We start from the raw sequence: 72,089 nt of genomic DNA, 5'->3' as shown, positions 1-72,089 counted from the left end.
CATTCCTTCACACTCCAGCTGTGACATCATGCACTCTAGCTCACGCAATACACACTAATGGAAAAGTTTAATCACTGAGAACTGCATGATATTTAAACTGCTATAAATCACAAACTATTAAATATATTTAAAAATTCATCGAAGATTAATAGTTCAAACGGTGCCTGTAGCTTAAAGTATGCTGACGTAGTTAAAGCTGAAAGAAAACAAACCTGGTTTTCCATTCATTTCAGTGGGAAGAAATTGTTAAATAAATCTTAATAACTTGAAAAATATGAAAGATATTAAAAGGTTAAATGGAAGCACCCCTCTCCTTAAAAAGCTGAATATTTTAATATTTGAATGGTTTCAGTAGCTGAAAGTATGCTGAAGTAGTTAAGTGCTGTGTTACCTGTGCAGCATGGACAGGTGCTTGAATGTCTTCATCCTGTCTAACATATTCTCCATGTAGTATTTTGTTTGTTGGGTTTTCAGCCATTTCAAAAGAGTTTGGGCACAACCTATGGTCTCTGCCTCTGAATTAGAGCTAGAGAAGCCTAGTATTGTCCATTTTGGACAGTAAAATACAGATTTTGCACTTTCCCCAAGTGAATTATTCTGTTGCTGGTAACTGCAAGTCTGTGTGAATGTTTTGTTTTCTGGATGTTGATGATTAGGATTCATAAAATGAAAATATTTTTGTAATAACTATTATGGTTTTGTTGGAATAAGCCTACAGTATTTATCAAGGGTGAAAGTCTGCTTTTACAGAGCAGAGTGAGCCTGATTTTCCCGCCTTTCGTGTCCATGGCGACTGTGCAGCTGCAGATTTGACTGACAGGTCAAACTGCTGATGCTCAGTGCACAAAGCAGCCTATTACTGATTATTCAACTACTTTATTGGATTGTGTAGTAATTAAGCACACGCTTCCTTTAAATCCTTTCAAAATAAAAGCACCAAGCCAAATAATTTGCTTTAATAGCAATATTTCTGCTTTTGGCTGGGTAATTATGACTATTTAAAGATAGATTAACAGTTTAGTAATTACCCACACACGCTTCCCCTACGTCCTTTCAAAATAAAAGCACCAATGCAATTTATTAGCTTTAACTGCACCTTTTTTGCCTTTTGATTGATGGGTATTTAGAGTATTAATTGACAGTTATGTTATTACCCCCACACGTTTCCTTTAAATCCTTTCAAAATAAAAGCACCAATACAATTTATTACATTTAATAGCAAGATTTTCAGACATTTTTTGAATAATTACCAATTGATAATGAGACTATTTTACAGTAAATAATCACTCACACTCATGGTGCTTTTATTCTAAAAGGGCTTAATCTAAATCTTAAACTTTAAAAGGGCGATTTTTGCTTTCGACAGATAAATTAGGACTATTTAATGACTATTTTACAGTTTAGTAATCACTCAAACACAACCTCTAAATTCTTTCAAAATAAAAGCACCAATGTAATGTATTATCTTACATGGCAAGATTTTTGTTTCTGACTGGTAAATTTTGACTAGTTAATAAATTATTACACTGTTAAGGAATTAATTACAAATACTTTTTTTCAAATCAAAAAGCTAGTCAGCTTATTTGTTATTGTCAACAATGCAGCTTGGTCAACTTTTTAATCTTTGACATTGGTCACTTTTGGAATTTATTTAATCGCCATCTTTTGTCATCATTTTAATCTTAGTCTTTTCGTTTTCTCGTTTTCATCGTTTTGACGTCAGCAGATCAGCTCTCCCACGTAGTTTCTTGAGAAATTACTTTTCCTAGTTATTATTATTATTATTATTATTATATTTATTCTAAAATTTCTGGATTGTTCCAAAGACCTGAGGGTTCTATACAGGCACAGGTAGGCTCCTGTCTCATGAACTAAGACCATTGAATGATTTGTAAACCAAGAATCTCAGCTCTGAAACAGACAAGCGGAATCAGTGGGATGTGTGGTCTCGTCTGCTCCTTAATCAACATACGTGCAGCCGCATTTTGCTGTAGCTACATTTAGACAATATTTTCCTAGGGAGATCAGGCTTTATTCTGCCAGTAATAAAGAATGCTTTACTTTACCAGTTCTGTTCATTATTTTTATGGACAGAATTTCTAGGCGTAGCCAGGGACCGGAGGGGTCTGGTTTGGGGACCACAGGATAGCATCTCTGCCTTTTGCAGATGATGTTGTCCTGTTGCCTTCATCGGGCCAGGACCTCCAGCGTGCGCTGGGGCAGTTTGCAGCTGAGTGTGAAGCGGCTGGGATGAAAATCAGTTCCTCCAAATCTGAGGCCATGGTTCTCAATCGGAAAAAGGAGGTTTGCTCTCTCCATGTTGGAGGAGAGTTCCGGCCCAAAGTGGAGGAGTTCAAGTATCTTGGGGTCTTGTTCAAGAGTGAGGGAAGGAAGGAGCGTGAGTTTGACAGACGGATCGGTGCGGCGGCTGCAGTAATGCGGTCGGTGTATCGGTCCGTCGTGGTGAAGAGGGAGCTGAGCCAAAAGGCAAAGCTCTCAATTTACCGGTCAATCTACGTTCCTACCCTCACGTATGGTCATGAGCTTTGGGTCATGATCGAAAGGGTGAGGTCACGGATACAAGCGGCTGAAATGAGCTTCCTCTGCAGGGTGGCTGGGCGCTCCCTTAGAGATAAGGTGAGGAGCTCTGTCACCCGAGAGGAGCTCGGAGTAGAGTCACTGCTCCTCCACAATGCAATGTTTACCTGTGAGTCATATCCTGGGGATTTTATGATTCAGTAGTTTAGAGTAACAAAGTAATACAGCCCACATATAATATTTGCAGTTAGCTGTGTATCACTGTCCTGAAGAACATTGTGCAAACTGGTAATATCGTTTAGCTTCTCTCGCTTTTGCTTTTGAACAGCACTGGTCTGTAATTACTTGGAGGTGCAGGCTCAATGTCACTTCTCTTCAGAAGGGGCTCAGCTACTGAAACAGAAAACACCCATCTAAAGCAGTGATGTGCAGTAAGCAATGATAACATAAAATAGAAATCCATATCTAATGATATATATAATATATATATAAATCATATAATAATTTTCTGAATAATTTGCTGAATTTACACATTTCTTGATCTAATACTGTATGTGGAGAAACTTGAGGTGAGCAGTTCGTATACCTTTCATTCAACTTATTTTCCGTTTGGTAAAAATGAAAAAATGGCTAGTTTTTTTGAGCCATTTTGGATTTCACTTGGATTTCATTCCCCTTTAGCAGCGCAATAAACTGACCCTTTGTTGACTGTGGGTCATCGTTTGTCCCTGCCTGTGTTACGATCCACTATCCAAGATGGCGGATCGAGGCTGTAGGAGTTTATTTGGACGGAGTCAGGGCCAGGGAAACCAAAGTACGGAAAGATAGTCTCCTAAACTTAAACTTGAACACAAAACACTCCAGATCAACCAGGAGGACGAAACACTGATAAACAGAATACTGAATAATAAACCTAGATTACCTATTAAGGCCCAATGTAAGCTAAGGCAAGGCTAACACATTGTGCTAGAACATGCCATGAACAACGCGGCTAGAGCATGGCATGCCAATGCACGTCTTACATGCAACGCAACGCTAACATGGCGTTGCATGTAACATGGCTAACATAAGCAACCTGACTCAACAAGAGACAATGGCTATGGCATATGAGGAGGCAAAACATGAACTAAAGACGGGTGCCTTTGCACGTCTTACAGGCAGAGCAACTCGTGGCTGACAGGAGGCAGTGTCTCTTAAAAGTCCATGTCCAGGGTGGGTATCTTGGCTTGAGCGCTGAGGTGACAATGACCCAGCACAGAGTGATGGGCTGGGGAGGTACAGTATATGAAGGGAGCAGAGGGCAGGCACAGGTGTGAGAAATTGAACTGATTGAAGTTCACTGAGGGAGGGAGAGGCACTGGGCATGGTCCAAAGCAGAGGCGTGGCAAGAATTTCCTCTTTGGGGAGAATAAAGTATAATGTAAAATATAAGTATATACTTACATTTACTATATATATATTTACTATATTTATACTAATACTTATATAAATATAAATAGTAGTATAAAGAAAAGAAATTGCTAATGTCAGTGAGCTCGAATCAATTTCAAGACTCATGATTCAATAAAACGTAAAACCAAAAAAACTATTTCATCTTAAAGACAGTGTTTTAAAATTCAATATTTTGATTCTTTGTGAAAGAAACAAATTGTGAGAAAAACTAGCTTTATTTGTTTTTTAATTACCACATTAAAAATGAAATAATGAATAAACTGCTTGTTTTTTCATTTTTCAACTTTTGATTTCAAACGAAAAATCAATTGAAAGAAAGGTACATGGACCGTGAGCCGAGCCCCCAGCCTGATACTCAAACCATCACTAAAGCGCTATGTGGAGCAGACATTTAAACGTTGAGTCAATTATTATTTTCTTGTTTTATTCTTCTTCCTGCACATTTGCACATGTCTATCGTTTAGCATGCGTATGAATAGTAAGGAACACATCAAGGCTGAGACAGGAAGGTTGATGACCTGTGAACGTCACCACATGTCACTGATCTGAAGAGAATAATTTGCAATTATTAGAACCTAGGCACATGTGAACTGTTCCATTCCAATGAAAGGAATGGGATCTAAAAGGCAGGTGGTTTGTCCTACTCCATTAACTACTTTGTCAACCATGGCAAACATCTCACATAAATACAGGGGCCATGGGCTCTGGGAGCTCTGGGGGCTCTGAGTTCTGGGTGCTTTGGGCTCTATGATCTCTGAGGTCTGAGGGTTGTAGGCACTGGTCGATGGGCTTCTTGGCTCTAGGGACTCCTGATTCTGGGGGCTCTGGGTTCTAAGCTCAGCTCTGGGGTCTGAGCCCTGAGGGCTGTGGGCCGTGGGGGCTGTTTTACTAATAAAAAAATTGGAATTTCTTAGTATACTGCCTGAATTCAGAACAGGACCAATTAAAAGAACATATTGTCAAACATTGTTTTGGAAATGTGCTTTGAGCAGTATTTTCGTAGAGATTCAGATCCTCTATTTGTTCATTGGTCATCACGGCTCGTTGTTTTTCTTTATTTCTTAATTTCTTCACGTGACATTGACTTTATTGTGAGCTTTGTAATTTAATTGTGCAACAGGGTCACTGAAAAACATTTTCAGCCAAAAGTAATATCATGTTTCCCTTCAGTCTGTTCTAGAGGATCAGGTCTGATGAAATTATAAGTAATAAGTAAGTGTTGTTTAAAGGACCACATAGTAAATCTAACAAATGAAGTATCTGATTGATTATTGAGATTAAAATCAGCTAAATTAATAATTCCATCATAGTTTTTAGAGCATTTCTGAGGAATCTGGAAGGAAATGCACCACGTGTTGGCTAGTGGTATGGAGGTCACGCAAGGTAAGTAGGCTGATATGTGGTGGGATGATGAATGATGTTAGAAATCGCACGTGTAGTAGTGAGTAGTAGTAGGTGCGGAGGCTCAGCAGCCTGGGTACAATAACGGGGAGTTGAGGCACTTAGGCTGTGGTAGAAGTCACCTGGGCGGGAGATCGCCTTTATTCAGCTACTTTGGCAGGGTAGACCTCTCCAACACCTGGAATAGACACTTTACATCTGAGTTAAGTGATGTGAAAATAGTATGAAGTTGCTAACAAAGCTTTACTTCCAGACAACCTCACCTGGTGAAAAACCTCAGTTTAATGCTTGTGTACCTGCAGATTCTCATTCTTCCTGGGGTGAATAGAGGCTAATAGATTAAAGGCAGGTCTTTATTAAATTGTGCTCTTAGTGCTTTCTTGATCTGCTCATCTCTAGATAATTTCCAGTGTGACTCTTTGTTTATACTATAACCGTCTTTTAGCTAGAAACCTGCTAAAGGGTGGGTGTTTGGGTACTGGCCCTAAAGCGCAGGCTTCTTTTGAGCTTGCTTTTAATTTAATTTACCTTTTTTTTCTCCACTGTTTCACTTTTTCTTTTTTTTCATTTCATGGACACAAAGGGTCTTATGATCAGCCATATAGACCAGATCCCACACAAGTAGCGCCATCGGAGCAGCACCCCAACTTTTCACACCGTCTTCGCTCATGGTTAAACACAGAAGAGGGTAAAAAGCATCAAAGACCATCTCTCCCTGCTCCCAAGATTCCCCTCTGTTTCCTCAGAAAAGAGACCTCCTCCTTTTACAATCAAATGGCCAGGCGCAGATTCCTGACATTCCTGACAATGAAAGGAGACGGGTTAAATGTCTGCGACGGCTCGGACCTTGTGTTACAAATTGCAGCCATATTGTCTTTGCAGTGCACGCGTGTATGTGACATTTTGAAGGTGCTCAGTGTTCCCTCCTCTCACTGTGCCTACCAGGAAGGCTCACATTCCTGTTGAGCGGGCTCAAAGGTGCAGGCTAAATTGGGTGGATGTGCAACAGGTTGCGTGGCTCCCTCTGTTTGTTTTAGCCAGTAAAAACCTCAGCAGGGCAGCTATTCTCAACCTGTGTGATGGCTTTTGACGAGAGGCTGTTTCTCAATTTGTCCCCAGGCTCCTGTTTAGTGCTTGGACTTGAGAGCCTCCTAGCACTTGAGATGCACACGCACACACGCACACTGCTTTCTCTTGGCTGTCCACTCACTGAAGGATAATGCCCTTAACTTCGTCTTCTTCTGTTTTTTTCTGTGTGTGTGTGTGTGTGTGTGTGTGTGTGTGTGTGTGTGTGTGTGTGTGTGTGTGTGTGTGTGTGTGTGTGTGTGTGTGTGTGTGTGTGTGTGTGTGTGTGTGTGTGTGTGTGTGTGGCCCCTAAAACCAAACTGACTCCTGCAGTGAGACCAGACAGGCTTAAATCGGAACTTAGACCCTCTGTGTCACACAGCCAGTGCCCCCTTCACAACAATAACTAAGTCAGTGCCCCCTAAGGCCACCAGTCTACCCATCTCACAAAGTAGCTCCAACTGCTCCGTTCTTTAGCATCAAACTTATTCTCTGAAAGAGCAGCATTCTGACAGTTTCAGGCCTAAAGACCTAGGGTCATTGGCGTCCGGATGAAAACTTAGACGCTGTTTGGGTATTTTAATAACTCAAGGTAACAAATGCTTTTCATTTAGTAGTTTATTCATTTAGTTTATTCAGTTTTTTCATTTAGTACAGCAGTGCATGGCCTTTGCAGCTTCATTCTGCTAGTGAACAGTGAACCTACCTCCTGAACAGCCACAGTGTAGGAGGTGCAGGGGCCTCCTTAAAAGATTGTGTGATTGAGAATTAACGCGCTCCGCAGTTCCTGTGCGTTTTCAGACATCACTTACTCACGGTGGCTGTATAAGCGATGTCAAAGTGCGAATCCAACACGTTCACAGTTCATCAGGTGTTTACTTGGTGACTTAGTGAAAGACCTGGAACTAAGGAATGGAACAAACTACGGGATACACATGTGACACAGGCTGAGCTGTGGGCACGTACCTGTATGCTGTCATGGCTGTTCTGACGCTTTCTCCCCAGGTGTTTCACATGGGAAACTGACACAGATACAGTCGCTTTGACAGATTATATGCTATTGGCTCTATCCTCTAATGATATTTGGCTCATTAAAGCCTGGAGGTACCAATTTGAGATGCCCTGCTGTTTGCCCCATGTACAGTAGCAACTCATTGGATGGTTATATTGCTGGCTTTAAGGTTCCTCCACAGATGTCAGGTCCTTTTTATGAAAGCCCAAACAGCCTTTGAGTGTTTGGAATGTTCCTAAACTTGTTTGATTCGAACAGCCTTAAATCATGATCATCTTGCCTTAAGCATTTCGGAGGCTGGGGTTATGAATGGAATAGTGCTGTGATGGAGACATCATTATTTAGTTATGAATGAACAGGCTTGTATCCCTCTGACTTGAATGAGTTTCTGTTTGGATGGCATGTGCTAAGCTGCTTGGTTTTAATAGTAAAAGGAAAATAAGGGGTCACTGGCCCACACAGATAAAAACTCACCACATCACAGACTCCCTATTGGTTCAGGCTTAGTCATGAGTCTTTGGCAATGAGCAGGCTCTCACCCAATAAGAGATCCTGTGGGGAAGGCCCTGGTCCAATAAGAAGACACCCTGGGGTAAGGCTGGGGGATTACCAGCCTGAGCCTAGACACTGAGCTCCAGGGCAGAAAAGGGGGGCACAAGCCGAGGTACGGGACTGCTCGTTGCCAGGGCAAGCAGCCTCCTTTAAATGGTTGCTACGGAGCAGGTATCAAACGTGCAGGACTCACACACAGTCACAGTCATGGAGGGAATTAAATAGCAACAAAGAGACAGTTATTTTGCAATAATGCCCCCTGCTGACCCAAGTTATTCTTCAATAATCAAGAGGCAAAGAGCAAGTGGGACTGAGCTGTGATCAGAGCATGGAACTAGAGTCACACACACAATCAACCTGTATATGCTAATGTATGAAATTACACGATGCTGCAACTACAACATGATGATAGTAGTGATAATAACATGACACATTTAGCCATTGGAGGCGACTGTGCTTGGTCAGATTGTGTGCAGCCTTTACATCAAAGATTTCCTAATTCAGTTAAAGTCAAGCCTTACTTTGTTGATCTGCTGTGTTCCTGACAGGAAAGGTTCTTGCAGGAGTTGTAGGTCAGACCAAAGAGGGGGCTGCACAGAGTCTTGTTGGGCCACGTGACAGATAATAAAACACCTGGGTTTTTTTCTATTCTACATTAAAATAAACAATTGGCAACATGTTCTTAGTAAGTTTTTTGGTCAAATACATATCAATAGATCACACAGAACCTGATTAAATAATGACATCAATTGGTTTAAATAATTACATTAGAATAAATAAAAGAAGCCAAATTGACAAAAAGTGCACTTCAAATGACTTTTTTCTTGCATGCCAGTGGTCACATGATGAGTGCTTCTCTTTTCCAGCTTGCAATGTGTGTGCAGTCTGGGCTCCGAGTTCCGTCGTGGGGCTGGTGTGCTGGACATGGTGTTTGAGTCTCCCTTCCAGCTGCTCACCTGTGGGTATGACACCTTTATTCGACTGTGGGACCTGCGACTCAACCCTCGGTATGTTCAGTCCAGCTTCAGGGCTTTAGTCGCTGCTCTTTAACCAACTAATAGATATAAATAGCTTAATCAACCACTGTGTTGTCTGTAAATACTGGATACATTTACATCAGTTTACAATAATAGCACAATAACCCCACTTACAAAACTCTGCTTCTGGTTTGAATAATGTGTTTTGTGCCAGATAGCTTCTACCTGTAGGTATAAGAAGCCTTTTACAAGGCAAGGAGCAGGCAGGTCTCTCTGGTCCGTATTAATGCAGCACACTCACTGGGTTTAAAGCAGCAGGGGCTGTGATTGTGCAGCATTTATTTCTGACAGCAGGGGTCAGAGGGTTTCAGTCCGTATTTCAGGAGAATCAGTCGACTAAGAAAAATCAGATGTGATTCGTAGATCGCTGTGGGAATTGGTTGGGGTAAAGGCTGGCAGACAGGGGTGCCTTTTTAGACGTCAATAATTCATGTGATCAAATCTAACTGGTCTGGAAAGGCAACCAGGGCCATGCAGGAGGTTTGGGTTGTCTGGAGTGGAACTATGAAAGACAAAGGCAAATGCTGAGTTTATATGCCCCTTGGTGCATTATCAGTCTCTTCAGTCTCTCATCATCTGTTCTATTACTACAACTAAGCTTCCAGTCACTTGACTTGTTAATACTATTTAGCATGTTAAATTCTTCTACACCAGGCCTGGGTGTCAAGATATCGGGTCTAATTTAATCTAAAGCTCCAACTAACTGTAATATCTGTGTAGTGTTGTGGGGTATTTCGTGACAATCTGTCCAACAGCTGGAGCATTGACCTGTGAAGCAGAATGTTAGTGGCCCGCTCCCTGTCTCTGGCACCAGGTGTATTTTTGAGCAAGACCCTCCACACCAGGCTGTTAATGCATGTGTGTGTGTGTGTGTGTGAGAGAGCACCGTCAGACATCTCTGTCTTCTCCTGGTGTCCCCCCATCACTTATTGATGCTGCTGTAATGGAGGATCGATGTCTATTGAAAAAAACAAGCTGTCCCTCCTTCCCTCTGTCCTGCTTTTCTTCCCTCTGTTCCTTTCTTCTTTTCCTGCCATCATTTACTTCAAGGTTTATTGATGTTTCTGTGTCCAGCCTAATTTTTTTTCTCTTGATCATTCCTTTTCACCTCACAATGTGTGTAAATGTGTGCAGAAAGTGTGTGCTGGAGTGGGAGGAGCCTCATGACAGTGCTCTGTACTGCATGCAGACAGACGGGAGTCACATGATAGCCAGCGGCTCTTCGTACTATGGAGTCGTACGACTGTGGGACAAGCGGCAGACCGAATGCCTTCAGGTACCCTGTACATCATTACTATCAGGATTTCCAAAATTCAAATTTGTCCTGCTATAAGCTGTGACATCATCATTTCAGATACTGTCAGTGGCAGGAAGCAACTGTTTAGCGTTATGAGCAAGGCAATAGGATGTGCCCTTCAAAGGAAGAAGCGGAAAGACATTGTAGAATCAGACAGCGTGACATGGTAGTGTCCAGATCACGGATGCCGTTTTTACATCTGCTGTGATGTGCTTTTGTCTGGCGTGTAGTTCTTCCAGCTGAGCTCAGACCTGGTGAGCAGCCCGGTGTACTGCTTAAGGTTCAACTGCTCTCACTTGTATGCAGCCCTGGCCACCAGTCTGCATGCTCTGGACTTCAGACAGTCCCCCAACCACGTCAGATGACACACAGAGCTTACACACAGCTTTACTGGTCTGTTCAGTAGAGGAAATATGTATATTTTCACAATAAATGATTGAAAAGAAAGTCCGGACTCGTGTGTTGTAGCCTCTTCCTAACACATATTGCATATAAAATACACCTTATATATACTATATATCACTAAACTTACTGTATGAATTGAAATCACAATGTCCTACATAAAGCATTTCCATAGGAAAATGCACAGTTAATGCTATCATGCTAAATGTATTGCTAAAGAATTGCTCACAATAGCTCAAATACCTCTTTAGTAGCTTAAAGCATAGTTGAAAGTAGCTGAAGCATATAAGCATAGATAAATGTATCTGAAGAAAAATATTTAGTTGAAGCACTTGAATTTCAAATTGGGGAAACTTGAAAAAGATTTTTATTGTGAAAGGATTCAAAGGAAGTGTGTGTGGTTTGCTAAATTGCTAAACAGCAAAATAGTCTCTTTAACTGATTAACCAGTCAAGGAGGAGCGCTATTAATATTAAAGCTAAAGATTTGTATTCGTGCTTTTATTTTGAAAGGATTTGAAGGACTTTTGTAGATAATTACTAAGGTGTAAAGTAGTAGTATAAAGTATTAAGTAGTCATATTTAACCAATCAAAACCAGAAATCTTGCTATAAAAGTTAATTTTAGATTGGCGCTTTTATTTTGAAATGATTTAGAGAAGGTGTGTGGACTATTGCTAAAATGTAAAATAGTCTTATTAAAATGTAGTCATAACAAATTTAGAGGTTAATAAATTGAATTGGAGCTTTTACTTTGAAATAATTTAGAGGAAGCATGTGTGATCGTCATCACATCATAATTAACCAGTCAGAGGCAGAAATGGTGCTATTGAAGCTAAAGATTTAGATTGGTGCTCTGTTTTGAAAGGAATTTGAAGCAGTGTGTATACAAAATTGCTAAACTGTAAAATACGGCTCATTAAGTAATCATAAGTAACCAGTCAAAACCAGGAAAAGGGCTTTTTGTTTTTTTATTTATTTTGAAAGGATATGGAAGAAGCATATGTAGGTAATTGCTAAACAGTAAAATACTCTTAATAACTACCTATAAGAAAACCAGTTGAAAGCAGAAATATTGCTATTTTTAGCTAAAGAAATGAAATGGTGTTTTTATTTTGAAAGGATATGAATGAATCATGTGCAGGTAATTGCTAAGCAGTATAATAGTCTTAATAACTAGTCACAATGAACCAGTTGAAAGCAGATATATTGCTATTTTGAGCTGGATTTGTACTTTTATTCAGAAAGGATTTGGAGGAGCTGTGTGTGCTTAATAGCTGGTCTCATTGACTAGTCACAATTACCCATTCAAAAGAAAAAAATAGTGCTATTAAAGCTAAAGATTTTAATAACCATAGAGCTGCATCAGGAACTTGACTTGTCAGTCAAAGCTGCAGCTGCATGAAAGGCGGGAAAATCAGGTTAATTCTGCTCTGTAATAGCAGAGTTGTACCCCTGCTAATCAGGCTTATTACAGCAAAACCAATAATAGCTATCACAAAAATAATTTTATGAATGCCAAGGCTTCAGTGAGCAACTGGTGTAAGTTTTATGTTTGAAGACAAAAAATTGTGGCAACAATTGCAATTTCAAAATGTCGTACTTCTGTTTTTCTCTGACAATGTCTCGCAGCCAAATGCATTAGAGTGAATGGGAGGATTTCTGGAACTTCTCTGGAACTTTTTTGGAACTGGAACCTTGTGGCAGATGCAGACTAAAGTGTAGGTCTGAGGGCTTAACCAGACCAATCATTAGAAAGACAAGTATGACTACGACTAAATGAAAGAAATGTTCATAAAGCGAAAACTGTGGCTGTAGTGACGAGTTGTTTCCATTCATTTTAATGGGAAAAATATAAAAAAAAAAGCTTAATAATATAAAAAATATGAAAGATATTTGTAAGAAAAATAAAAGCACACTTCTTCTTAACAAGCTGATTATTTTGATAGTTGAATAATGTCTGTAGCTGAAAGTATGCGGGACTAGTTAAGTGCAGAAAAGTGTACGGAAGAACGATAATAAAAATGTATTATACTAGATAAGGCATTTCCAGTGGAAAATGTACAGTGAATGCTTCCATGCTGAATGTATTAATGAGGAATTAATACTAAAAGTTGCTGAAACATTTAAAACATAGCTGAAAGTAGCTGAAGCATTTAAAGCATAGATGAAATTACCTGAAGAGAATTTGGAGTTATATAAAGTTGAATATTTGCAGAAGAAGCTGAACCAGTTGAATTTGAAATTGAGGAAAATTGAGCAGATTTGCTGAAATTAAAGAACTGCTGAAAATGAAGTAAACATGTAACAGTTTGCTTAATTTGATGAAATATAGCTAAATGTATCAAAACCACTAAATATTGTAATTCAATATTTTTTAATTCAAGAGCTGAAAAAAGATAATTAACTTTTTAAAAGCAGAAAGTGCTATTTTGGCCAAAAAAGATGGATTTGTGCTTTTATTTTAAAAGGTTTTTGAGGACGTGCGTCCTAAATTGCTCAAGTGGAAAAAAGCCTCATTAAGTAGTCATAATTAACCTGTGAAAAGCAGAAAAAGTGCCAATTAGGCTAAAGATTTGGATTGGTGCTTATATTTTGAAAGGATTTGGATTGTGTGTGTATGTGTGTTGGTAATTACTAAACTATAAAATAGTCTCATTAAGTGATCATATAGTATTTAACCAGTCAAAACAAAATCTTTCTATCTTGCTATAAAATATGTTTTAGATAGGTGCTTTTATTTTGAAAGTATTTGGAGAAGATGTGACAATTACTAAATTGTAAAACAGTCTTATAAATTACCAGTCATTAACCGTAAAACCACTAAAAAAGCTGATAAATTGAATTGGTGCTTTTATTTTGAAAGGATATGGAAGAAGCATATGTAGGTAATTGCTAAACAGTAAAATGGTCTTAATAACTAGTCATAATAAACCATTTGAAAATAAAAAATTAATCTGAATTGGTGCTTTTCTTTTGAAAGGATTTGGAGGAGGGGTGTGTTTTAGCTAAACTAAAATAGTTTCATTATCTAGTCACAATTACCCATTAAAAAGCAGAAATCATGCTATTAAAGCTACGTTTTTGCTTTGGTGCTTTTATTTGAAAAGAATTTGTATCAGATGTGTGTGTCTAATTGCTAAATTGTGAAATAGTTAGTTAACCATTCAAAGGCAGAAATCATGCTTTTAAAGCTAAAGATTTGGATTGGTGCGTTTATTTTGAAAGGATTTCAGGGAGGTGTGTGTGCAAGAAAAATAGTGCTGTTAAGGCTAAAGATATGGAATTGCTGAAAGTAGCTGATGAATGAATTGAATGTAGAGCTTTATATATCTAAAGAGGTGTTTTAAACTTAGCTGAATGTACACAGAGAAAGCAGGAAGCATAGATTAATGTATCTGAAGAGAATAGGGAGAACTAATTATTTGCAGAAGAAGTTGAAGAAGTTTCAAATTGAGGAAAGTTGAAAAATATATGTTGAAATTGAAGAAATGTTGAAAATCAAGGAATCGTGTAAAGGTTTGCTGTATTTGATTAAATATAGCGGAATGTATCGAAAGAGCTAAACAGAGTTTAACAGCTGAATGAATATTAATTAACTATTTGTAATTAATCAGTTGAAACATGACTAAAACTAGCTGATGAGTTGAATGTATAGCTGATTGCATCTGCAAAGAAAAAGGTGCGGAGTTGAATGTACTCAAAAAGCAAAAACAGTTTGATTTAAATAAAAAAATTAACACGTGTTGTTAAAACAGTCCTTTAAATCATTCCTTACATTTTTGTTCAAAGTCTTGCTCTACTCAGGTATCAAACCAGGATTCCCAGAGTGAAGATCCTAAAGCACTCAGCCACACTAACTGTTGATGTCACTGCTCAGACTAGCACTATACATATATGTGAGAAACTGAAAATTTCTTAAAACATCTATAATATAGTTGAACATTGGTGATACATTATCATATAACTCAATTTATCTAGGAAATGCATATATTTATATTATGATGTCCTTGCATAAATGAGTCTTAGATGAGAGTCAAACCCGGGTCCCGGGTTAAGCCACAGCATATGATAGCTAATAGAGGGCATAGCTGAAGAGCCTTCTCCAAATGCTTAATAGTTTTAACATATTGTAGCAGCCCAAGGGGGTTATTCCTGCCCTGAGCCGCTAAGGCTTATGGGTAAAGTAACCGTTCTTGTGTTTGTAGTGTTATACTTAAAGTTAGGATTTAAGTAATGTTATAACTTTGGTGAAATTAATTTAGCCTTTTGTTAATGTGTGTTTGTAAGGTGTTGTTTTGTGTGCTGCACCCTGAGGGGGGAGAGTGTGGGTGTGACCCTCAGGGCGTCTCTATACTGTATGAGTAAAAAGTAAATGGTGTTAGTACTCTGCACCCTAAAACAGAGGAAGTCTTCCTGTCTCTCTGCATGCACAGAGATTTTCACAGTGAATGCTGGATAATAATAATAAAGATTCAAATCTCAATACAATGAATGCTAGAAGTATTGAATGATTCTAAGGACCCATGAACTTTATTTTATTTTACGCGTCTCCTTTTTACTGCATGGTTCTGTCCATCTGGATCCTACAGACTCACTGCTGAGCAGTCTTGCCAGACATACGATAATTATCGCATTTATATGATAGTTTTGACACTGCTGTTTGTCATGTTTTGATTTTGTTTTGATTGATGCCTACATCCCCAGAAACTGTTTTCACATGTAGCTAATTGGACATTAAGTCGTTAGCTTCAAAAATGAATAAAGAAGTCGTTTAATTGAATAAAAAGACACAAAACCAAAGTTTTAACAAAGCAGAAAGAGAGAAGGGCCCACAAAAACTCAAAACATTTTAAAATAAATAAAATTTAAAAGTCCAAACAAGATGTTCATTTCTTGCATTATTTTACACATGTACTAAGTTACACAACATGAGCTGCTTCCCCTTCTTACTGACAAAGCTAGTTTACAAACGGGAAAATACGTCCAGTATTGTCTTTTTGACAAAAGCGGTAAGAGCGCGCATTTGAACTACTTTCCAAGATCCAAATGCGGACCTCTCACTCTGACAGGTTTACAGACGCACTCTAATCGACTTCACAAACCAGGCAATGTAGGAGGTAGTGGTCAGTACTATTCATAAACTGAAGGGCCCGACCGGCAAATTCTTTTAATATTTAGACCTCCAGCCGTGAAACGCAACAATTCCAGTGTTGCATAGTTTTTAGTTACAGGGTTTCAGTCACCATGTGACACACATGATAAAAACAAAATGATCAAATCATTTTGAAGCATAAATAATAAAGTATGTAAAATGTAAATGTTCTACAATGTATAGAAAGAATAATTGCTTTTGTTTTTAAATGAAGTTTAAAAGAAGCATTGAACACATTTGCTGATCAAATATAATGATAACATGCTACTGGTGCAATTTAACCTGCCTCACATGATAATTGCTGTAATTGAGTAACTACTAAATCTGTTATCACAAATATAAAATAAATGTTGATGATGGTAAAAAACAAAACAAGCTGGTCAGGATCTGTTTGTCAGACTCAGACATGCAAGGTCCTGCAGGTAAGGGTCTAATCCAATAGCCTAAAGCACCATCAGCACAAACACACGAGAATCGTGCATGTGCTGTGAATGAGTCCCAGTGAGGAAACGCAGCTCGGCCTTTCTTCCACATCTCTTGGAGCGGCTGTCTGGACCCAGCCGCAGCCTTTGAGGGGATTAGGGCACATTAGCCCTTTGACAAACCAGTGTCTTCACTGTGGAAACACTGTTTGAGTTTACATACATTTGACCCTTCTATCTGAGCTCACACACCGGAGGGGATGTGAGTGTTTGACCCGCAAATCCACACCATACAATACCAGGATCCTTTTGATGGACAGAGATCAAATCTACATAATCACACATACAGTGCACCTGGTCCAGCTGGATGTTATCTGAATCAGGACCTACATGACAGTGTGAACATATGTACACACAAATGGACCCAGCATGTGTGTGCAAACCAGCACTTCTTTACTGGACATGTGACATTTCCTCTGATGTTACATATAAATATACAAGGTTGTTAGCTAGACGCCCCAAATTTAGACTACACACGATGCAAAGCAGATGTTTTGGTTTTAGGGTTCTTTTCCTTAGGGTGTGTGTGGACAGTGCTGCATTTTTATGGGAATCAACCATTGTGGAAATCCCTCATTTACCAGCATTAGTTTAAGATCTGGTGCATATGTGTTTTTAAACTAGAATGTAAATGAATTTGTTTGACTTGAATCAATCACTTAACTATTGGAGTGTGTCTGTGTTTCTTCGTTTTAGCTGCAGTAATGATCAGCATTGTTTTAGTCAGTGCGTTATCTGTATCTGAGTCAAGTGTGCAGACTGAACACATATAATGGTTCATTCACCAGTAAACAATGATGTGACGCACACCAGATACAAGAACTCAGTCACAGCCTTAAACCTAAACCTACATATGTTGATACACACACACACACACACACACACACACACACACACACACACACACACACACACACACACACACGTAAATATATATATATATATATACACTCTATTCTCACCCTCCGCGGGTGGTCTCATCCACTTTCCAAGCTCGGGTCCTCTACCAGAGGCCAGGGAGCTTGAGGGTTCTGCGCAGTATCCTTGCTGTTCCTAGGATTGCACTTTTCTGGACTGAGATTTCGGATGTTTTTCCAGGGATCTGTCGTAGCCACTCCTCCAGTTTGGGGGTCACAGCCCCTAGTGCTCCGATCACCACAGGCACCACTGTGGCCTTCACCTTCCAAGCCTTCTCCAGTTCTTCTCTGAGCCCTTGGTATTTCTCTAGTTTCTCATGTTCCTTTTTCCTGATGTTGCCATCGCTTGGTATTGCCACATCCACCACTACGGCTTTCCTCTGCTCTTTATCCACCACCACAATGTCTGGTTGGTTCGCCATTACCATTCTGTCAGTCTGGATCTGGAAGTCCCACAGGATCTTGGCTCGCTCGTTCTCTACCACCTTGGGAGGTGTTTCCCACTTTGACCTTGGGGTTTCCAGTCCATACTCCACGCAGATGTTCCTGTATACTATGCCAGCCACTTGGTTATGGCGTTCCATGTATGCTTTGCCTGCCAGCATCTTACACCCTGCAGTTATGTGCTGGACCGTCTCTGGGGCCTCTTTGCACAGTCTACACCTTGGGTCTTGTCTGGTGTGGTAGATCTGGGCCTCTATGGCTCTGGTGCTCAGGGCCTGCTCCTGTGCGGCCAGGATGAGTGCCTCTGTGCTGTCCTTCAGCCCAGCCCTTTCAAGCCATTGGTAGGATTTGTTGAGATCAGCCACTTCAGTTATGTTCCGGTGGTACATCCCGTGCAAGGGCTTGTCCTCCCATGATGGTCCCTCTTCCAGCATCTCATCCTCTGTTCTCCACTGCCTGAGACATTCACTCAGCACGTCATCTGTCGGGGCCTTATCCTTGATGTACTTATGGATCTTGGATGTTTCATCCTGGATAGTGGCTCTCACGCTCACTAGTCCTCGGCCTCCTTCCTTGCGGCTAGCGTACAGTCTCAGGGTGCTGGATTTGGGGTGGAACCCTCCATGCATGGTGAGGAGCTTTCGTGTCTTAACATCTGTGGTCTGTATCTCTTCCTTTGGCCACCTTATTATTCCCGCAGGGTATCTGATCACTGGCAGAGCGTAGCTGTTTATTGCCCAGGATTTGTTCTTGCCATTGAGCTGGCTACTTAGGACTTGCCTTACTCGTTCGAGGTATTTGGCTGTTGCCGCATTCCTTGTTGCCTGTTCAAGGTTGCCGTTTGCCTGTGGTATTCCAAGGTACTTGTAATTGTCCTCAATGTCTGCTATTGTTCCTTCTGGGAGTGAGACCCCTTCTGTGTGGATTACCTTGCCTCTCTTTGTCACCATCCTCCCACATTTCTCGAGCCCGAATGACATCCCGATGTCCGAGCTGTAGATCCTGGTGGTGTGGATCAGCGAGTCGATGTCGCGCTCACTCTTGGCGTACAGCTTGATGTCATCCATGTAGAGGAGGTGACTTATGGTGGCCCCGTTTCGGAGTCGATATCCATAGCCAGTCTTGTTTATTATAGGAACAATAGCAGACATTGAGGACAATTACAAGTACCTTGGAATACCACAGGCAAACGGCAACCTTGAACAGGCAACAAGGAATGCGGCAACAGCCAAATACCTCCAACGAGTAAGGCAAGTCCTAAGAAGCCAGCTCAATGGCAAGAACAAATCCCAGGCAATAAACAGCTACGCCCTGCCAGTGATCAGATACCCTGCGGGAATAATAAGGTGGCCAAAGGAAGAGATACAGACCACAGATGTTAAGACACGAAAGCTCCTCACCATGTATGGAGGGTTCCACCCCAAATCCAGCATCCTGAGACTGTACGCTAGCCGCAAGGAAGGAGGCCGAGGACTAGTGAGCGTGAGAGCCACTATCCAGGACGAAACATCCAAGATTCATAAGTACATCAAGGATAAGGCCCCGACAGATGACGTGCTGAGTGAATGTCTCAGGCAGTGGAGAACAGAGGATGAGATGCTGGAAGAGGGACCATCATGGGAGGACAAGCCCTTGCACGGGATGTACCACCGGAACATAACTGAAGTGGCTGATCTCAACAAATCCTACCAATGGCTTGAAAGGGCTGGGCTGAAGGACAGCACAGAGGCACTCATCCTGGCCGCACAGGAGCAGGCCCTGAGCACCAGAGCCATAGAGGCCCAGATCTACCACACCAGACAAGACCCAAGGTGTAGACTGTGCAAAGAGGCCCCAGAGACGGTCCAGCACATAACTGCAGGGTGTAAGATGCTGGCAGGCAAAGCATACATGGAACGCCATAACCAAGTGGCTGGCATAGTATACAGGAACATCTGCGCGGAGTATGGACTGGAAACCCCAAGGTCAAAGTGGGAAACACCTCCCAAGGTGGTAGAGAACGAGCGAGCCAAGATCCTGTGGGACTTCCAGATCCAGACTGACAGAATGGTAATGGCGAACCAACCAGACATTGTGGTGGTGGATAAAGAGCAGAGGAAAGCCGTAGTGGTGGATGTGGCAATACCAAGCGATGGCAACATCAGGAAAAAGGAACATGAGAAACTAGAGAAATACCAAGGGCTCAGAGAAGAACTGGAGAAGGCTTGGAAGGTGAAGGCCAGTGCCTGTGGTGATCGGAGCACTAGGGGCTGTGACCCCCAAACTGGAGGAGTGGCTACGACAGATCCCTGGAAAAACATCCGAAATCTCAGTCCAGAAAAGTGCAATCCTAGGAACAGCAAGGATACTGCGCAGAACCCTCAAGCTCCCTGGCCTCTGGTAGAGGACCCGAGCTTGGAAAGTGGATGAGACCACCCGCGGAGGGTGAGAATAGAGTGTATATTATATATATATATATCCTTTCTCTATAAGATTCTTTTATCGATCCATTAACTAAGAGGCCTGAGATGCATTAGAGGATAGTTCAGGGTGCAGACACACAATGATCACCCATGCAGGAGATGTGGCCACAGGGGACTCCAGGACATGTTCATTAATTATAGAACTGCTGGATGGGGGTCGTCTTGACATCACACATACTGTAACAACACGATGGGCACGTCGCTTCTACACTGACACTAGATTAAAGAAATGGAGAATGAAACCTGGGACTTTATGTGCAGACGCAATGTTGCAGCTCTAATAACAGAAGAAGAAGCTTTTAGTCCAGTGCTGATTACTGCAGTTGATATTTAAATTAATAAATGGACTCATGTATCTCTTAATTTCTCTTGTGTTCTGAATAAACTGCAGCTAAATCAACATGCTGTAGTTTTAGTTTCTTATGCATTTGGTTCAATATTTATTTTTAACTGCTTTTCTAAGATTCTACATATTCACTTCAGTATATATGGTCTTGTTCACAGTGTTGCATCATGCTGCATTTAAACACATTTGTCACAGACTTGGTTTCTAATTTGAGCTGATAGAGAGTAGTAAAAAGTAATCTACCATCTGTCCTGGAGCTTCATGGATCATAGATGCTGCAGGACTGAACCAACTGAGCTGCTTCCGTATTCAGATTCGGGAATGTACCCAAGCTGCTAAAACGTGAACATGAATGTAGATGGCAGACAAAACCAAATATAGAGGAAACCAAAGGTCACTTAGGGGAGTATGCTGCAGCATCAGGAGGAGGAAGATGGAGGCTCGTACATGTCGGAATCAGTTGGTGTAGTGAGCGAGGCGCCCCCTTGTCTCTGCTTGTTGTTCATCCAAGTTCAAGCCCTCTCATCCCTGCTCCTGTGCCTGTTCCTGATCACAGCATGAAGAAGCAGGTGCCAATTATCAGTTTAGTTCATGCTCACTGAAACACCACACTTACATAAACATGCCCCCAACATTGTGGGCGACTGGCTGCTCCTCTACCTCAGTGCAGCTGAAAGGACTAAACTTGTCCTTCCTGTATGTGAGGCTTGTTTTCTGAGCTTCGAGCCCGTTTGATGACGGGAAGGCTGACATTTGCTTTGCCTGCAGAGGCTGCTCTTTCCTGGAGAAATACTTGTACCACTGAGGCCATCTGCTGTTTACCACAGGTGAAAACCCTCATGTTGCTGCTTATATCATTTAAACCTTGTCATCTGTTTTGAGTTCTAGCTATTTTAGTTATTCGCACTGTGGTATCTTTTGAATTAGATATTATAATACATGACACTAATATTTTGAAACAGGAAACGCTAATTTATTAAAGCACTTACAGTGATCACACTTCACATGAACCACAAAATCAGAAAAGTGACAGATATATTCAATGAGAACTGGACTTAATAACAGGAAATAACAAATACAATGAATTTTCCAGTGTAAATAAAATGCAATCTTCACCAAAGTCACAAAACTCTACAAACATTGAGAACCCAGCCATGACTGCTGCCTTGTATGACATCATAGACACGTTGATGCTGTGGGATAAACATGGGATTTATGTTTCACCGCTTATAACCAGCCCAGGTCCAAAGAGAACGATGATGATGATGATGATGATGATGATGATGATGATGAAAATGCACACATAAAAACTTTAAAGTTAATATTTTCAAAGGTGAAATTGAAATAGTAACTGGACAGTTATTGCTCAACCCGGAGGAAATAGAGAATTAGAGCAGTATTTATAATGTGCAATATTGTGTTAATTCATAGTGCACTTTATGTTGTGTTTTTCAGCCACAGTTTTAACATTCCTGGTTACGTATGGCTGTGTGTATTCCTTTGCGTATTCCCTTCCATTATTGCAGAAATGTGAAAAGAATTCAGCTTTATCCACTCCACTCCTCACCTCACTCCCAATTCTGAGCCCTCACCTGTCAGTCATCCTTGAGTCCCCGTTGATCAAGGGACCGAAAACCTGTCAGACCTCCAGCAGCCACTCAAAGAAATATCTTCAGCCCGTCACAGCCCACCCGTTCTGCCTCTACCTTAGCCCCATCCCTCTCGTGCCCGCCAAACAAAAATACAGTCACATTGAAGAGTCAGTGGCTGGAGCTCCTGCTTTGCAGATCAGTCAGTGGATATCTGATTGTCACTCACAGGGTTGGGCCTTTAATCCTATTGTTTCTCCGACAGGATTACTCTCTGTGGTATACCTCTCCCCGTGGCTGCGTGCGGGAGAAAGGCCAGATTAAGGGGATTAGTGTGTATCCTCCTGACTTGTCAAACTGGGATGTAAAGAACCATTGACTTTCCTGGGGACCCTGAATAAGGAGAGGCAGAGAGGTGCCTAAAGAAGAGGTCATGAAAGGCAGCGAACAAGCCAAAATTCCTGAGAGAACAATGCGATTTGTTTGCTTTTGTTCACTCAAGCGGGGCTGAAAGGTTCAAAGGGCCAAGCCTGAGGAGAGGAGAACACCGGGTTAGGAGAGGCTTCATACGATTACACCAAACGCTGGCACAATCAATGAGTTTGTATGCTTTAGTATGGTTTAGAACCCAAGGCATCCAGGGTCCCCTTATTATCGGTCCACTCTGTGGCACTAAACATATCAAAGGTCCTGAACATCAGACAAGTCGCTGAAGAAAAGAAGCAAGAGTGTCCAAGGACAAGGCACTAAACAGTTGGAATCAGTTAAAAAGCTGCTTTGGCTGCACATTGGTCATGGCGATGCCTCCATCCTTCCTTTGGAGTATGAAGGTGTCAGGAGGACCAGTCCTGTTTGGCCCTAGATGGAGCATCTCCTTCCTGCAGCCATTGGAGGTGCTGTTGTCTCTGTTCTGTCTGGTGTTTGTGCTGTATCATTTCCTGTTCTGTTCTGTGTCCCTGCAATCACTCTCATTACACACCTGTTCCATAGCTCTCCTCCCACACATCACTTTGACAGTTTATTATTATGGATATTACTGTACTAATGCTATGCAGTCTGTTGAGGTGCTGTCTGTCTTTTGTCTTGTTTTAATGTCATTCTGTGTGTTTATTGTTTTTTTTTCTGTAATTTCTCTCTTAAGTTTATTTTCATTCTGTGTTCACTTTTGTTTATTTGTCTTGTAAAGTTTAATTATCATTAAGTCCAATTTTGTCTTTGGTCGTGCATTTGGGTCCTCCCCTCTCATCTTGTTAGCCTATGATATAAAGTATAATTTGGTATTTCACAATGAGGGATTTTGTGTCAGTGGGTTATTGCTTCTTTCAACCTTTAAATATTTTTTTCCTGGGGTTCCAGTGATTTTAAGTTAATTGGATCTTTAGTGTTCAGTCTCCTGTCATCAGCAGTTTTGTAGTTTTGTGTTTTGCATTGTCAGAATGTGATTTTATGTTTGATAAATTAAGAGTTTATTTCTTGAACATACGCCTGGTTTCTGGTGGGTTCCTGTCCTGTTCTGTTGTTACAGAAGTGGCTCACACCCTGTAAGGAACACTGACCTCTGTAGTTAGATGAGGGTCACTCTGACCGTGTCATCCGTTGTCCTGTAGAGCCCCCTAGGGGTCACATATGAGAGAAGTATTTATTAAAGATGAGGGTTGTCATATTTAAGCTGTGACTCTGTGGCTTTTAGTATCTTTCAGTTTTCAACAGTCAACGCACAATGTCAAGGATCAAATCCATAGAAAAAAACATAGCTGGAAGGAAAACAAATAAGTTCAGGCCAAATATTATTACAAACATGAACTTAGTGCTCACATCACGCTATGTTTCATTTTTATGCTAGATGGTGAAATGTGCAGAGTTATGTTCTTCTCTTGCATAATAACATTAAAGACGTCTTACCCAAGGTAATACACAGGAAAACCATGAAATCAATTAAGTGTCCATTTTTTGCATCGCCACTCCCAGCCTTCGTTTAAACATAGGGAAATAATTTGTTAAACATGCAACAAAAAGGGAGACTTCTCAGCTGGAGTATCATTGTTGGTGGCCTGCTCCGGAGCAGGTTCTGTTCAGAGAAGTTTGTTTCGGAGGTTACTGAGCAGGACGTGGCCGTTTGAGGACGATAAAGCCACGTATCGCTGTTTTTTTCTTAACCGGATGATTGTTTGAATGAGCATTATCGTTTTTCTAAAGAATAATAGAAGAATCATTATTGTATTTAACGAACCATTTGAAACCTATCATTTCAAACTTAAACGTGGGTCTGCACTTACCACAGAAAGCATTCTGTGCGTAGCTCTTGGTTTTTTGCATCAGGACATTTTTGAGTGGCAGGTTTGTCCTTTCTATGATAATCTATTATCTATTGACATATTTTAATACGTACACCTCGGACGTACTGCACACTGTGGTGGAAATTTTCCATAAAGAAGCAGATGAGAGAGTTGTCCTTTTGTGCGATTTATTGAAATAATAAAGAAAATAAAAATAATGGGGAAAGCAAATCAAAAGCATGGATGTTGATCGTGCACATCAACAAACCAAAAACCAGCTGGGGAGATCAGTGCACACACCACGAAGGTGTGATGCAAAGAGCCCACGATCCTCAAGTTGCTTCTGCCTTTTAACCCCTTTCTCTGGCTCTGGTAGAATGTCTCTCTGCAGCAATGGAATTGTTTGCGCCACCTTATCTCGCTGTGAGTGAGAATGTTTGCTTTCTCACTTCTGCATCGTCATGTCTTGTTATCCAAAGGAAGGAACACCGAGCTTCCAAGACAAGATGCATTCGCTTTAACAGCCTTGGGTCTGGTGGGGAGTCAGATAGGATGGAGCCAGAGTCCGGGTGTAAAAGACAAACATATATCAGAAATTATTAGTCAGTCAAATGGAACATTAGAGGTTTAGACTTCATGTACGTCAGGGCACAAGAGATTATTTGTTTGTGTAAGAATGTTCAGTATTGCACCTAACCAGCACATGACGAGTGTGTTGGATAAGAAATAGCACAAAGGCAAACTTTTTCCACTACATTCCCCCGTTTTGATTCCACATTAATCAAATACTAAAATAATAAAAATTGTCCAACAATGCATTTTGTAATAATAACGGCCCTTACAAATGAAACATTAAGTGTATTAAGTCAAGATTCAAAAATACACATTCACATAAAATGCAAGTAACTTAGGGACAAAAGGTTGGGAGCTGTTTTGGTGGGTAGTTATACAAGAATAACCTCTGTATGAGCATGTGAAGAAAATAAGACCATAATCATGTTTGTATCAGATTATATATATATATATATATATATATATAGATATATATATATATATATATATATATATATAGATATATATATATATATATATATATATATATATATATATATATATATATATATATATATATATATATATATAACATAGTGTATCGGACGTCAGAACAGATTTCCATTTTCCAGACATTTCGTCTAGCCAATTCCAAGGGGTAGAATCTATACCAGAGTTAGCTGAGACTCTGAAGACTGTGGAGCACCTTCGCCACAATACCATTAGAATCAGTGTTATTCAGGATGTAAGTACAACATGCCTCGCCAAACATAACACAAACGCCTCTTTTCTCTGCTAACAACATGTCTACGGCCATTCAATTGTAATGTAATAAAGACAATTAATGTATGTTAGCCTTAAGTTTCCGATGGGGTTCTCTTTCATATTATCTTAAGATAGTTTTCATGCTTTCGGATCTTTAATTAGGGTCTACAGTGAATAGGAGAATCAGAGGTTTAACCAGAATGATGATGCATTCAGTGCTTGTGTTGTCTTATGACTTCTATGATCTAACGATGAAGGATAAAAGCTAATTGTAGCAGTGAATAAAGTGATTGTGAGCAAATTAAACACCATATCAACTTCGGAATATTTGAACTCAGTGTTGTTGTGAAATTTTTCTCATTCAAAAGTAGTGTGTAAAGTTATATAAAAACATCATATGATTAAGGCAATTATAAAAGTAACATAAAATGAAGTTTAAAAAAACAGGATTATAATCGATGTCTGTAACAATCTGCTTCTTCCTGTTGAACAGTAGCGTTAGATTGTTTCCAACCTGTGTGTTGATGTATTGACAGTTCGTTGGGGTTCTTCAGGTTGTGATCAGCTGATCACAGAGACACTTGGGATTCGTTATCACCGCCAGGTTTCCTCCCAATGTCGTCTGAGTCACTGTCACTCCCGTGATGTGAAGAGTCTACACGTCGTCCAGTGTCGGCAACTCAAGGCTGCTCGTGTGTGTGTTTTCTCAGGGACGTGTGTGTAGATGTATGGTCTGATGGTGTGATTCACCGGCGCAGCTTCAGGCGGCACTTGGCTCACACCTTTAGCTGAACGGTCAACGCAGCCTCGCCTCAGTGCGTGTGTGAGCACAGCGAGGGTCGTCCTTCTCAGTTCTTTTCGTTAGTGGTGGTTTTCTCTGTAGGATGTAGATGGAGGGTCATCTGTTGGATCCAGGACCTTCCTGGATGGAGTGGATCCAAGTCGCTCTCTCTGTGACCTTCACAGCCGTGTGGGTCGTCAGAAGGACCTGGAAGGGGCCTCGCCACCGTTTGGCGGTCCAGTGTTTCCTCCTGAACTCCTTAATGATCGCCCAGGATAGAGGAAATGAGGATCAGGAAAGGGAGGGGTTGTTGGGCAGTGACCTTTGCAGCAGCCTCTGCAGCTGCATGTCGGCAGAAACAAAGTTGTCACTGAGGGTGTGAGTCAGACAGTTACAAACAGCATTAGCTGTAGGCAGCAGGACAGCGTCCAGCAAAGCAGAACCTTATCATGATGTGAGATAGGTTTGCAATCAGACTTCAAAAGCTTCCTATGCTTCCACAGAGCGTCTGTGGAGTCTGTGTAGATGGTAACAGACTTTCCTTCTGCTAGTTTACTAGCTTCAGTCAACGCGATCAACTCTGCAGCCTGAGCAGAGTAGTGTCTTAGCAAAGCACTAGACTTCAAGATAACATCTTGATAGTAACGTTCAGCATGTTGAGCAAGGTGGCGTTGTGTCTAAGCCATCGGGCTGTGGAAAGATGGGATCTATTCCAAAAGAATCAAAGGACAAAAAACCAGAAGTCGTACAACCTGATTTCTCATCCACTGTTTGAGTGAAAGGTCGCGTAGGGTCAGATCAGGAAGACCCAAAGTAGGAGCCGACTGAAGAGCAAGCATGAGGTTAGTGAACGTTGTTCAGCCTCAGACGTCCACGTGAGACAAGAAGTGGACGATGAAGACGTCTGCATCAGAACCCTGAGTGGGGCCTCAAAGACAGTAAAGTTAGGACTGAAGGTCCTACAATAAGAACAAAGACCTAGAAAAGACATAAGCTGTTTATACGTGCACGGTTTAGGCAGGTTTCAAATTGCTTCAACTCTGTTGGGTGAGATGGATTTGCCATCAGCTGTAATTACAATGACCCAGAAAATAAACTTTGTCTGAACAAACTGTAATTTAGACAGGCTCTCTTTGTGGCCTGTAGCATCCAGTGTTTCAGTAGCTTAGTGGTGTCAGATGCGTCTCTGGAGGTCGTATCACATGGAAACAAGCTGTGATGCAGCCTGTGTGAGGGCCTCAGTTACAGCCCCCCCTCAGCAGCCAATGATAAGAGCACAGCTGAGCTGAAGTTATCACCAACAAAAGAGGGATTATTTAGAATGTCTGTAGATGTGACCTGCACTCCGCCTGGAGTGGAAATCAATCAAATACCTAAACTACACATGAGATCTCTCTCTAAGAATTTAACTAGGCAAACGTTTAAAAAGCAAAAATGAATGTTAAGGTGTCTTGCTGTCAGATGTTGCACAATACAGTGAAACAGTTTTTCTTCAGAGTCCAGATCTGGATTTACCCTCATCGCGCTCAGTTCTGCATTAAGATAGAGAACAGAAACAATGGGGGCATTTGCTCTTGACATGATATGTGTGTGTGTGTGTGTGTGTGTGTGTGTGTGTGTGTGTGTGTGTGTGTGTGTGTGTGTGTGTGTGTGTGTGTGTGTGTGTGTGTGTGTGTGTGTGTGTGTGTGTGTGTGTGTGTGTGGCAGAGTGCAAACAATTCTTCCCCAGAGTTGTTATCTCCTTTTTTCCTGTTACTCTCATCTCTCTTTTGTTTCTTTTAGGGCTTTAGTTTTGATAGTTTTGCTTTTTCAAATCTCGTCTTTTGTATCTAATTTACACTAATTTACACTAAGCGATTCTCCTTTGGACCCATAACCAGTTTCCCACTCATGGAAACATGAAACGCACTAATAACCATATTTACTTTTTACTTTTATAATGCTGCAGTCTGGTGGTGGAGACTTAGAACTCCCCGGACCCATCTTTCAGAGTCCCGTCGGTTTCCTGCCTTAGATTTTTGTGTGTTCCAGTATTTTCCTGCACCGATCCAGAGTCAGATGTGGGCGGAGCTATGCGTACTGTTTAAGGTGTTTGAGTCCGCGTCACTGGTCTAGAATGATAGGGGGTGGAGTCTACTTAAATATTCAGTTCGATCATTTAACATTTACATTTAACATTTAACATTTACATTTAACATTTACATTTAACATTTACATTTAACATTTACATTTAACATTTAACATTCACATTTATATTTAAGATTTACATTTAGACTTTAGCACAATTAAATAAATGTGAGACAACATGTAGTGTCATTTAGTTAAATGTGAGAAAACTAGACGCATTGTGGGCGTGGCAGCTGGACGCGAGCGTCTGCACACCTAGGCACACGTACAGAGGCTGTACACGGTCGGTGAGCCGTCATTTGTTTATCCGTCGCTCAACCAGCTGCGCTGGACCAAAATCATTGTAATGAAAGCCAAGCTAATACTGCTGTTTAGCATTAGATGCCAGTTTAAGATAATAAATGTTACTAATAAAATGTCTTTCACATGCATCAAACACAGCCCCAGTAATAAACAAAAATACCGGTACTCTATAGCGCCACTTATCGCAGCTAAAAGTAGCACCGGCGCCACCGTTATGAACCTTTGTGCAACACGAATAACCTATGGCTAAAAAGAAAGCTAAGATTCTAACGAATCTAACGACCTATACAATGGAGCTAACCTCTGATTCACTGTTTTCTTCTTCAGAGGAGCCACTGTGTCTAACATTGTACGTAGAGAAGCTGCAGCATCATTTACAAGACAGTCAACCTGTTCATAAGGATTAAGGTGACTGATAATGGAATCATCTGCTTAAATTTGGCAACAGCCTTGTTGGCTCATATGTCTGAATTGTATTGGTTTCATGGTGCACTAGTGGGAGGCAAATATGATTTCTCTTATTTCTCTCTAAAGCTCTGCTTTAGTTATGGTGGATCGTCCTTCTGCTGATGCTGCCTCCTCTCTAACAGTTTAAAGCCTTGTTCCACACTTGTGACACTTTGTGTCTTTGTCTTCTTCATGTAATTACATGAGAGTTAGTAACGAGCACTTGATGAGAACACAGGTTTGCATGTTTATGTGTGAGCATACTGTTTTAGATGAGTAGAATCCAGTATGATGATTTCTTAACCTATAATCATCTGTCTGTTAAACAATCAAATAAATGAAATGTTTTTTTAAACAAGGGATCGTCCATTGGGATGAATGTCTGGGACCAACTGACACATAGCACACATGATGTGACATCCCCAAGCTTTTCTGTGTATTTGTAGTAAATGTCACTGTCCTGAGAGCGTGTGTGTGTATGTGTGTGTGGGAGGAAGCTGGAGGAGCCTCTAAACCCTGGGAGGCCCCAGTTCAGCACAATATCTGCTGTGCAGAGAGTAGGAACGCATGCAAAAAACAGGTGTTCATTGGACGGAATGTTCCTTTAATGGCTCAAATAAACTCAATCATGAACTGCTACGATGTTACAAGCACCACAACCACAAACTGAACTGTGTAAACAGCAGCCACTGAACCTGAGTGTGATCCAAGTGAAAAGTCCAGCTTCACCCACCAAAATTTTAGGTGGTGTTTAGTAAATGTGTGCAATATCACAACAGAGAAACCCAGAAGAGAAAGGCAGGAGCAACTGTGCAGTCCTGGTGAAACGCTCAGCCTCAGTGTTAAGGTGCAGAAGAAGAGCTGTCAAACTCCAGCGAGGCATGCTCCATGCCACCATAGCCATTTATCTTCCTCAGCTTCAGCTGGTCCACGTGAATCAGGCCCTGGGTCTCCAGCACCGCCTCCTTCTTGGAGAACATGCGACTGATCTCCATAAAGGTCTTGTTTTTGGTCTCTGGGATCACAACGTAGACGTAGACAGCCACGAACAGACAAACGAAGGCAAAGACCAAGTAGCAGTAGGCCCCCGCTGACATCTGGGAGCAGGAGAAGAAAAACAGGGTTTACTTAGTTTTGTAAGAACTTAAAGTTGACGAGGACCGAATCCAGCATCCTCCAATAACGTATAGGGCTTCAGCCTCCTCAGTCGTTCATTTCTTCAACAGTTAGACACTGATGCTGTGACGCTTCGAGCTTCCAGCCTGTGAATGGTACATGCTATATGGGAAGGCACGTTTGTTTCATTCACCTGATTTGGTTTTCTCAAGGTTCAGCACTGACACCAGTTCCAGTTCCAGCCACAGTATAAAATGACTCCTCACTGGTTTGTTGGTCACCCTGTGAGAGTACCTTTTCTCAATTGTATTAGTTTCATCCCCATGTTATTGTGCTTTACTGCATGTCTCTATTAAAATGTGTGATACAGTAAAGTATGTCTCATAAAGGAGTCCACCCTAACATTTATGTAAATATTCTATTATATCTCATGACGTGACAGTGAAAAAAGGTCAGGAAATGATGATACAGTCTCTCTTGAATTCGAGTGGATAAATTATTTTGGGGAGCGTAACAGAGAAGTGCAGCGCGGCTCTCACCTGTAGGAAGGGGAAGACGAAGCCCACAGTGAAGTTAGACAGCCAGTTGAGTGACCCCCCTATGATGTAGGCTGCCGGCCGCTGGGACTGCTTAAAGAGCTCTGCCGTGACCAGGAAGGGAACCCCCGCTAAGGAGAGCACATCACACTGTTTACTTGGGGATGGCCTACAACGGCGCTGATAGAACATGGATGGGATCAACTCTCAGTTCCCAGATGTTTGGCATTAACTACAAACAGTGATGGTAGTAGAGTAGTGGTTTGCCTGGGTTCTCTGCTCCAGCTTGCTCCCACAGTGAACTGGGTGTGACTTTGAGCATGTATAGGTGACTAAATAAATAAGGCCCTGTGATAGTAAGACACATCCAGTACCATAGTCTGGTCTGGGATTGCTCCAGCCCCCGTGACCCCTACAGTATGAGCAACTGAATGTCCAGAGGACACCAGGCCTGGAGCACTCACTAAGGCAGTAGTGGTGTGTACTACCTACCTCCTCACTGTAATAATCTAGATTTAGAGGTTTCTCTCCCCCTTAATGATGCTCAACATTCATTAATCCCTGTCCAATGCACTGAGCAGACTGACTCTACAGACCTTCAGCTGGCTGAGGGTCAGTAGCAGTAGGCAGGACGGAAAGTAAACTAGTTATTCAGCAATGGAGCAGCATCAGGTGTGACCCAGTGTTAACATCTACCTCTTTCATTCAGTGTACAGCAACTTGCCTGGACCGATACAGAAGCCAGCGATGATTCCGACCACACAGCCGACACTTACGTAGCGCATGACTGAAAACTGAGCCTGCAGGGAACACAACACAACAGCAGGAATGAGGAAAACACAGAGGTCACGGTTAGTTTGGGCCTTTCCACCTCCAGTCAGTCACTGTTCAACAAGGCAAAGCAGTGAGGAGCCCTCTGCCAGCAGATGGTGAGCCAGGCACTCGTCCTCTGCTTTACATGGGCCTGAAGGCAGCTCAGAAGACAGTTCTCAGCAGCTTTCATCCCCAGGAAAGTTGCAATTATGATCTGGCAAAAACCAGCTATCACTACACAGGCAGTTTGCATGCTTCTGCAAAGGTTTCATGCTCCAGTTGGTCTTTTCTGTGTACATGAAAATAAGGGACGCCCACCTGTAAAATGAGAGTCAACGTGATTCCGACACAGCAAATTCCCATTATAGCAAAGCCCCCGATCATGAGAGGTCTCCTTCCTAGTCTCTCTATGGTGAAACACTGTATGAAGAACAAAAACCAGAGCTCAGGAACACAAAAAGCTACTACATCCGGTACCAAATAACACTATGCTCTCTGCTTTATGGCCTACCCCAACGAGTCCAGCGATGATTTCTATGATTCCTGTTCCTGCTGTGGTGTACTGGATCTCTGGGGCTGGGACGCCTGCATTCTCAAAGATATCATTGGTGTAGAACCAGATCTGTGTTCGAAAAACACACATCAGCAAAAATTGCACTCTCTCACTATGTACATCAGGGAAAATGCTGTTAAGTACCTGTAACTACTGTGCAAGAAGGAAGAGCAGAGGCAACAAACTAAAATCAACAAACACATGTGGCTTATGTGTGTATCCAGTGCACACACACTGCTGCCATTGTGTCATTGCTTTGCCCAATCATGCTGCTGATACTGATACAGTGATGATACAGTACTGCTGCTGTTATTTATACAATTTGCACATTCTATTTTTTTATTAGTATTAATCTATTAATACTTTATAGGTTTATAGATTATCCATCCATCCATCCATTTTCTAAACCGCTTATTCCCTAATGCGGGGTCGCGGGGTGCTGGAGCCTAACCCAGCTGACTATGGGCGAGAGGCAGGGTACACCCTGGACGGGTCGCCAGTCCATCGCAGGGCAACACATAGACAGACAACCATTCACACACACACACACTCACACCTTCGGGCAATGGGGAGAGTCCAATCAACCTAATTGTGGGAGGAAGCCGGAGAACCCGGAGACAATGCTACCCACCGCACCACCGTGCCGCCCCTTTATAGATTATATTTTAATACATTTATACTGTATTCTGTAAGTTTCTAGGGCAATCACTGTGGACAGCAAAGAATGAATTTCATTCTACGGGGAAACTCATTTTCTTACTGTGCATGTGACAATAAACATTTTGAATCTGAACAATGCCCAGCCATTTTGGTGTTAAACGTCTTATCTGCTACTATCATTAGAACAATATGAAAATGTAAATGTCACATGCTGTTGCCTTGACTTGCATGGTGAGAGGTTTCCTAAATGCCAGTTTAAACAACTTTCCAGGAGTCCCAGCTTGAGTCATGGTGCAGGCAAGTGTTCATAGTATTCAGTCTAAAGCTATTACTGGGCTTAGCTCCAAGTCAACACAGACACTGAACTGAAGGAATATCAGGGGTTGTGACCTTTAACGTGTGGGTTTCGATCAAGGAATCCATAATCCTTCTTTAATAACAAACCTGTCTTGATGACCCCCCCAGGAGTTTCTAGACAGCACATTGAGCTATTTGTGTCAGTTTCTTGTTTCTTATTTCAATGTGAGTGCATCACTCAGTCCTTACAGCATCAATGCCAGAGAGTTGCATGCCCACGTTGATGACCACCACACTGAGCACCTGCCAGCGGACCGTGTTGTCCCGCAGCAACTTCCAAACAGACAGTGTGTCCACTGACGACAGGGAGCGCTGCTCCTCCTGCATCTCTTCAATCTCTGCCTGGATGTTGCACTTGGCTCTGTACCACTTCAGTGCTGAGTGACAGGAGACAGGAAGAAAGATTCAACAGCTCAGCATAGCAAACATAACTATTGATTAGTATATAGTTACTATTTGATTATCTTGTATGGCATGGGATCCTATCGGGTCGTATTGGATCGTAGGACAAAAGGTTAGTAAGCTTTCTTTCACATCATCTTATGTCTTAGTCTTCTGCTTCCCAGTGACTTATTGAAGACTGATGACAATACAACTTCAGAAACAGTGATCAGATCACAATTGATGTGTTTTCAGCGCTTCACTACTGTGCACATGTGCATTTTGCTCTCCTACAACACTGACCTGTGATGGTGGCATGGACATTACGCTTCTCAATCAGCAGGTATCTGGGACTCTCTGGGAACCAAGGCAACAGCAGCAGTTGTATGAATGTTGGTATCACCACCACAGACAGAAAGAGGGGCCAGTGCTCCTCCTGTAACAGTGGCAGGCAGTGTAGTGTTAGTCTGGGCATGACCTGCCTTGCTATTGAGGTGGCAGACTCCAGGCTGTGAGACTGAGGCATTGGGAGAACCATTATATATGAACTTAAATAAAAGCCAAAATGACTTGTTTGGAGCGAGGAGGGATGAATTATTTTAGTATTTAACAGTGCATATAAAGCCATTTTATGGCAGCAGGTAGGTAAATGTTGAATTACATAAAAAATAGTGATATGAAAAAATAAAACAAAGTCTTATATTATAGACTTCAGCCAAAAGAGAAACTACTTGAAATTTAGAAGTTCACAGAGTAAGAAATGGAACATGTTAAATTACAAAGAGCGCTATTATGTTTTGCCTCAAATCAAAGAGGCTAGAAGTTGTCCATCTTAAATATTATATATATTATTATTTCAACATGGGACTATGGGCTGTTTTCCTCTGAACACACTGATTTATGTTAACAAACAGCATCTGACCTTTCCTAAAAGCTCATGTAGGCCGAGGATTTGGGCAGCAAAGACTCCGGTTCCAATGAAGATGCTTGGTACCAGACCCAGGAAGCCCCGCAGGTTTTTAGGTGCTATTTCACCCAGATACATTGGTACCACACTTAAAGCAATGCCTGCAATTAGAGGAGAGGAAGCTGGTAGTTTTATCTATATTATTCAAGAATAATAATCAAATAACTTGATGGTGATGACTGTACTTGTGAGGCTCAGACACTAAATATATTATATATAAGATGTTTTACTGTAAATTTACAGAGGGAAGCTGATGCACAGGCATTGTGTCAATGCCGCTGTTTTCTTCATTTGCCTATTATCTCTTGTTATATACCAGACAGCGTCTGTGCAGCCCACCAGCTTCTAGCCCAGTGGTCGTGGATTCGTTCCAGCTGCCCTCCTCTCCGGATTATTGGTGGAAGACTGGTACCGTGACAGGAACCAATAAGACAGAGACACTGCAGGGCATGTAGAGGTTCCTACCTGAGTGAATTCCTGTGATGAAGCGACCGAGCATGATCATCTCAGGTGAGTCACAGACTCTACTGAAGCCCATTAGAGCTCCAGCAATGAACACCAGCACCGTTGTGTTCACTATGGTACCCTTCCTGAAACACACACATCAGCAGAGCTTAATGCAGACAGAAGCATGTTTGTCTCTAAGTCCTGATGAGATCAGCTGTGACTAATCATGAACAACTCTGTAAAGCATAAATAAGAATAAGAATAAGAACTAGAAAATATATTATATATTATTTATTTAGTCATTTCTCGAGAAATTACGTGGGAGAGCTGTTGTTCTGTTTATGTGTTCAGCTTAAAACGCTATTGAGCTACTCACATCAAAATGTTGACTACGACAAAACGTTGCAAAGTTGACCAACACTGAAAAGCTGATCCACACGGGAAAGTTGACCAGCATTAAAAAGTTGCCTGACAATGAAAAGTTGACCAGTGTTAAAAAGTTGCCCAACATTGAAAAGTTGACCCACATGGAAAAGGTGACCAACACTGAGAGGTTGACCAACATTAAAAAGCTGACCAAATATTGAAAAGTTTCCCGACACTGAAAAGTTGACCCACATTGAAAAGTAAAAAGTTGACCAAGGAACATTGTTAAAGATCACAAAAAAATCTAAATAAGCTGATAAAAAGACTAATTTGATAAAGAAAACAGGTAAGAAATCAAAGGAAAAGTACATAATAAACACACTGTGTATCAGGAGCTTCAATCAATCAAACTATTTCAGTTGATGTTGTCATGGAGACCAAAAAAAAGCTTACTCTGCTCTGTAAAAGCAGAGTTTCACCCTGTATAAACAGGCTTGTTCCAGCTAAACCATGATAGTTATCACAAAGATTATTTCATTTTACGAGTCCCAAGGCTTCAATGAACAAGTGGTGTAAATTTTAAGTCTAATTTTAAAGACTGCAGCCACAGTCGCAATTTCAAAATGTGTCTCTTTCTGCATTTCTCCCAAATGTCTGCCGAGAATTATCATTAGAGTTAATGGGAGAAATTCTGGCTCATGGCTATGAGTTAGTGAAAGAAATACAATGATTCAGTAAAAACTGTGGCTGTAGTGACGAGTTAAAGACAGAACATCTGTCTTGAAAAAACGAGTCCTCTCACTGCAGCATGTACCAGGGAGAGCTTCAACAATGACAAACCCTGGTTCACAGCTAAGCTCAGACAGCTGAGGTCAGAGAAAGAAGCTGCGAAGTGGGGACAGAGACAAATACAAAGAGGCCAAGCACAGATTTAGCAAGGAGGTGAGAAAAGCTAAATCAGCCCATGGTGAGAGAATGGAACAGCAGTTCTCAGCCAACGACTCTGCTTCTGTCTGGAAAGGGCTCAAGACCATCCCAAACTACAAGCAGACAGTCCTAAAACCCTCCCCCCCAGCCATTGTCCAGCAACAACCCTTTCCCCCACAGCCCCACCTGATCCATCCACACAGCTTCACACCACAGCGTCCCCCACCCCCCTCACCCCCCTCTCTTCTCTCTCTCTCTCTCTCTCTCTCTCTCTCTCTCTTTAAAGAGCGGGATGTAAACAAACTCTTTAACACTAGAACTACTGGGTTTTCTAAATATACCCATTCCCACTAGAAGGTGGTCAAATGATCTGCTCGACTAGCTGAGACCCTGAATCATCTGTGAACAGCTGCCTTTGTTAGGTAAAGAGGGCCATCACTGACGCACTCTAGGTGGTGGGTTGCGTGGGCTTGCTGACCCTGCTCCTGTCTGCAAGGCTGCACAGTTCCTATGAGTCTAAGAGTGACATCCACTGTTACAATGTTCAACCGCTATGTGCTTGGATTTACAACGTGAAAGGCAGAGTGTCATTGTTGCGGTCTCACTGAAGGAAGCAATAAGATATCATCATCATCAATAATACAATAAGACAGTTTTAGATCCTTCTCAAATGTGGCGAAGCTTTGTTTATTTACAAAAAAAAATAGTTCAAATATTGTTTGCACTGTAACGTCATCAAAAATTACAGAAAAGATGACAGTACACTCATCAAGTTTTAACAAATGTGCAATAAAAAATATAAACAGAAAACGCTTGAAAACGTTTTTTATATTCCGTTTATTTCGTTATTACTGCTTTCACCTGTAACACATAAAGTCATTGTAGAGCTACAACCATGTTCCTACAAAGTTAACCAGATGTTTATTTCGTTATTCCCTCTTTCATGTCCGTCTGTTGAATGAAAGTGGGCGTGGCCATCCACGTAACAGAGCAGGGACACTGGGGGAAGGGGAAACGCTCATCAACACGCAGGACAAAGATCTGCGTTTCTCTGCTGCTACAGCCTCGGCTGCGTTGGGTTGTTAGTGTCCCTTTCACCTCTACCACATGAAATGTGTTCCTGCTAAGTTGATCTTGAGCTGCTATCAGAATCGTTTTTATTCCCCAGGTTTGAACAGGGCAAACATTATTTTTATTTACAAAAAAATTAAAACGTTCACATGTGATTTGCCCGCTTTGATGTAGACAAAATTCTTGAAAGCGTTTTATTTCGTTATCCCCACTTTCATATCTGTCTGATAAATAAAAGTGGGCGGGGCTATCAGTCCCGTAGCAAAGGTAAGCGCTGACTGTGGGGGCTGGGCGCATCAACATACAGGACAAAGACCTGTGTTCCTCTGCCACAGCCTCCTCTTTCAGCCTGTTGCTTTGGGCCGTTATTCCCCCACTTACTGGAGCCACATGTTGACAAAGTTGACCAGCCGCTTTCATGTAGACACCAAACTCTATAAAGCATTTTACTTTACATTCCGTTTATTTCGTTATTAATATACATGTAATTGCAAATGCTGCTCTGAGCTCTTTTACTTTGAGTTTTGTGTCTACATGAAAGCGGGCAGAACAACGTCCATGCGTGTGTCACGCTGAAAGCGGCTGGTGAACCTCTTGGAAACATGGCTGTAGCTCTGCAATGACTTTATGTGGTACAGGTGAAAGGGAAAATAACGAAATAAACGGAAATATAAAACAGAAACGCTTTCAAGCGTTTTCTGTTTAAATTTTTTATTGCACATTTGTTAAAACTAGATGGGTGTACTGTCTTTTTTCCTAATTCTTAGTGACGTTACAGTGCAAAGCGTATGGGATTTTTTTGTAAATAAAAATAATTAAATAAATGGAATATAAAACGGAAACGTTTCAAGCGTTTTCTGTTTATATTTTGTAAATAAAAATAAAAACGATTCTGATTCTGAAAGCAGCTGATCAACTTCGTAGGAACACATTTCATATGGTACAGGTGAAAGGGACACTAACAACCCAACGCAGCCGAGGCTGTAGCAGCAGAGAAACGCAGATCTTTGTCCTGCGTGTTGATGCGCGTTCCCCTTCCCCCAGTGTCACCGCTCTGGGACGTGAATGGCCACGCCCACTTTCATTCACCAGACGGACATGAAAGAGGAAATAACGAAATAAACAGCTGGTTAACTTTGTAGGAACATGGCTGTAGCTCTGCAATGACTTTATGTGGTACAGGTGAAAGGAGTAATAACCAAATAAACGGAATATAAAACGGAAACGCTTTCAAGCGTTTTCTGTTCACCCAAACTAGATGGGTGTACCGTCATCTTTTCAGTAATTTTTAGCATTTGCATGTTGTTGTATATGAATAACGAAATTACGTTTGACAAAACTGTGAAGAGTTCCGTGTCTACATGAAAGCGGGCAGAACAACGTCCGTCTATGACTCACTGCCCAAAGCGGCTGGTGAAACATGGCTGTAGCTCTGCAATGACTTATTATGTGGTACTGGTGAAAGGGGAAATAACGAAATAAATGGAATATAAAACCGAAACGCTTTCAAGCGTTTTTTTGGTTTATAATGTATTTTAATTGCACATTTGTTAAAAGTAGATGGGTGAGCGGTGTACTGTCGTCTTTTCTGCAATTTTTAGTAACGTTACAGTGAAATAATGTGTGAACTTTATTTAGTTTTTTTGTAAATAAGTAAAGCAGCAAAAGTGTTTTATTGTCTTGTTAATGTTTTTTATTGCTTCCTTCGGTGAGACCGCAACAATGACACTCGTCCTTTCACGTTGTAAATCCAAGCACATAGCGGTGGAACATTGTAACAGTGGATGTCACTCATAGACTCATAGGAACATGAGTAGGAACCCTGCTCTGCCTTGCAGGCAGCAGCAGGGTCAGCGAGCCCATGCGTCCCACCCCACAGAGAGCGTCGGTGATGGCCCTCTTTACGTAACAAAAGCGGCTCTTGGCAGGGTGCCAGCTGGAGCGTGGCGGACAAGTGAACACCCAGCCGTAGTTAGGGGTATATGTAAAGGTGTACGTCCCTTAGTAGTTCTAGTGTTAAACGGCTGAACCCCCGCAAAGCTGCTGCCCGGACTCTGTCTCCCCCTCCACCCTGAAGCACTGTGCGAACCAGCTGTCTCCAGCGTTTACAGACTTTTTCAACACCTCACTGGAGACCTGTCATGTGCCAGCCTGCTTCACAGGACTGGATGACTACAGACCCCCTCTTGGACCCCCTGCAGTTTGCCTACAGAACCAACAGATCGGGGGACGATGCTGTAAATATGGCCCTCAACTTCATCCTCCTTCATGTTGTGGGATTAGTGTGGTAAGTTAGTTTGATTCATGTTTGCTTATTGTGTATGTAATGTTAAATGCTGGCCCGGAGCAAAGTTTTATGTGTTCCTGTCGAACTTATTTTACTGGCGCACAAATGAAAGCTTGTGAAAGAAAGAGGCAGTATAAGACAATATGCTATTGTTTGTTTTGATGTATTTGGCGTTTCCATTCCCTTCTATGTGTGTGCAGCCAGTGACGTATGATTATTTAACGTATGTTTCCTGTCTTTACAACACGATAAAAGCTTACTGTGTTTTGTGTATGTTGTAGTTTGACAGTGGAAGTTGGTGGATTTCAGTGGATGACATGAGAAAACAAGGCGCCACAAGCAGAAGATCGGACACACCAATCACACACACTCTTCACCCTCCTGCCATCTAGAAAAAGGTGCCGGAGCATTTGGGCACTCACATCCAGACTGTGGAACAGCTTCTTTCGACAAGCCATCGTCTCCTCAATGAAAAGGGACTGGACTGACAAACATACACACGCATGCACGCACACATATATGTGGGGACTACATCATCACAACAAAAGTATTAAAACGTGTCACTTTTTTTGTTGTCATTCTGTAGCTCGTCTGTACATTTGCACGGGCACTTTATGTTGTCTCTTGTCTCCTTTTTGACCTTCTGTATAGTAATGTAAATGTTCTAAATCTATGTTGTAATTTATGTTGCATGTGCATAGCACCTTCATCCTGGAGGAACATTGTTTCATTTCACTGTACTGAACTGAAAATAAAGGCTTGACTTGACTTGACCTCTATCCGTAGTCTTTCTATGAAAAAAAAACAGCTGTTTTGGAGTATTTGTCAGTAAAGTATTAAGGTTTTCGGGGAGTGTTATGGGAAAAGTCGTTTCTTCCTTATCATTATATGATTTATGACTTACTGTATGCCCTGCAATTAATATCTCATGTTTTGTCTTACTTCTGTTTTAGGTATTTGACATTTCACCTAGACTGTTCAATGCTTGTCTCTGCCTGACAGACTCTGGACTCTAGCTCCCAAACCCAAGGCCGGGGAGTTGTGTCTCTCTGTCTATTGAGACTTAGGGCTCTTTCCTCTCTAATAGTCAGACGCCAGTGATGCAGGTGTGAGAATGTAAACATCTCCACACACGGCGACAGGGATGAGATGGTGCATCAGTCTGATTGGGCTACACTGACGTTTCACCGTAGTCGGACAGAGTGGTTAAAAGGTAGAAGCAACCTGAGGGTCGTGGGCTCTTTGCATCACACCTTCGTGGTGTGTGCACTGATCTTCAAGCTGTTTTTTGGTTTGTTGTTGTGCACGATCAACATCCATGCTTTTGATTTGTTTCCCTATTATTTTTCATTTTCCTTTATTTTTATAATAAATCTCACAAAAGACAACTCTCTCATCTGCCTCTTTATGGGAAATTTCCACCACAGGAGCAAGGGAAATTGTTATTACTATTTTTTAATTTTTATTTAATGTTTTATTTAGCTAATCCTAAATATGTGTGATGTTGTGTTTTGTTGGACAGGTTAAGTTTCTGCTTTAGGGTGTGTGTGTGTGTGTGGGAGGGGGGGTGCAACCAGCTGCTGAAACCAACCAATTCTGTTAAGTAAACAATCGGTGCAAATTAAATAAGCAGGGATGTACCTTAGGCTAACACATTCATACCTAAACAACTGTTGTACTGTAGTTTACCTTGGAGATTAATACTAATACCAATAATAGTGTTAAGGTGTGTGCACATACTCATACAAACATATACATATCATATACATACACATGTGCATTGTTATACATATACCATACTACTTAATAAAAGTCATGACATACAACACCACAATTTCCATATTCACACATTATTGATTTTAGTAGTGATAAGTATCAATAATACTTACAGTTGGATTTGGAAAGTGTCCCACTACAAGGTTAGTAAGGCTGTAGCTTAACATTATTCACCCAAAGGGTGAGGCAGACGTTGGTGCATGAACAATGCCACTTGTGGAAGCCAGGGTGATGTGAGGGGCTCCGCCACTACGCCCATCCAGCAAGCAGAGGAAGGAATCCCAGCAGCCAGAGAGCCCACACACCTTCAGGTCCAGGAGGGCAGGTGTTGCGACCCAAGCCGCCCACACAGAGCCCCCCAGGCAGAGCTGCAGCAGCCACAGAGACAGCACCCGAGGTCAGAGTGGGCCACCGGGGGTCAACGCTGTCCGCCCCATGAGAACCAGGGCAAACACTCCCCCCGGCGGGAGGGTCGGCCTGAAAGAGTAGAGCCCGAGGACCCACGGTCCGTAGGGAGCCCGCCAGAAGATGCCCCCTGCGCCCAGAGTGGACCCGCCCCCAGTCCACCACCCCCACACGAGCCGAGCGGGGCCTACCCTATCAGCCCGACCTCATCCCCTGGCACCACACCGGCCTGCAGCACAAGGCCAACAATTGGTGGGGGTCAGCAGAAAAGAGACCACCCAGGCAGACGATCATCGTACCCCGGGCGGTAAACCGGACCCCCCACACTCCAACCGCACCACACGCATACAGACTCACGCATACACACTCACACAAACAGACGCATACACACACCCACACGTACATCAACACACACACACACACACACACACCATTAACTCTCTCACAACAAACTAGTCAATCATACGTGAACCCATGCACTCTTAGATACATTCTCGCACCCACACCATTTGCTTGATCTCATTCATTAAGGAATAACTAGGGAAAGTATTAATTACCTGATTCTGATTCTAGAGTAAGTTCTCTGAGTTGTAGTTACTGTATTTCCATATTTTACAGGCTTTTCTGTGTGTGCATGAGTGTGTGTCTTACCTGCCAAAGCGAGAGACCAGCATGCCCACGATGAGTGAGCCCAGCAGACCCCCAATAGCAAAGACCGACACAGTGAGAGAGTACATGAGTGTGAGGCTCTCCCCGCTGAACCCGGCTCCACCTCTCTTCAACATTGTCTTGTTGTAGAAATCCTTTATGTACTGAAGTTTAATAAAAGAAAACAGAAAAGCTGAAAGGTTATAGAATATAGAATAGAAGATATAGAATAGAATAGAATTCCATTGTATTTCTATGGATACAGTATCTGACTGCTGTTCATGCTACCAGCTAGCTTTTAATCTCTTCAGGTTTTTTTGTTTTTACTACACGCACGCACGCACAACCTTGTGTGTTTAACCATTTGCGTTCACTGTGCCGAGGCATATGGGACACTGGGTTTGGCGACATCTGCTGGTGAACTTAAATGAAATAACATTACATTTGATTTTAGCAAGACTTACAGACTTTTATTTAAACGATCTGGATTGTGGTTATGATTTAGAAAGTAAAACTATGTTCCAACTATGGGCTTCCGAATGTAAAAGGAGCACCTATAACTAGTTTTACTCACATTTAACTAAATGACACAACATGTTTTCTCACATCTAGTTAAATGTGCAAAAATCTAAATGTTAAATGTAAATGTTAAATGTAAATGTAAATGTAAATGTTAAATGTTAAATGTTAAATGTTAAATGTAAATGTTAAATATTAAATGTTAAATGTAAATGTTAAATGATCGCAGAGTGTAAGACTGAATATTCATGAATGGGCAAGTAGACTCTACCCCTACCCTCAAACAGCGCTGGTCTCAGATCAGAGAAGCGAACTCAATTACCTCAAACAGTGCGCGCAAACCCCGCCCACATCTGATCTGGAAACTTTTGTTTTTAGCCTGGACGTAACTTCGGCTAGCTAGACTTCGGCTCATTTACCATTTACATTTACCATTTACCATTTAACATTTAGATTTACATTTAATATTCACATTTAACATTTACATTTAACATTTACTTTTAACATTTAACATTTAGATTTAACATTTAACATTTACATTTAGACTTTTGCACATTCAACTAAATGTGAGAAACGGCACCCCATATCCAACTTCCCTACTTATACAAAGTGCTTCCACACATATGATCAATGTTACCAAGCTCAACCTGAGTCTCTGCCTTGCACTAAGCTTAGTTTATGCACTTAGATGATCTTATCTGTTAATACGTGTGCAGTATGTAAATATGTTGAGCTGTGTGTCATAGACACAAACACTGTAATGACCCACAAAGTCTGGAGGATTTTGTTTATTCCACATCCTGTTGGTCATTCTGTTAATATGTGATCTCTAGATTTTCTTGGATTTCATGTTGATGCAGTAAATATAGTTTCTCATTGATTGTCTAGCCTATGACATACAGCCTTTCTCCCATGAGTCCATGCAGGTTTGCATGGTTTTTATATGTTTACTCACTTTTTGTGAGTAAGCAAATGAAATGAACTTAGCTGTCATGGTCGTGAGCACGATGGACCCTATCCCAGCAGTTGGATGATAAGCAGGGTTCACCAGGATCCAACACATGTAAGTAAAGATAAACAGTGGTCTCTTAATTACAGACCCCGGTCAGAAAACCGACTGAGACGTGAAGTGACCAGAGGCAAGCCGAAACCAAACAGACTTGTTCTTGCCATAAGGCAATGATCTAACCACCACACTGTGCATTAAAATTAGCTCATTATATATGATGAGACAATGTTTACTGTATAATTAAAAGTTGCTTTATGAAAGCTTGTTGATTATAGTCAATTCCTGTAATAGTGGTTTCCAACATGTTCCTTTAGTGGCACAGAGCAATCTCCACTGTACACTCCCATCACTCCAGACTGAGTCAGAGGCTGCATTACTTATCTACTAATAAAGTCCTGTATTCCAGACACGTCACATTCCTCTCAAGAAGCTAAACTCCCAACTCTCTGTCTCAGGAAGGCTATAGGGTAAATAGAGCCTCTTGAGGTTAGGGTTAGGGTTACAGGTTCAGGTTCAGCACTACCAACGCCAAAACTCCAATTTAGCCAAGAAACCAAGTGTAGATGTTTTTACTGCTCAGTAGCATGTGAAGTGCCACAGCTCCCCTCTGAACCACAGCAGGAAGTGTGGAGCAAGCATACTGTATTTGACTTGGGATCATCTGACAGCAATGAGATGTGTCATCATGTTGCTGTCATTGCTCCACCGCTGGTTGTCTAGGTGGTGTCCTGCAAACGATGTGGGCTTTGTGTCAAATTGGAGCACTTTTTGGGGAAAACCTGGGCTTATTAGAAGAGACGGCGTCCATCCAACGCTGTTGCCAGATTCAAGCAAATGATTCCACCATCTTTTGCCTCATTGCCTTGTACCTACACAGAGGAAAACAGTCACCTTACTCCTTATGAACAGGTTGACTCTCCTGATGCTGTTACAGCTACAGGACAAACTGGACTCTAAACCACAATCACTATGAGTGGGCACCAGGCTACTAAGGCCTACAAACTAGACTGGAGTGGAGAACCCAAATGCAATGACCCACACACACATACATGGACAATGTAATACTAGGATGATTTAATGAAACAACAGGACATGAACATGAACCAAAGGAACAGGAAGTAATACCTAACTGAAATTCACTGCTAGGCAGGTGATACATACTAGGCTGCTAGGTACTCAATGGGAAGTGACTCAATGACAGACAACACCAGAAATTTAACGAACACAGGACAGCACAAACCTTCAAAAGGACAGGACCCGGACATCTGCAAACAGTGAGACGATGTAACACGTATGACAACTACGCAACGACTGTAACGAACCGACAAAGACTAAACTCAAACTAGGAACTTAAATACTCAAATCCAAACACAGGTGAACACGATTAACCTAATTACAACATGGAACAAAGCAGGAAGTGACAACAAGAATGAAACAAAGACAGTACTAGGACCAAACAAGCAGATATGAGTTCCCCCTGGTGGTATGAGGGCTGAACCATAACAGATCCTGCAGCTTCTCTACGTACAATGTTAGACATAGTGGCTCCTCTGAAGAAGAAGGCAGTGAATCAGAAAAGGTTAGCTCCGTGGTATAACTTAGAGATCCGCAGCCTAAAGCACAGGACCAGACAACTAGAAAGGCAGTGGCGTTCCAACAAAATAAATGTAAACTGGACAGTCTAATATTATATAAAAAAGCACTTTGTGCTGCTAGAAAAACATATGATTCCTCCTTAATTGAGGAAAACAAAAACAACCCCAGGTTTCTTTTTAGCACTGCAGCCAGGCTGACAAAGAGTCATAGCTGTGTTGAGTCTACTATCCCTTTAAATCTCAGCAACAATGACTTTATGAACTATTTTACTAATTAAATTATCACTATTAGAGAAGACATTCTGTAGCGCCTTCCTCCAAATGACACAAATTCGAGATCAAACAACTTTAATAAAGTCCTCTGTGTTACTTAGCTTTTCCCACATAAGTCATACAAAGTTAACTTAATCAATAATTAGCTCTTTCAAGTCATTCACTTGTCTTTAAGATCCAATCCCAACCAGATTACTCAAAGAGTAACATTTAGGCTATGTACCACAGGCTTTTTTGGCGGCTGTGGTCAAACCTCTATTAAAAAAAACATACTCTGGACACTGGACACCTAGCCAAATATAGGCCCATTTCAAATTTACCCCCCATTCTTGAAAAAATTGTGGCTAAACAATTATTTGACCACCTGAGTGGAAATAACCTGTATAAAGATTTTCAGTCGGGATTTAGAAAACATCATAGCACAGAAACAGCTCTGGTTAGAGTCACTAATGATCTTCTATTAGCTTCGGACAATGGTCTAGATTCTTTCCTTGTTCTGTTAGATCTGCATAGAGCTGCATTTGATACAATTGATCATAACATTCTATTACAGAGACTAGAACATAGAATCAGAATTAATGGAACAGCATTGGGGTGGTTTAAATCCTATTTGATGAACAGATTCCAGTTTGTGCATGTTAATGACAAATCTTCCATATGCACAAGGATTAGCTTTGGAGTACCGCAGGGTTCATGTATAGATTGCATGCATCAGCTGCACAGCTTGGTCCAATATTGTTCAGTCTATACATGTCTCCTTTGGGTGATATGATAAGGAAGCATTCTATAAATTTCCTTTGTTATGCAGATGATACTAAGCTATATATGTCTTTGGAACCAAATGAAACAGATCAACTTGTCAAAGTTGTTTAAAAGACATCAAATCCTGGATGTCCCAAAACTTCCTTCAACTAAATTCAGATAAAAACTAATTTCTTATCATTAGGCCTAAAAATCACAGAGAGACACTATTGAGTCAGATAGCCACCCTGGATGGCATAACATTAGCTTCAGATTCTACTATGAGGAACCTTGGTGTTATCTTTGACCAGGATCTCTCTTTTACACCGTATATTAAACAAATCTCCAGAACCACCTACTTTCATCTTAGAAATACAGCTAAAATTAGAAGCATCCTCTCTCAGAGTGATGCAGAGAAACTGATTCATGCATTTGTTACCTCTAGGCTGGACTACTGTAACTGCTTACTCATAGGATGTCCTAACAGCTCCTTAAAAAGCCTACAGCTTATTCAAAATGCTGCAGCCAGAGTTCTGACGGGACTTAGAAAGAGAGATCACATTTCTCCTACATTAGCTTCTCTCTGCCTGTAAAATGTAGGATAGAATTTAAAATTTTCCTACTCACCTAATAGTAGAAAAGTAGTCAATGATAAAGCTCCTTCTTATATTAAAGACCTTATAGTTCCTTATGCTCCCAGCAGATCGCTTCGTTCTCAGAGCGCTGGGCTACTTGTGGTTCCCAGAGTCTTTAAATGTAGAACGGGTGGCAGAGCTTTTAGCTACCAAGCTCCTCTCCTCTGAAACCAGCTCCCTCTTTTGGTTCGAGGACATAGTCTGGAGTGTGGTTTACAGATAGTAAATGTAAAGTCTGGGGGGCAGTGAAAAGCTTTGCTTTAAATGCACTCTCCCAGCAGGTTGTATGAGTCCATACTCTTCTGCCTGGGTGAACTCTGTGAACTTCAGTTGGATCTAAAGGTACTGTATGTGGTTGGAAAGTTGTTTACTGGGAAATGCAGTCCAACACAATCTGTCATCTAAGTGTGTGAGTAGGCAACTGGACAGGATCAGGTGAAACACACCACCACTGTTCTCTAGCCTGTCTGCCCATCAGTCCATCATTGAGTCAAACATAACAGTAAGGATAGACCTGTAACCCTCCAGTTATAGTTGGAGTAGATTGATCAGAAGAAGAGGTTCCTGTTCCATAATAAAATACAGATTCATTGGGGTGCCAAATGTAAAAGGAGCACCTATAACTAGTTTTCTCTTATTTAACGAAATGACACAACATGTTTTCTCACATTTAGTTAAATGTTAAATGTTAAATGTAAATGTTAAATGTAAATGTAAATGTAAATGTAAATGTAAATGTTAAATGTTAAATGTAAATGGTAAATGTAAATGTTACATGTAAATGTTAAATGTAAATGTTAAATGTAAATGTTAAATGTAAATGTTAAATGCTAAATGTTAAATGTAAATGTTAAATGTAAATGTTAAATGTTAGATGTTTAATGTAAATGTTAAATGTTAAATGTTAAATGTAAATGTTAAATGTTAAATGTTAAATGTTGGCCGAGTGTAAACTGAATATTCATGAATGGGCAAGTAGACTCCACCCCTACCCTCAAACAGCACTGGTCTCAGATCAGAGACGCGAACTCAATCACCTCAAACAGTGCGCGCAAACCCCGCCCACATCTGATCTGGAAACTTTTGTTTTTAGCCTGGACGTAACTTCGGCTAGCTAGTATAGTCAGCCAACTAATTCTCCACCAACGCCACAGAAATATTCTTTTTAAACCTACTTGACTACTTGAAGCGGAGCCTCAGCCCGCACACCTGCCGTTACAGCCCGTTCAATCTCCCCCAACGGGAGGGAGTCGGAGCTGGCGGCCATGATGGCTTCGACCTTAGGCTTCTCTCCAGTATTTTCGTGCACCGATCCAGAGTCAGATGTGGGCGGAGCTATGCGTACTGTTTGACGTGTTTGAGTCCGCGTCACTGATCTTAGACCAGCGCTGTTTGAGGGTAGGGATGGAGTCTACTTGCCCATTCATGAATATTCAGTTTTACACTCGGCCAACATTTAACATTTACATTTAACATTTATATTTAACATTTAACATTTACATTTAACATTTACATTTAACATTTAACTTTTACATTTAACATTTAGATTTAACATTTACATTTAACATTTACATTTAACATTTAACTTTTACATTTAACATTTAGATTTAACATTTACATTTATATTTAACATTTACATTTATATTTAACATTTACATTTAGACTTTTGCACATTTAACTAAATGTGAGAAAACATGTTGTGTCATTTAGTTAAATGTGAGAAAACTAGTTATAGGTGCTACTTTTACATTTGGCACCCCATAAGTGTGTATTCCACTGTTGGATGTGAACAGCGATTGGATCAATGAGGTTTTTTGGAGGCACGTGTACTGTGTGTAAATGTGTTGGTCCGGAGATTAACTATTGTGAGGTGTGTGTGAGGCGTGCGTGTGCTTGTGTGCGTGCGTCGGTGTGTGTGTGTGTGAGGCTTGTGTGTGTGAGGCGTGTGTGTGCGTGCGTGTGTGTGAGGCGTACATGTATGCTGTCTCAAAGCATGCGTAATTTACACTAGCTTGGCTGGACATTGCAGGCGTAAAATACGCCCGTTCGGCTGCAAAAAAGCACGCGTAAAAAGCGCTTGCTTGGTTGGACAAAGTTGCGTTCATAGGAAATCGGAGAAATGACGGTCCTGTATTCAGTCAGGCTGGAGGGGGGCGGCCTTTATGTTTTTGCCTTTGATAGAATTGTGTATGATAATTGAGACATTATTGCTGACATGACACGTCTTACTTATGGTCCTGGTAAAAAGTCAACCTAAAAACTATTTGCAGGATGAGGACTCAAACAGGCAACGCTGTGGATGAGAGGCTGTAAAATGGCTACAAAAGCTGTATGACAGACCTTTTCTGAGTGAAATAATTGCCATTAGGACACAAGTGCTAGACTTATGACAGCACATAGCGGAATAAAAATATTTTAGTGATCTTTGGAAAAACCAGTGAAAGCAAAAGTGCAGAAGGATTTGATTTAGATTTTTGACTTGGATTTGAGTGATGGATACCAACAATAGAGAAATATACAGTAGCTTGGATTTAAATTCCAATAATCACTGTTTTATTAATAATAATCACTGTTTGCTCGAGGAATTTATGAGTCTGGTTGTGGATATTTCATAATTAATTACCCAATAAATCTGTGAATGTTCGTTTTACACCGCGACACGAACTGTTTTGGTGAATGAGCCTAATGTACAGTATCTTGTGTTCAACGCAGGTACGAGGGTTTCTCTGGTTTCCGAGTCATCCCGTAGCTCGAGTCTGGAGGTACTTTACTGACCTCAAATAATTGAGGGAAAAACCAGGTTCGCCTATCAAAATGTACAAAACAAATATCCTATTAAACTAGTTGTACTGTGCGTGTTGTCTTTACAATAGTAAGATGTACCGCACCGTGCGTGCGTGCGTGCATGCATGCGTGTGTGTGTCTGAGGCATGCGTGCGTGCATGTGTGTGAGGTGTGTGTGTGTGTAAGGCGTGTGTGTGTGTGTGAGGCGTGTGTATGTGAGGCGTGTGTGCGTGCGTGTGTGTGAGGCGTGTGTGTATGTGAGGTGTGCGTGCATGTGTGTGAGAGGCGTGCGTGTGCTTGTGTGCGTGCATGTGTGAGGCGTGTGTGCGTGCGTGTGTGTGAGGCGTGCGTGCGTGAGGCGTGTGTATGTGAGGTGTGTGTGTGTGTGTGCGTGCGTGTGTGAGGCGTGCGTGCGTGTGTCTGAGAGGCGTGCGTGTGCTTGTGTGCGTGCATGTGTGTGAGGCGTGTGTATGTGAGGCGTGCGTGCGTGTGTGTGTGTGAGGCGTGCGTGCGTGCATGTGTGTGTGTGAGGCGTGCATGTGTGCTTGTGTGTGTGTGAGGCGTGCGTGTGTGTAAGGCGTGCGTGCATGTGTGAGGCGTGTGTATGTGAGGCGTGTGTGCGTGCGTGTGTGAGGCGTGTGTGTGTGTGCGTGTGTGAGGCGTGTGTATGTGAGGCGTGCGTGTGTGCGTGCGTGTATGTGAGGCGTGCGTGCGTGCGTGTGTGTGAGGCGTGCGTGCGTGCATGCGTGTGTGAGGCGTGCGTGTGTGTAAGGCGTGTGTGTGTGTGTGAGGCGTGCGTGTGTGTAAGGCGTGTGTGTGTGTGTGTGAGGCGTGCGTGCATGCACGTGTGTGAGAGGCGTGCGTGCGTGTGAGGCGTGCGTGCGTGTGTGAGAGGCGTGCGTGTGCTTGTGTGCGTGCATGTGTGAGGCGTGTGTATGTGAGGCGTGTGTGCGTGCATGTGTGACGCGTGTGTATGTGAGGCGTGTGTGTGTGCGTGTGTGAGGTGTGTGTATGTGAGGCGTGCATGCATGCGTGTGTGTGTGTGTGTGAGGTGTGCATGTGTGCTTGTGTGTGTGAGGCGTGCGTGTGTGTTTCACCAGGGCAGGGGAGTTCACCACAGCCAGGTTGTAGCCATAGAGCATGGAGCTCCCAAAGGATGAGAGGAACGCCACCGCTAACAGAGAGCCAGTCAGGTGCTGCAGACAGAGGGAGAGAACTGATGATGTCACCACAAGTACAACAACGCTGAGGAAACATGTACAGTCACCAAGAAGGAGCTAACTGCTCTGAGAGATAGGCCAGCTCAGATAATAAAGTGAGCTCAGGCTACATCCTGAATTTGTTGTTACGACTCCCCCCGTTGATTCTGAACCGGTGGGTACGGGGACAGGAAAGAGGAATACCCGGCACACAGCTGTCACCACATGGCACTACTAAAACCAGTCGCTTTAAACTCTTAATTTATTAAACACAACAAACATAAACTCACTGCCACAGCAGGATAAATAACAAACACAGACAGGTAAAAAACTAAAGACAAACTCACAGTAAGGCAGGACAAAATGTAAGAACTAAAAATCACAAACTAAACACTTTACTAATACGCTCCGTACCTTAAGGGCAACATGAATCCTAGACATGAAACACAAGAAAGAGACAATGAGGCTCCAGCAAGCGACTGGTGTAAAGTGTCAAACATCAGGACAGCTGGGCTGTGAGGAAACTAGAGTAAAATATAAACAGAAATACATAATCCATACATTTTACTGTAGAAGACAAGCTGGACACCCCATAGGGAGAGACCAGCACACACAGCGATGGGTGAGGCGGAGCCAGCAGCTCATCTGACACAGCGACGCCTTCCGTCATGTCAGAGCTCATCCCTGCAGTGATCATCAGGGGATGTGCTGGATGGTTACCGACTGCTTCAAAGTGCTCGCCTAACGTGTCTGGTACTTTTTAAGGCACATATGCAGCAGGAAGCTTCGGAGGCCACAGTCAGTCAGTCCTCCAGATGCGTCTAGTTTGTTGTATTTTAAGTAGGCACATTCACCCTTTAAAATGGGCCAGTGACTTATTACAAGTGCTCATCTCTCTTTTTAGCATCACATAATTTATGTCCAGGCCTGTTTCATTAAAATAGTTCTGTTGAACTTGTGAGTTATGTTTTCTCAATGTTGTCCACAGATTTAAGCTTAATAATAGTTTACAGTTGCAGGAAGACTTGTGTATCCTGTATTAAAGTACAGTTACTTAATGTCTGTGATTAGAAATGGGAACATTTGGAGACGCGTGAAATTCCTTTCACATAACGCAGTGTGCTGTACGTTTGGGACATGGCGCTGCAAGGCTGAGGTTAACCTACACAGGGTAGTGGATCTACCCACGCTTCTCACACACAACACGGCTTCAACACACACAGGTTTACTGGACCAAGAGCTGCTCGTCAGCTGTCTCTGACGGAACTGTTGTTAGAAACAGTAACATTAGGAGTTTGGTTTTCTATGCCATGAATTCAAGGAAAAGAAGTTTGTCAAGGATTGAAGTATGTGACGCTGTCTAAAAGAAGGTGATCACAAACTAAATCTAAAGTTCTACTATACACTGAAAACTTTTTAAGACTCAAGACTAAGGTTGATTACAATGATTTAAAAAACTGTCACATTTAAAAACATTTTATCACAAGGATGGAGTTACAAAAAATCTTGGTAGCAAATGCTATTAGCTGCAGGGACGCTGCGTCTGAAACAATAGGGGATTAGTCAGCTGACAACTCTGGATCTGACATCACTCATGCATTCAGTCCCAACTTACCGAAGAGATTTTCCCCGGCATTGGAATTAATATCTCCTCAGCCATTTCAGAAATGTGTCATCCAGTCCAAACAAAGCGAGGAGCAGAGAGCTTCGCCCCTACACCACACAGGATGTCATGGCTGGAGCAGCAGGCGTGGTCACAGGTTGGAGTGGCTGGTTGGTTCATGTGCATGTTGAGCAGCAGACCACAGTTAACAAGCTCACACAGTGTAATCACATGACGGAGGGCAGCATGACGGGCCCAGAGAAAAGCCTGCTGGAAGCAATTAGTTGTAAGTGAATTTACAAAGAGAGCAGAGGAGACGGAATATTTCATAAAATACACAAAACAATGTAACATGTAAAAACACAAACACACACACAAACACAGTCCTATGTGTGGAGCAGATCCCTGAAGGCCATGTGCTGTGTATTATGATGAGCCCTTTACCTCTTCTGTTACTTACGTCTCCACCAAAGTTAAAGATCTCAATGCTTCTTCCAGCTCGGCACTTTGGAAATCAATCACACAGTGATCACACAGGAGTCATGTGCTCAAGGTTTTGGTCCCAGTGAGAAGAAGCAGGCCAGTGTTTCCTGTGAGTGGTTAACAGTCACCCGCCTCGCATTTCACATTTTTAAACCAATGACTTTACCTCCACGGCTGCTGCATGAAAGGCTGGTTTTGTTCACACAATCCTGCTTTTTGGCACTGACGTTCCTTTAACCAGCTCACAATTCAACCGACCAGTTTATTATAAAATAAAGTCTGTGAATTCCACCAGCTGTCCTGAGCCACTCAGTAATAAAACTGAGCCTTGGGAGGGTTCTGAATTTGATGACTGTAGATAAGTAAAGTGTAAACGTCTACACGCAGCCTGACCTGGTTATGGTCACAGCCTGCTGAAGCCCATGCCAGCTGTCAATCAGACCAGAGACAGACGCCGCTCCATCACAACCAAAAGACACACAATCACATGGAAGTGTTGTTGTAGAGGCCATGTCGGATGCACTACTGTGTCAGACTGGGGGAATGGTGTAAAAATAGACAGGACCTAGCTGGAGCTGGTGAGATGAGCTGCAGCAGAGTACTTAGCTAAACCGCTTGACAAACCGTGACCTTGCTGCTCATCAGACTTTTGCTTTAATGGTGGGACTTGCTGCAGAAAATATTCACATGATCATACACTTGAAAAGTCATTTTGATTTGCTTGAACTTTCTGAATGCATTCAAAGCTCATGTTTAAAGGAACATGACAGTAAAACTTCAATTCACCAACTGCTTTACAAAAAGGAAAAGGTTTTTTAAAATTGTACTGATACTTTAGGAGCAACAAACAGAAAACTAAACCAAATGTCTAAAACCACCTGACAGGTGAGGTCTATACTCACTATTTCTTAAAAGAAGACATAAAACGAGGCTCTGATTTATGTATTTACTGGGGATTTATTGTATAAGCATTTTAAATGTGTGTTGGTTAAGGTTTGGTTAAGAGACATAAACACACATTTGTAGTGCTGGGCACATTAGCGCGTTAACGCGTTAATTCGTGCGTTAATGCAAGACTGCGTTACTTTAATGAAATGCCACACAATGTTAAACGTTAAAGCAGACAATGTGCGTTGTTTATTTTTATTATTAATATTTGGAAAGTCCATTGCTCACTGGCTCTGAATATACATACAGACAAGTGATGGGTCATAGGAGGAGTGGGCTGTTAATTAGTACTGGCCTGAGATACACTTCTCAACCAATCAGAGCGAGGCCTAGAGCCTTTGGGGCGAGGCCTAAGAAAGCTGCAGCGCTCACTGAACCGGAACCAAATGGAGCCTGGGGCAAATAAATTGAGGAAGATAAAGGTGTCATACGTGGATATTATCAATTTAACACTCTACTAGCAAGTTATTTGTAGCTATGTCAAAGCTGACCCTGAATCAGCGGAATGGCACCGTAGTACTTGAAATCTGAGGTATCACCTAAAAGCAATATGCAGCCAGCAAATCCCCCACGTAAACAAACAACGGAGTGGAGTTACAACGTGCACCAACTGTTGCTCTTATCAACAGTGTTTTAAAGTAATTTTTTTATTATATATATTGTATATGTATATGTATGTATTATGTATATATTTACATTATATATGTATATTATTTTCCCTGCACCTACAGCACTAATATTCAATGGCTGGAGGTCCTGTTGTGGATTATTTAGAAGACAGCCAGTACTTCAGCACAGTCTGATGTTCGTGGTTAGTTGTATGAGCCAGAGTACAGCGCTGGCGAGTTACGCCGTATAGAAGAGGACGAGGCTGCCCGTAAGGAACCGGCACCCGCAGCAGAGAGCCCAGACCCAGCATCAGGCAGAGCCATAGGCCGGATGCATCGTGTCCAGACCAGACAAAAGCAGAACGGTCAAACGAGCACTGAGTAATAGGGGTGGGCAGATCGATCCTAATATCGATAATATCAATATCAACGCTAGTATTGATATCGATCCATACCACAACAAAAATATCTGTACTGCAGTTTTTTCAAAGAGGTGACATAACTATCTGGTCTGTCTGCGTTCCTGTGCGCCATATACCAGAGAGAAGCAGACACACACTAACTACCCCCCCCACTTGCTTTGACATCTCACGTGACTCAGCGACTCGAGCCAGTAAACAAACAAGCAGGAGGACACAGATGAAGAAAGATGGAAGCAAGAAAGAGTAGCAGCGTGTGGTTATATTTTCAAGCTGAAAAAGAAACAACGGCAACCTGTACAATCTGTAAAAAAATACATGTTAATGTAAATACAATACAGTATGTTTTATTGTTGTTTATTGTATATTTATATTTACTGATGAACTATGGGTTTTATTAAATTAATAATACAATTTAAAACAAATCACCTAAAAGTCATGATGCTGGTTCAGTATATACTTGGTATCAAATCGACACCAAAGACTGCAGTATCGCCCACCACTGCTGAGTAAGTAATATATTCCACCTTTTATTGTTTTAATTTGTGCTGTGAAGTATGAGTAAAGTTACAAGCTGCTGTTTATGGTATTTTAGGAAGTACCATTAGCTTATTTTGCTAATGCTAGCTTCTATATTAGTTCTGACTGGCTGGCAGCAACTAAATAAATTTTACTACTTTATTTTGTAGTCAATATCAGCTTCACCACTGCCGAATTCACTGGGATGAAGTTGTGGATTCTACTGCTGACAGTGTGTTAGGGACCATTAGTTTTGCTTGTAAACAATGCAGCAGTCCAAACTAGCTTAAGGAGACTAAGGACAAACCAGAAAAAAACAGCCAGGACAGAACGGTGGAATGAGCACTGAGTAAGTAATATATTCGACTGATTATATTAGCTTACTTGCTTTTAGCTTGCTGTAAAGTTTGAGTACAGTTATGAGCTGCTGCTTGTGCTTTGGACTGTCAGGAGTAGCGCTAGCGTACGTTGCTAACATTAGCCTGTGCAGCCTGGCTGGCAGCACCTCTAATTAATTAATTCACAATTCAAGTTCCTTACGCAACCTCGGCTGGTCGTGTATCGTCACAGAGACTCTTGGAAGGGACAACCGGCTTGTTTTTTCAGCCACTAAACGCAGATGAAGAAAAGAAGAGGGTTTTAACTAAAGGAAGAATCTGTGGCTTTTTAACAACTGTCTGTTTTGGTCCAAAATAAAAGGCTGCTAAACAACTTAGAAACAATGTCTTTATTCAAACACACTTAAATATAACCTTTTGTCTGAACGTTTGTCTGTTAGATTCAGTTGGCTCAGGTCCAGCCCTGGCTAAGTTGGCGCCCTAGGTGAGATTATGATTTTGCGCCCTCTATTCACCAACTCTCCAACCCACCCCCCGGGACACAACGGCGAGCCAGGAGGAGGGGTGGCTCATACAACTAAGCACAAATATCAGACTGTGCTGTAGAACTCGCTGTCTTCTAAATAATCTACAGTGAGACCTTCGGCCACTGAATATGAGTGCTGTGCAGGTATGCGAGGAGCACAATGGTGGACCGACCGTTCCTGGGGCACATAAGGAGGAAACCAGGACGAACCTGCCTGTGAGTGAATGTGTCAGAAGACTTTTGCAGAGGAATGAATGATAATTTCTCTGCATAGATAATATGGAGGAATGTCCCTTTATACTTACATACTACCCAAGGTCGTTTTGGTCAGTTTTGGTCATTAAAATATTTCTTTAATGCGATTAATTGCAGAAAACCCATGTGATTAATGCATTTTTTTAATTGATGCCCAGCCAGTTGCTAGTTGAGCGGAACTGGAAGCGGTGTGACTGTAGTTAGGCCAGCCACACACACCTCTTGTGTGTTTGAAACATGCTGTTAGTCACACGTTAACGGTTTGAAATCCACTTTTATCAGGTCACAGTCTCACTGGTTTTCTGCTCCCTTTCAGCCTTTTAGATACCGCAATCAAATGAGCCGTCGCTATAGTCGAAGTGCGCATCACCATTCCTTCACGGTTCTGCTTGGTACTGTACTATCTCGACTACTACCACAGCAAATATCAATTCCTTTACTGTATAGTTTTAGAGTTGAATGGACATCAATAGCATACAGTAAGTAAGTTCAATTGACATCAATACCTGAATTTTACCTTCCATAAAATGACTTCCTCAAATTGGTACATCACCATTCCTTTACAGTACACAGAAAATATCAACCTTTTTACTGCATAGTTTTAGAGCTATCCATCAATAAAATATCATACTGTAGATTGAATGGACATCAATAGCTAAAATTTGACCTTCAATAACTCCTGTTCCTCAAATTAGTACATCACCGTTTCCTGAACAGTAATTCTTAGTACTTCATGGACTACCATCCCAGCAAATATCAAATACCTTTACTGTATAGGTTTTGAGAAATCCATCAATAAAATATCATACTGAACACTGAATGGACATCAATAGCGGAACTTTGGCCTTCAATAAAATAAGTTCCTCAAATTGGTACATCACCATTCCTTTACAGTACTACGTAGTACCTCACTGACTACTACCACAGCAAATATCAACCTATTGTACTGAATAGTTTTGGATTCATCCCTCAATAAACTATCATACTGTACGTTGAATGGACATCAATAGCTGAACTTCAACCTTATAATATAATATAATAACTCCTGTTCCTCAAATTGGTACATCACCATTTCTTCACAGTTCTGCTTAGTACTACCTTGACTACCACCACAGCAAATATCAGATACTTTTACTGTATAGTTTGAGGTATCTATCAATAAACTATTGTACAGTAAGTTCAATTGACATCGATAGTTGAACTTTTATTTCAATAAAATCCATCCATTTTCTTAACCGCTTACTCCCTAGTGCGGGGTCACGTGGGTGCTGGAGCCTATCCCAGCTGGCTACGGGCGAGAGGCAGGGTACACCTGCCTCTCCCTGCCAGCAGGGCAACACATAGACACACAATCATTCGCACACACACATTCACACCTACGGGCAATGGAGAGAAGCCAATCAACCTAAGGCACGTCTTTGGACTGTGGGAGGAAGCCGGAGAACCCGGAACCCGTTCTCCCCACGCAAACACGGGGAGAACGTGCAAACTCCACAGAAAGGCACCAGGGCCGCCTCCGGGAATCGAACCCAGAACCTTCTTGCTGTGAGGCGACAGTGCTACCCACCGCACCACCGCCCAAAATAAGTTCCTCAAATTGGTACTTCCTTCCTACATTCCTTCACAGTTCTACCTAGTACTTCATGGACCACAGCAAATATCAAATACTTTTACTGTATAGCTGTATAGCTGTATAGTAACACATAAATAAAGCTGTACTGCAGTAGTAGACTATGAAGTACTAAATACGGAATGATAATCTCATTGGTGCTCTGTTTATTTACCATGTGACAGTTGAGTAGTACTTTACTCATAAAATGTATAGTAAAATTAGCTTATACTTTGTGTGGTAGAACTATGAAGGAACTATGATGAAAACCAATGTCCATTTGGAAGAACTTATTTTATGAAAAGGTCCAAATTTGGTCATTGACATAACTTAAATTAACTATCCGAAAACTTATCCATTACTTACTAGTAATGGATTATTCAAAATCTACACAGTAAAAGTATTTGATATTGGCTGCGGTAGGGGTCCATAAGCTACTATTAGAACTGTAAAGGAACAATGATGTACCAATTTGAGGAACTAATTTTATTGAAGGTCAAAGTTCAGCTATTGATGTCAATTCAACGTACGGTATTATAGTTTATTCATGTATTATTCCAAAACTATACAGTACAATAAGTTGATATCTGCTGTGGTAGTAGTCCATGAGGTACTAAGTAGTCAAATTCAGGTATTGATGTCAATTGAACTTACTTAGTGTACAATAGTTTATTGATGGATAACTCTACAACTATACAGTAAAAGTATTTGATATTTGCTGTGGTAGTAATCAAGGTAGTACTAAGGAAAACTGTGAAGCAATGGTAATGTACCAATTTGAAGAAGTCATTTTATCCAAATCCAAGTTTTAAAATAGAGGCCAATTCCCTTTTTATATTTTCCATCAGTTAATATTTTTTTAAACATTCACTGTCTATGCCATCATTTCTTAAACTTGCTTCGTCTCCTTACGACATTAATCCTGTGTCTTCGCTTCTCGGCGATTGCAACACTGTTACCGTCGCTGTTACTATCGCACGAATCACGCACCTTGAATATAGAGACAGCTCATTTGACCACGGAAAAGCAAACAGCGGCTCATTTGACCGCGGTCTTTAGATATAGTGTGAATTCAGTTCGCAGACGTTTAAAACAGCATCTTGCAACAAACTGCAGAATTCTTAATCCACAGTGTGTGACACACGCTGCTTGGGCTGCAAATGTCTGTAAGTCGAGTTCATGTTACACTTTACAATGTGAAGTGTGTTTCAACCGTACCGTAACCGTAAGTCTACTTCTCTTTCGGCTTTTTCCATCAGGGGTCTGCACAGTGAATCATCTGCTTCCATCTATCTCTATTCTGGGCCTTTTCCACTCTGACACCAGCCAACTTCATGTCCTCTGTTATCGCATCCATATACAGTATCTCCTTCTTGGTTGTCCTCTTGCCCTGTTGCCTGGCAGCTCCATCTCCAACATCCTTCTACCAATATATTTACTATCCCTCCTCTGCACATGTCCAATTCATCTCTTTAATCTCTTAACCTCTTCTCATTCCATGGAAATCAAGGGCCATTTGCGTCTGAACAAACTGAGAGATTCAAATGAAAGCTGTTCTTCAACGCTTTAATGTAAATGGTTGGGCTCTGAAAAGGTAACACTGTAGTTTCCACCACAGTTGTCAGATTCACTGTAGATCTAAATGTTAAATATTTATACACTGCAGAAGAAGAAATTATCTGGATTTTCCCCTTATAAATACATGCAAACTCACTTAATGACAAAAGGGATTCAAATAATTAAGCCAAATGCATTCATATATGCTTAAGAAATAAATCGAACAATGTTAAAAAACAATATATGGGACATATTTCTTATAGATTTATGACATTTCATTCTGCCCGCCACCCCCAAATCTGCCTGGGCCCTGTAAACCTAATAGGTCACAACTCTGTATTCTCTGAACCTGCATCAACCCACAGACACCAAAAAAACTAAAACAAAAAAAAATTAAGCATTACTCAGTACTTAAACAGCTTTTTAGATTACACCACCTTAGACACATTGTCTGCTTCGTCAAATCATTAACCAAAACTATACTCTGATTGATTCCATTTCCAGATAGGGATGCTGCGGCATGTCTGGCACAGTGGTGGGGGGGTGACTGGTAGTTGGGGGTGCTTGCCTACCTAAGGAACTGGGACAACGGGACTGGTGGATTCTGGGCTGGCCGCCTGTGGTGGGGGTGTGGTTGTAGCACCCCAACCTGCTTGGGTGGGGTGCTGCCTGCCCCAGCGGTCCGAAGCCTTCTGGTAACTGCTCGGGCCTGTTGCAGGGGGGTCTGGTAGGCTACTCGGCTGCGGCCTTCATTGGGCCCTGGGCGGAGGTTGGCCCTCAATGCACATCCGCAGAGTATGTGTGTAGGTTTGAGTGTAGCACTACACGAGGCGAGCAGGGGCATACTTTGAAAATTGGTAAGTGTGACAGAAGGCGCAGTGCGAGGTAGGTGGTAAAAATCAAAGTTTAATCCATAAATCGTGGTACAAGGCGGTTCAGGTCATTCACAGAAAATCTCAGTATTGCAGGTACAAGGGAGCAGGTGGGATCAGGTCCCGGAGCAAGCAATGGTTAGTTAGCAGAATCAACAAGATTACGGTACCGGCAGGGAGTAGGCAGGAGTCGGTGGTCAGGAATACGAAGCAGGATCAACCCCAGGTAAGCAAGACAGGGAAATTGCTGGAACGACGGATGACATACATGCAATGATCTGGCGGAGAACTAAGGAAACAGGTGGTGTTTAAATGTCCTGGTGAGTAATGACAGATGAGGCACAGGTGCGTAACTGAAAACCGGAAGTAAAGCGGGAACTGCTGTGGCGTGACGAGAAACGTAAGTGCTTACAAAATAAAACCGGAAACTGGAACCCAAAACACGGATGACAAACTAAGACCTATCAAAACAAAAGCGGAAACTAACATAATGACCAAGAACCGGAAGTGTTACAAAAATAAAACAGGAACCAAGGCCAAAACCTGACACTAACAGTAAGATAGGCAATAGAAGATTTTAATTTTAATTAGTATATACTGTTTTTTTCTGGTATTGTGTATTCTTACATTAGAGAAGGTTTTCACCTACATAATAATGAACATTTCACTAATCTACACTTCTGATTTCAGTACCTTTTTGTTTTGATGAGGTGATGGTGAGGACAGCCACAGCTTCCATCTGGTAGAGGACTGCTTCTGCTCAGTCTTCCAAATAGTGATGAGAACAAGGATCACCACATCTCCCTGTTTACCCTTCTTCCATCAAGCATTTCATCTGCAAGGCCCTGCAAAAGCTTCTGTCCTCAAACCCCCAGACTTCTTAATTAACTCAGTAACCTATACATTGCACATTGGAGTATGAAGATAACAGTTTGTTCCAGCTTTGGAGTAGTGGTGCATTTTTTTGGTTGACAATAAAGTTGGCTTTAACTATTACGTATTTCACTGAACTCTGTTTCTAAAGGGAAAACACTTTTATTCAGGAAATCATAGTATTGAAATTACATGTTTTTCTCTTTCTAATATGGTAAGCTATAAAGTTGAAGCGGCCATTAATAAAAAACATATAAATTATATATAAATTTAAAAAAAAATTCTTAATGAGTATTGCACATTTCTACTCAAATGGGAAAGGAGTTATTCCACAGGTGGTCTACATCCATCATACAATGAGTGTTTTAGTGTTTTGTCCATCAGGAAACTCTGCCTTCATCTACAACCCAAGCATGAAGAGATGGCAACTCAGATTCTTCAACCCAGGAATCCCCAGCACCAACTCACTAGCCTCTGTAGACTAGATACCTGTAACAACTTCAGATACAGAGACATATTACTGTCAGATTTATTGTCAAGAATTCTTGTCAAGAATGACAAAAAACATAATTAAAAGCAGTAAAAAATACATCAGGTCAATATATAATTTGATCCCATGCTTTTTGTTCTCAGGTAGGTCATGCAGTGATTGCTCTAAATATTAATGCATTTTTTAAATAAAATTATGTCAAAGCAGCAGCGCAAGTAAGACAAAAACAGTGAAATGTGTAAATGTAAAATGTATTTATATTATTTCAGCTATGCTCTCAAACTTATTTATTTGTATAATGTAAGCTAAAGTAGTGTTTTCTATTAACGAGAGTTTTTCAGGTAAGTCGTATTGTGAATATTAAAGCTGCACAGGCCATTTAGCATTCGCATTAGCAACCGCTAGTCGCTTTGCAAATTACATAAGCTGAAATATCAGCTGAAATGTGGCGACTTCAACAGCCTCCTCTTCAGCTTCAGGGTCAGATTCGGAATCGTAAACGTATGGTTCTACTACGCTACGAACCAGCTGGCTAATGTCGTGCAGTCCTGTAGCGGGTCTTCTTCTGTGGAGGATTGCGGTGGATTGCATTCTCAATGTCGCACTACTACCACCTATTGTATCCTAACCGTGCGGTGGCTCGTATCCATGGAGCCAATTTTAAAAAAAAAACAACAACAAAAAAGGTATGCGCTTCCGCACAGAGGTGTGGTGAGCAGCTTCGCTTGCGACACGCCCAGAAAACACAGCGTTTGCTGATGGGGAGTGAGAACCACATATTGACAGGGGCAGTGTGGACAATCTAAAGGGTGTTATGGAATGAAAATTTACAGAGACCTTACTGAGACATTGAAGTCCAATATTCTTTAGCGTGAAAAGCTCTATGATCAGGGAGCTTTAACCTACCAGCAATCCCGTTGAACTTAATTTTTTCTTCTGCTTTTTATTATTCCAACAGTATCAATAAGATGAGGATGTTGTAATGATTTTAAATCACACACTGTACTATGCATAAAGTCCTGTCCTTGTCTTTGTCACTTTTCTTTAAATACATACTAATAAAACAAAAAAGAAAAACATTTTATTTGATGAATGGTCAACCACTTGATTTTTTCAAGTGTCTTTAAAGAGCAACACGCTTTAGCTCCTTTTTTCCCTGGATACTTTTGTCTGTGAGCTCAGTGGTGTCCCCCTTCTAACCACTGGAGGTCACCAGAGACCTCTGACTGACCTCCACACTGGTGGATAATCTCCAAATCAGGCAGGGCTTAGTCAGGCATAAACATTGAATATACATTATAAATTTACTTAGAATTTAAAATTTTTCATCACACTATATTATGTAGAAAACTGTCTTTACAGATAATATATCTAATATAAATATCTAATCTATATCTAATAAAGATCTAATATATATTTATTATACATACAAAATAAATATAAATAAATTCAATAAAAATAATTGTGCATGAAAGTAGGGACAAACAAATGTAGCTGCAGGTCAATGAATGCCCTTTTGTCACATGGAGAATACATTCATCCATTTTATTTTAGGGGAAGGGAACAAAGATGTGTTACACAAATTGGACATTTTTTGTTGGCTAAAATGTGTAAAAACATTAATGACATGTATGACCAGAAAACAGAAAAGAGGCAGTATTATGTGTTGTGGCTGAAAATGGTCATATCTTACAACACCAAGATTGCACGATGAATCTCCCGACCTGCAGTGATTGGACCTACCTGATCCTGCTGGGCGTGTTACTCCTTCGGCTTACAAACGTTAGGACATTACTTTACTTTACATTTTTGACAAATGGTTATATTTTAACAGTGTGTTTGAATAAAGACATAATTTTTAAGTTATTTAGCAGCCTTAGATTTTGAATCAAAGCAGACAGTTGTTAGAAAGCCACAGATTCTTCCTTTAGCCAAAACCATCTTCTTTTCTTCATCTGCTGTTAGTGGCTGGAAAAACAGGACGGTTGTCCCTTCCAAGATTCTTTGTGACTTTACGCAACTGGCTGATATTACCTACAAAATGATGAAATTAATTATTGAATTAGTATTACAATTGCTGCTAGCCAAGCTAATGTACAAGCTAACGTTAGCAATGTAACGTAAGCTAGGGCTACTGCAGACACTCCAACACACAAAGCATGACCGGAATCAGCTCGTAACTTCCGTAACACATATATGTATGTACATATGTTGCCCTCCAGCAGTAGAGTCCACAACTTTATCCAGAAGAGAGAAAGTGGCAGCTGCACAGCTATCTGTGCACGCAGCTCCACCCCGCCTTGGGCTCCTTGCTGTCGCCCTTCGCTGCATCATAAATAATCCAGAGCAGGAGCCATTGAATATTAGTGCTGTATGCCTATGCAAGGATAAACAATGGCCGAGAAAGTCGTTAGCATCCAGCAGCCTGGCTCCGCCCCCCTCTCAGTCTGACCGTTGCTGGGGCAGGTACATAGAACACCAGGAAGAACATAAAAAGTCACCAGAGCAGAAATCTTCAGCTGCCCTGGTAGATTGATGCAAAGGACTAAATGAAAACGTATCTGCATGGATATAATGGAGAAATCTGAGTGACCATACATTCTTAAATACTACTCAACATGTTTTTGGTCAACCCCCATTGAAAATTGGTGAACGTTTTCTTTTAACAATTAAGGCACCAGGTGAAACACTTTTTCAAAAATCAAACATATGCAAAAACAAGGATCGGTTATGCCTCATTTTCATTGAGTACAATTTTTACTGCACTGTAAGCCCAGATAAATTAAGTTTACCTATATAATTTGAGTAAACCGGTTGCCTTAAAAATATAAGTAATGGCAAATATCAACTTAAGTGGACTCAACTTAACAAAATATACTGTAAGTGATGGCAAATGAAAAATCAAGTGTACTCAACTTAAAAACATTTAGCTGAAATGTTTTTTTCGAGTTCAAAACACAAAATGCAATGTTCATTTCACTCACTCACTATTGGCTAGACTACCCCACTTGAAAGTTCATGTTCATTGCAATGATTAACAAATTGATTTAATCTAAATACATTTGTAATATCAACTACAGTATGTAGTTAATGGCTTCAATTAATATCTCAAGTTCAGTCAAAGCACAATTGTGTCACTAATTTCAAATTCAATTTAAATCATTAAACCAGACCACTGAAAAAAAGAAAATTATCAAAACAAAAAAATTGTCAACAACAAATTCTTGTACTTAATTTTATATTCAAAATCAGAATTAATATGACTGTTCAAAATTACTTTAATTGGTTGGATCCCCCCTAGTTTTAATCTCACCATACCTAAACAAAAGACAGTACAACATGGTTTTACGTGTCACTGACTTAAAAAATAATACACAGAAGACCCAAACAGTTGTGGAACATTAACTAAGAAAAAAATTACACCATTACATTCTATTCAAAATTGGCAAGAAGTTGATTTGTAAGGGTGAATTTTGTGCATAAGCTCACTTCTACTTGCTTGAGCATTACTTGCTGAATAAAGGAAAAAGTATTTTTCAAGTATTTCGGGCAGTCCAGGTGGAGAGCATAGATCAGACCGAAAGGAACATTAGTCTGAGGCAGGTTGGCCACGTTGTTCATCATGAGACTCCCTTCGAGGATGATTTCCACTCTGGATGGGTTGAGCTGAGAATGTTCTGTATCTACACAGAGGATTCCTACTAGTGTTTCACTGTATGAGGCCTTGTCAGTTACAGTCTAAAAGAGAAACCTTTTAGTACAGCAATACAGTATATCTTATGATTAACTACTATAACTAGACTTGGCTGTGTTTTTTTAATGTAGCATTTGGTTTCAAACAGTATAAGTACTAAACTCACAAAAGGGAAGAGAGAACTGATATAAGGAAAGGAAATAACCAGGAAAGGAAAAGCAAGGGAACAGAAGGAGATAAAAGCAGAAGTACACAGATACAGGAATTTCAATCCACCTTTGTATTACGAAAAAGCTCATCTAAAAGCCGGCCAATGAGCCCTCTCTCTTTCCTGAACAGGTCCATTACCGGCCTAAACGACTACTGGCCTGACGCCCTGAGGTCTGTGATCGTGAAGACATTTGGGAGGCTGGTGCTGAGGCATCTGAAGGACATCACAGACCCCCTGCTGTACCCCCTGCAGTTTGCGTACAGGATGCTGTAAACCTGGGACTGCACTACATCCTGCAGCACCTGGATCTTCCTGGATTTGTGGACTTCAGCTCAGCCTTCAATACCATCACCCCTGGAAGACTCCACCATAACCTGACCCAGCTCGCCGTCCCCAATCCCACTTGCCAGTGGATCAGGAGCTTTCTGACCGACAGGAGGCAGCAGGTGAGGCTGGGCAGCATCACATCTGGCACCCGCACCATCAGCACCGGTGCACCACAGGGGTGCGTCATCTCCCCACTGCTCTTCTTCCTGTACACCAATGACTGCATGTCAGGAGACCCGTCTGTGAAACTCCTGAAGTATGCAAACGACATGACCATAATTGGGCTGATTCAGTGGTGCAGCCAGAACCAGTTGGAGCTCAACACGCTCCAGACTGTGGAGATGACAATGGACTTCAGGAAGAACCGCCTGCCCCCCCTTCCCCTCACAATCCACAATAACACAGTGTCTACCATGGACTCATTCAGGTTCCTAGGGTCCACAATCTCCCAGGACCTAAAGTGCCCAGAAGTCACTTGAAGTCAAGTCTTAAAGAAGCTCTATGAACACAGCCTATTCGTCAAAGCAGAGAAGTGCGAGTTTCACACCACCACCATCTCCTTCTTGGGATTCATAATTACCCCTGAAGGCATCCAGATGGATCCAGCCAAGACGCAGGCCGTCGCCGACTGGCCGCAACCTCAGTGTCGCCGAGATGTCCAGCGGGTCTTAGGCTTCGCCAATTTCTATCGCCGGTTCATCCATAGATTTAGCTCCATTGCCGCACCTCTCCATAACCTAACCTAACCTAAACCTAATCGTCGGTTTGTGACACTGAATGGGTAATGACTGCTAATTAATAAGAATGTTTTACAGTCTAGCAAATGCCCACACCTCCACATCCTTTAAAACTATAAACATCAGTCCAAATCTTTAGCCTAAATAGCCCTTTTTCTGGTTTTGACAGATCAATTATGATTACTTGACTACAATGAGCCTCTTACAGTTTAGTAATTTAGGACACACATCTCCTCAACAACCTTTCAAAATAAAAGCACCAATCAAAATCTTTAGCTTTAATAGCACTATTTCTACTTATGACTGGTTAATTAGGACTAATTAATTAGACTGTTTAGCAATTTCCTCTAACGCGCCAACTTTTCTTAAAATTAACTGCTTCTTCTGCTGCTAATTTCAGCTATATTGAATATTTCCACAATTTTAAAACTAATTCTAATAAAACACACCAGTTTCTCATTAAACCCTCGGCATTCAAAAATTATGGTATTGCTGTATATAGCATGTTTAGCACAGAATGAAACAGATTTGCTGATTTTCCCGCCTTTCGTCTCTATGACAACAGCGCAGCTGCAGCTTTGACTGACAGGTCAAACTCCTGATGCTCTGTGTAGCAGCTCTATACATATTACTGATTAGTCCATTACACTGTTTAATTGTTTAGTAATTAATCAGATACTTCCTCTGAATAACTTCAAATTAAAAGCACCAATCCAAATTATTAGCTTTAAAACCACTATTTTTGCTTTTGAATGGGTAATTGTGACTCTAGTCAATGAGACTATTTTACAGTTTAGCTAATAAGTACACACAGCTCCTTAAAGTTTTTTCTAACTAAAAGCCCCAATCCTGATCTTTAGCTTAAAGTAACAATATTTCTGCTTTTAACTAGTTTGTGAATAGTTAATGAGTCTATTATCCAATTTAACAATTACAATTTAAAAATCCTTAATTAATTATTGAAGAAACAAGAGAATTGAATCATTTTACTTCTTACTTAATACTGTACTTATACTGATTAGCACTAAATTCACTTGACCATTTTTTCAACCAGCCAGAAATACCTAACAACTGACAAAGTCCAGAAGCTTCATCAGGAAAGTTACACACATTAGTTCAACTTCACATTTGTAAAGAACCGGCCCACTGGGTGGACAAAAGGTAGGTGTTAAGAACCTTCCCCAAAGAATGTAACAAGCTTCTGCTGCAGATTCAGTTGACATGACTCAACTGTCAGACAACCTTATCTGAGTCATGTGAACCAGATATATTTGTACAGTATATATCTTTGTATACCTGCTTAAGAAGAAAATCCATCAGGGTTCCATCACTTTAAAGATTGCTGTCAAATCAAGGTTTTCTTAACATGATTCTGTATGGGGGAATTTAGTGTCTGTCTATGGGTAACCCTCACAGGACCAACAGCCTAGTGGTTAAGGCAAGCTCCACTAGAGACCCTGGTCTGGTCCATGTCTTTGGGGTCTTTTGCTTACCACATGTTTAGGCTTCACACCTAGAAAGAACTGGCTCGTCAGTTTAACAAAGATAAATACAACACAACAGAGCTCAATCAAAGGTAAAAACTAACTTACAACATGTATGTATGAGTACAACATGCTGGATGTTGCCTAAACCAACGTCACAGCACAACATTCTGATTATATGGGTGGTGTGAACAATTCACAACATCTGTTTATCAATTTCAATGTACAACATATCTTATACAGTATCTTATTATCTTTCGGGAGAAGTTGCTACCTCCTTGGGTTTATCAAGTTTTCTTCACGACATGGGTCTGTGTAGGATTGCATAGATTTACTGTGACTAGTACTTCTAGTTTGATACCATCCAATTACAGGTGTATTGTATGCTTTCCAACAGTTGTTCAGGTTTAGGCAGAGGTGGCAGAGGAACATGACACCAATACTGAATTAATAATGAAAATAGTTTTGTCTAAAATAGGAGTAAATTTTTCTTTTAACTTGACTTTGGAACATGCTTTTTAGAATCCTTTTTTTATTGAGTTGTCCCTTCAACTTGAATTAGGTAGTACACGACTCATCTGTTTACAATCCAAGAGTATTTCTATGTGCCTGGATTACACATCACTGCTCCACCTGGTGGATCAATCCACCATTGCTACACATTTCTCAGGAGAAGCTCAGGGGAGCGTTACCAAGGTAGCTACTCATTGAATATGTCACAGTGGGGGATCAGGGGCCTTGCATGGGGATTAGTGAGACCACACTGAAGTCCTGCTGAAACCCTGCTAAAATTAGTCAGCGATTCTGAGCCACTGCTACTGTACATGCTTACATAGCCATTATATTTGCACTATCGCCACCTACCATATCTTAAACCCGTGACGGGTCAAAGAAAAAAAGCATTCGCTTCCGCATAGAGGTGTGACGAGCAGCTCTGCTTGTGACATGCCCCTAGAAACAACACGTTTACTGAGGGTTACTGAAAACCACACATTGACAGGGGCTGTGTGAACGATCTACAGAGTTTTATGGAATGAAAATATACAGACACCTTATTGAGACATTGAAGTCTAATATTCTTTACAGTGAAAAGCAGTATGATCATGGACCTTTAAAAGAAAAAACTGCATTAAAATAAGGCTAATATGAAAGCACGGTATAAACTAATGCTTAGAAATACACAAACCATTTATAATTGCTAAAATATAAGGCGGAGAGTTATAATAAATTAGGAGCCGATTGAGAGCCACAAGATAATATTATTATTATGATTATCAAGAGTTGGCAACTCTTTTAATAATCAAAATAATAATAATAATTTCACAAACATTATTATTTAACAAACATTACAATCTCAATACAATAAATGCTGCTGACAGCATTCTGGGCTTGCATTTCTGGTTTCAGGGTGAAATTCTTTAGCTGGCAAATACCTAGATATCCCTCTACCCGTGTCCCCCGCAGATTCTCGCTGATTTTGCAGCTGTCAGAGCTTCCTATCATACTGTATGCATGTCATAGCAGGTTTTGACACATGCAGTGTCCACTTTGCGCCACAAGAGGGTATGTCATGCACTTGCGGTGATCTTCGGGGAACACTGGGGTTGTGGTGATACTTTTATGCATCAGAATTCAATGCTGAATTTGGAAATGAAATTGTTATTTGGATACAAACAGCCCTTCAAAATAATCATAATAATAAATCTGTCAATGATTGTGGAGGCGCTATTAATTCACACTCCCACTGTACACAAAGCCAAGCGGGGCTTACATTTCTGGATTGTGGGTGACATTCTCTAGTGTGAGGAGCTAGAGTTCAGTAAAATGTGGGAGATTTGCAAGAGTACAACCGCTGGCCTCCTCGACAGTGTCCCCAGACACTAGATGTTTATTGTGTAGTTAAAACTGGGTAGCGATCCTCTCCCCCATCTTACTGCACTCACGTATATCAAAGACCAGTCAACAGCTAATGTGGGGGTTTGTAACAGGGTATAAATACAGGTCTTGTGTCCTCAGTCCTTCAGTGGATACTTTGTACTTTGTCCTTTGTCCTCCTGGGGGTCTGCAGGAGCTGCAGCAGGCGCGACCTTCTCCTGGAGGTCCGATGGAACTCCAGCTGGCGTGACCTCCTCCTGGAGGTCGGCGGGAACTGCCACGCCGAGGCTGACAGAAATGGGGGCTAGAACGACCTCTACGTGGCCGACTGGAACAGGGACTGGGACGGCCGCTACCGGGCCGACAGAAACAGGGACTGGAACGGCCGCTACAGGGCCGACAGGAACTACGGGACCGACAGGAACAGGGACTGGAACGGCCGCTACCGGACCGACAGAAACAGGGACTGGAACGGCCGCTACCGGGCCGACAGAAACAGGGACTGGAACGGACGCTACCGGGCCGACAGAAACAGGGACTGGAACGGCCGCTACCGGGCCGACAGAAACAGGGACTGGAACGGCAGCTACAGGGCCGACAGAAACAGGGACTGGAACGGCCGCTACTTGGCCGACAGGAACAGGAACGGCCGCTACTTGGCCGCCAGGAACAGGAACGGCGTCCTCACTGGAGCCGGCAGCGCTGGGGTGTGCAAAGCACTTGTTCGACAGGTGGTGACCTCTGGCTGGGACAAGACCTGAGCGTGACTCGACTGGACTGGGACATGACCGTGACTCGACTGGAGTGGGACATGACCGTGACTCGACTGGACCTGAGCGTGACCGGACTGGAGTGGGACATGAACGTGACTCGACTGGACTGGGACATGAACGTGACTCGCCTGGACTGGGACGTGACTCGACTGGGCTGGAACCTGGACTAGACTCGACTGGGCTGGAACCTGGACTAGACTCGACTGGGCTGGGACCTGGACTGGGCTCGACTGGGCTGGGACCTGGACTGGGCTCGACTGGGCTGGGACCTGGACTGGGCTCGACTGAACCGGGGCTAGAGCCCGAACTGGGCTCGACTGAACCGGGGCTAGAGCCCGAACTGGGCTCGACTGAACCGGGGCTAGAGCCCGAACTGGGCTAGACTAAACCGGGGCTAGAGCCCGAACAGAGCTCGACTGGACT

General features: G+C 41.7%; 2 protein-coding genes and 1 long non-coding RNA gene across 6 annotated transcripts in view; 2 read left to right on the top strand and 1 right to left on the bottom strand.

Moving 5' to 3' along the window:
• fbxw4 (F-box and WD repeat domain containing 4) overlaps positions 1–10,801 on the top strand; it is a 41,240-nt gene extending 30,439 nt beyond the window's left edge. For 2 of the 3 annotated variants that reach the window (XM_029127218.3, XM_029127217.3), the window contains 3 exons: positions 8,887–9,027; positions 10,192–10,333; positions 10,585–10,801. In XM_029127218.3, coding sequence (XP_028983051.1) covers positions 8,887–9,027; positions 10,192–10,333; positions 10,585–10,719 — 418 coding nt within the window. In that variant the 3' untranslated portion in view covers positions 10,720–10,801. Of the gene's footprint in view, positions 1–8,886; positions 9,028–10,191; positions 10,334–10,411 lie in introns of all 3 variants that reach the window. The other variant, XM_029127219.3, reaches the window with a different exon arrangement.
• Positions 10,802–29,983: 19,182 nt separating this feature from the next.
• Positions 29,984–53,240, bottom strand: slc2a15a (solute carrier family 2 member 15a). Of its 2 annotated transcripts, XM_029127211.3 has the most exons (12): positions 53,081–53,240; positions 51,364–51,462; positions 42,714–42,874; positions 35,249–35,373; positions 34,739–34,884; positions 34,120–34,252; positions 33,625–33,812; positions 32,377–32,487; positions 32,184–32,285; positions 31,777–31,852; positions 31,056–31,183; positions 29,984–30,497 (listed from the first exon to the last, which is right to left on the bottom strand). In XM_029127211.3, exons 1-12 carry the CDS (start codon positions 53,123–53,125, stop codon positions 30,243–30,245), a joined length of 1,569 nt encoding a protein of 522 aa, XP_028983044.1. In that variant the 5' UTR covers positions 53,126–53,240; the 3' UTR covers positions 29,984–30,242. The 2 variants fall into 2 exon arrangements, with proteins under 2 accessions (XP_028983044.1, XP_028983045.1); XM_029127212.3 differs by lacking the exons at positions 51,364–51,462; positions 53,081–53,240 and adding an exon at positions 35,607–35,698 and having other exon boundaries at positions 42,714–42,737.
• LOC121202760 (uncharacterized) lies at positions 34,881–41,269 on the top strand. Its single transcript, XR_005898652.2, has 3 exons — positions 34,881–35,293; positions 39,745–39,881; positions 40,163–41,269. It is a non-coding gene; the product is annotated as an uncharacterized LOC121202760 (long non-coding RNA).
• Positions 53,241–72,089: the final 18,849 nt, after the last annotated feature.

Source organism: Betta splendens, chromosome 15 (genome assembly GCF_900634795.4).
Source record: "Betta splendens chromosome 15, fBetSpl5.4, whole genome shotgun sequence".
NCBI classification, from domain to species: Eukaryota; Metazoa; Chordata; class Actinopteri; order Anabantiformes; family Osphronemidae; genus Betta; species Betta splendens.
This window is presented reverse-complemented; position numbering and strand designations above follow the sequence as displayed.

Excerpts from the sequence above, each read along its gene's own strand:
- slc2a15a (XM_029127211.3), bottom strand. The coding sequence starts at position 53,125 with ATGGCTGAGGAGATATTAATTCCAATGCCGGGGAAAATCTCTTCG. Across the intron at positions 33,813-34,119 it reads TGTCCATGCCACCATCACAG|CACTGAAGTGGTACAGAGCC; the intron begins GTCAGTGTTGTA and ends CCTGTCACTCAG. Across the intron at positions 32,488-33,624 it reads AACTCTCTGGCATTGATGCT|ATCTGGTTCTACACCAATGA; the intron begins GTAAGGACTGAG and ends TTTCGAACACAG.